This window comes from Ctenopharyngodon idella, chromosome 2, assembly GCF_019924925.1.
Source record: "Ctenopharyngodon idella isolate HZGC_01 chromosome 2, HZGC01, whole genome shotgun sequence".
NCBI classification, from domain to species: domain Eukaryota; kingdom Metazoa; phylum Chordata; class Actinopteri; order Cypriniformes; family Xenocyprididae; genus Ctenopharyngodon; species Ctenopharyngodon idella.
The window spans coordinates 1,344,649-1,416,737 of record NC_067221.1 but is presented as its reverse complement, the minus strand read 5'-3'; the positions used below and the strand labels follow the sequence as shown (position 1 = coordinate 1,416,737).

The 72,089-nt window shown below is 38.3% G+C and overlaps 4 protein-coding genes across 7 annotated transcripts; 2 read left to right on the top strand and 2 right to left on the bottom strand.

The window, feature by feature from the left end:
• Nucleotides 1–12,186: 12,186 nt before the first annotated feature.
• Nucleotides 12,187–29,187, bottom strand: keap1a (kelch-like ECH-associated protein 1a). The gene is made up of 7 exons (XM_051916232.1): nt 28,870–29,187; nt 23,193–23,779; nt 21,109–21,465; nt 18,839–19,515; nt 15,878–16,083; nt 12,797–12,973; nt 12,187–12,689 (listed from the first exon to the last, which is right to left on the bottom strand). Exons 2-7 carry the CDS (start codon nt 23,400–23,402, stop codon nt 12,514–12,516), a joined length of 1,803 nt encoding a protein of 600 aa, XP_051772192.1. The 5' UTR covers nt 23,403–23,779; nt 28,870–29,187; the 3' UTR covers nt 12,187–12,513.
• On the top strand, nt 27,274–55,877 carry crlf1a (cytokine receptor-like factor 1a). 4 transcript variants are annotated; one of them, XM_051916297.1, is made up of 10 exons: nt 28,200–28,525; nt 36,699–36,797; nt 38,921–39,423; nt 43,323–43,601; nt 45,945–46,074; nt 46,461–46,630; nt 49,085–49,242; nt 50,463–50,631; nt 51,763–51,944; nt 53,659–55,877. In XM_051916297.1, the coding sequence occupies exons 3-10, from the start codon at nt 39,366–39,368 to the stop codon at nt 53,680–53,682; spliced, it is 1,170 nt and encodes a 389-aa protein (XP_051772257.1). In that variant the 5' UTR covers nt 28,200–28,525; nt 36,699–36,797; nt 38,921–39,365; the 3' UTR covers nt 53,683–55,877. The 4 variants fall into 4 exon arrangements, with proteins under 4 accessions (XP_051772277.1, XP_051772268.1, XP_051772257.1 ...); XM_051916308.1 differs by lacking the exon at nt 36,699–36,797 and having other exon boundaries at nt 28,196–28,525; nt 51,763–51,948; XM_051916286.1 differs by lacking the exon at nt 36,699–36,797.
• Nucleotides 55,878–61,798: 5,921 nt separating this feature from the next.
• Nucleotides 61,799–65,522, top strand: LOC127524731 (outer dense fiber protein 3-like). Its single transcript, XM_051916536.1, has 2 exons — nt 61,799–61,964; nt 64,231–65,522. Exons 1-2 carry the CDS (start codon nt 61,901–61,903, stop codon nt 64,716–64,718), a joined length of 552 nt encoding a protein of 183 aa, XP_051772496.1. The 5' UTR covers nt 61,799–61,900; the 3' UTR covers nt 64,719–65,522.
• A 1,222-nt stretch (nt 65,523–66,744) lies between these two features.
• Nucleotides 66,745–68,962, bottom strand: LOC127524706 (interleukin-27 subunit beta). The gene is made up of 6 exons (XM_051916488.1): nt 68,765–68,962; nt 68,457–68,660; nt 68,225–68,342; nt 67,925–68,103; nt 67,319–67,476; nt 66,745–67,223 (listed from the first exon to the last, which is right to left on the bottom strand). The coding sequence occupies exons 1-6, from the start codon at nt 68,853–68,855 to the stop codon at nt 67,074–67,076; spliced, it is 900 nt and encodes a 299-aa protein (XP_051772448.1). The 5' UTR covers nt 68,856–68,962; the 3' UTR covers nt 66,745–67,073.
• Between the last annotated feature and the right edge of the window lie 3,127 nt (nt 68,963–72,089).

Sequence of the window (72,089 nt, the reverse complement as noted above, 5' to 3'; positions counted from 1 at the left end):
CCACTATATTTTTAAAACAATCATATCTTAGTAAAAACGTAATACGGACAGACTATATATCATTTGAAAGCTTACAATCTCTAGTTCAAAACAAATTACAGAGGAGCAGTAATTTATCAATTTGCAACAAGAACATTTTCATACTCATAAGGCGTGTTCAGACCTTTATTTTGAAATAGCGATAAACATGAAAAATCATGAAAGACTGGTAGAAACCTCAGTTTGTTTTCATGCCAAGAGCTCAAAAGATAACATCCATTCTATTCTTTGAGCAAAAAGGGTCTGAAAATGTTTTAAATATAAAGAAAAAATGATAGATTCGCCATTTGTGATGCGGCAGCGAGCTATAACACACATACATGTTGTTTTTATGTGTTTATTAGAGGTTGAAATCAAATAAAATTCTGCCAAACTGACCATACTACTTCTGAATAGGATGTCTACTTTATGAATTGTGTGAAAGTTATGGAAATATATGGTTCAGATCACTCAAACCATATATGGAAATTAAGGCGCCCTTATATAGTCAGTAATGGAGTCTGGTTGTCATCTAGTGGAAGCGTTTGGTACTGCACCCAAACAAAATCTTACTGAAAGCTCATTTTTTGAGATATCAACCTCAAATTTGGAGCACAACTTGTTTAGATTTTTGGCTTTGATTTCCTTGCAGTTTTAGAGTAAAATATGTTCTATATCTTAAACCCATTCGCTGAGTAAAATACGTTCTATAACTTCTATATCTTTTTTTCTCTTTAGCATTCATAATTTATTTAACTTCTACAATAATCTGTCTTCTTTAAAACAAGACCAACCTTAGGTCTATATTCCAATGCATTCTTGAACTACAGCCATTTAAGTTTGGATAGTGCATTTTCATGTCTATGCGAAAGACATGAAAATAAAAATATGTTACATATCATGAGCTTTAAAAGAGGGAAAAATTTAAAAAAAATTACAGCTACTCTTAAAAATAAAGCTTCCAAAATGGGGTTTTCACAGTGATGCCATAGAGGAACCATTTTCGGCTCCCCAAAGAACCTTTCAGTAATTAGTTCTTGTAAGAACCATGTTTTTTCTTAATTTGAAGTACATTTTAATAAAGCACCTTTTTCCACTATAAAGAATCTTCTGAGGAATGGAAAGGTTCTTCATGGAAACATCAATGCCAATAAAGAACATGGTAAAAGCAAATGGGTTTTCTTTCATTATGCTCCACAAAAACATCTGAAAATCTCAAGCAGACCTTAAAGCTTCCTGACAATAATCTGCACTACAGCAGTCAGTTTTGGGACTTCTTTTGTGCTGCAGCTGTGGATCTCGTCCGCTCTAGCCGAGTGCCAAAACTTAACACAGAACTATGCAAACAAACTCAACATGTGTGCATCCCAAAGGCTCTCGTTTTACCGTGCAGGGGTGGCATTTCATTCACAGATTTCTCTGGAAAACAGTCACATATTTAGAGTGTTTCTAGCGTGTGTTCAGACACATTCTCGACGGAATGTAGAGGGGAGAAGGAAGCACTCTCAGCGGAGTAACCAATCCCTCTCTTCTTTCAGAGCGCTAACCACAGCGGCAAGTAAGGGTGTTCTGTTTTGAGACATGCGGACACATGCGGTGTCAGCCCCAAAGCCGGGCGTGAATAATGAGATTTAACTCAATTAGAAATGTCATGAGGTGCCGAGAGAGCAGAGGAGAGATACAGAGGGATAGAGAGAGACGGTAATCCACACATGTCCTACTCTTTCGACACTAGATTATAGCCTCAGCCACTGTTTATCCTTTCTGTAAACATTCTGCCCTGGTACAGACACCCATCATCTCAATGGCATCCATCGGGGAAGATTTGATAAACAACAGGTCTTATTAAAGTCGACGTGAAATGGAAGTTGAGATAGTCTTTTCTTCCCTATTGTGACATATTTCTGAGTGAAACTGCTTTGCAAACAAGAACAAATGTAGGGCGGAACTTGATTTTGTCCGTCGGATGGTTGTGGTTTGCTATTCATAGTTTTCAATCATGTGACACTTAAAAACACTTAAAGTCCCCTAAAGGGTTAGTTCACCCAAAAATGAAAATTCTGTCATTTATTACTCACCCTCATGTCGTTACACACCCGTTAGATGAAATCCGAGAGATTTTTTTTATCCTCCATTGAAAGCAATGAAATTACCACATTCAATGAAAAGCAGTAAAAACATGGTTAAAACAGTCGACATGACTGCAGTGGTTCAACCTTAATGTTACGAAGCCACGAGAATACTTTTTGTGCGCAAAAACAAAACAAAAAATATATAGAGTTCATCTAATGTTATAATTGTAAATGATTTTAAACATATTTTTTAAATAAAAATGACTGTTCATTTCTTTATATACAAACGTTTTGCTTTAACAAGAGCAGCCAATCAAAAGCATGAAAGAAAGTTAGTAAGTAAAGCAGTTTTAAAACAATACATGTGTTTGTCTCTAAGCAAGGAGCCTGGACACATAATGTGGACATCCAAAACCAATTCTATCTCTTCTTAGTAGCCTCCTCGTCCGAGCAGCTCACCATTACCGTATCTCACTGGCCGTTACACAGAGAAACCAAAGACTGCGGATGAATCCACTGGGATGATTTGGTGAGAAGCAATAATTATATTAGATTAGGACCCTGCAGCAGACGGCTCATCTTCGACCACCTCGGCACCACAGGTTAGACAACAGAGGAGAAAAAAAGATTAAGTGCAAAGAGGAGGTAGAGGTGCAAAGTCATCAAATCAAATCTCAGCCTTTTAGCCGTTTGGCTGGCCGGGATCCGCTGCTGACAGGGTTTTTCTGCGCGGCCAGAGGTCTTGGATTCTGTCTACACGCTGACTCCACATATGATCTCTATTAGGGCCTCGCGGGACCCCGCGCCCCTCACCGTCTAACAGAGGTTCGCACTGACTGAGAGCGATGTAAGTGTTAACAGGGAGCATTCTGACGCTATCTGACATATCTGGGAAATGACCAACACTCCTTAAAAAATGCTGGGTTTTTTCAACTTAAATTTGGGTCAAATATGGACAAAACTAATCATTGGGTTACATTTTTAAATTAAATTAATTTTAACCCAGTGGTTGGGTTTGTCCATATTTGACCTAAATTTGGGTTGAAACAACCCAGCATTTTTTAGAGTGAAGGTGGGTATAAATTAGTCAAGGTCATTTCTGATGTGCTTGTTGATATGCAATAAGTATTGTTGATAATCCACTTTCAGCAGCATCTGCAGAATAGTGTGGTGTAGGGATGATGTACACTAAAAAATGTTGGGTTAAAAACAACCCAAGTTGGGTTGAAAATGTTTTAACCCAGCGATTGGGTTGTTTTAACCCAGCGAATGGGTTGTTTTAACCCAGAGATTGTGTTGTTTTAACCCAGCGAATGGGTTGTTTTAACCCAGAGATTGGGTTGTTTTAACCCAGCGAATGGGATGTTTTAACCCAGCGAATGGGATGTTTTAACCCAGCGAATGGGATGTTTTAACCCAGCGATTGTGTTGTTTTAACCCAGCGAATGGGTTGTTTTAACCCAGAGATTGGGTTGTTTTAACCCAGCGAATGGGATGTTTTAACCCAGAGATTGGGTTGTTTTAACTCAGCGAATGGGATGTTTTAACCCAGAGACTGGGTTGTTTTAACCCAGTGAGTGGGATGTTTTAACCCAGCGAATGGGATGTTTTAACCCAGCGAATGGGTTGTTTTAACCCAGTGAATGGGTTGTTTTAACCCAGAGATTGGGTTGTTTTAACCCAGCGAATGGGATGTTTTAACCCAGCGATTGTGTTGTTTTAACCCAGCGAATGGGTTGTTTTAACCCAGCGAATGGGATGTTTTAACCCAGCGATTGTGTTGTCTTAACCCAGCGAATGGGATGTTTTAACCCAGCGGTTGGGTTAAATGTTTGACCCAACCTGCTGGGTAGTTTAATTTAACTTAACTATTGTTTAAAAATTACTATATGTCTATGAACCCAAAATATGTTGGAAATTAAAAATCAGACACATAATTACTAGAGGCAACAATAATAATCAAAAGGTGAACATTTATTAATGAGCAATTTAATAAATGTTAATTGTTTAAATATTATTCATTGCACTTATTAATAAATGTTCATTTCCAACATATTTTGGGTTCATTTTAAGTGAGCAATACAGTAATATTTAAACAATAATTGAGTTAAATAAAACTACCCAGCAGGTTGGGTAACATTTAACCCAACCACTGGGTTAAAACAATCCAATTGCTGGGTTTGTCCATTTTAAACCCTACTAGTTGTTTTTAACCCAACATTTTTAGAGTGTAGGGTCTGTGAAAAACAAAAGCTTATGATTCTTTTACATTTAGTTCATCATGATAATCTTTATAAATGAACACAACTTTTATGAGTTATGAATCGTCAACACAATCAGCACAAGTCTAGGCTTTCACTACACCACGGTCACATGACTTCAACATCACCATCATTAAGCTTCCGAGAACTCTGTTTGTCATTGTTTAAAAACATTTTCATTGAAAGTTCATTATAATAGTTTGCAGCAGGGCCATAACAACCATAGACATCGAGAGGGACAATTCCCCCCGAATAATTAGTCATGACCAAATTGTCCCCCACAATATTTGTAAAAGAGGGTATTACTGATATATTTTATATCATAGAACGGCGAAAATATCTTGTGAGCTTGTGTGCACCACAGGCCTTATTTCAACCAATTAACCCATTGACGATGGTACCAGAAGTGCTAAAATGCTAACTCGTTTCCGTGGCCTCCAACCTCAATTAAACACACCTGAACCACCTAATCAAGCTCTTACAAGGCAGATTAGAAACTTCCAGACAGGTGTGTTGAGGCAAGATGGAGCTAAACTGATGTCACACAGCAAACCTAGGTTAAATTAAAACGCATCTTCCTTCTCTGTTCTGTTATTTCCAACTGAATTGAACAGCAAAGAGAGAGAGATGTCAACAGGACAGCAGCAGTGATTATCCAGGTTAAATCTTTATCTAAACTAACTCCAATTGACCAATGTCCTCATGTCTCTAGAGATTGCATTATAGTTTTTATCCACTTACGCAGAGTGGGCATCTGCAGCTGTTCTCATGCAGCGAGCGAGAGAGAATTAGGCAGGAGTCCTAATTTATTTATCATTTGTTTCAATGTGACTCATAATGTTGCTGTATTATGCATACCTATATCATCAAATAAATGCCTTTGTATTTCATATGCATCTTCATCTCTCATCCTTGTCGATTCATATGCACTATTCATTCATTCTCATACATGCCAAACTCTCAGTATCAGCATGCAACAGTGCCTTACAATTCTCACCGCCAAGTACTAACTGCACAGATACTCTAATATGCATAAAAATATGCCATCATCTTGACTGAAATATGCATATCTTGTGGTTGGTACTCGCTGCAAGTCCCAGCGGCAAACGAACTGTAATCTTGCAAGCGGAAGTCATTCCCGGTTGAATAATTGATGAGAAATGATTGGCATAAGAGGTGGCATGTGCCCATGGTCATTTCAGCTGAGACGGTCTGCGTCATAAACGACAAAACGGCTTTGGCCAAAACAGTCCCCTTTTATAAGTTTTATATTTTCCAAATAAATTACAAACTATGGCTTGATAAAATATTTTTTTTGTTAATGTTAATTTACAAATATTGACTAAACAGGTTAAAATGGTCAATATTGTTCATTTGTAAAATTATAAAATATAATTAAACATCGCTTTACATATATATGCAAAATAACCCTTGTTATAATTATTATTATTACTACTAGTATTATCCTCTTCTTTGTATGTTGTATTTACTTTCGCTCCGTAAGTTTAAATCTTGGTTATCTAATTTGAAATGTACTAATTTCTTATTCCCGCGGCGGGAGGGTGAGACGCTGACTCGAACAGCTGCTTCATGACCCAAAAAACTGTCAGTCTTTCCCTGGAATAAATTGTGGAATGTTCCATTTTTTCAGGCAGGGACGCTTAAGGTTCTGTATGCCACTAATAAGAATGTAAAGTTCTGAATTTCTTTATGATCGAACACTAAACTTAATCAAAAGACATATTTAGTGATCAAACCAAGTATTTATCAATACATTTTGAATATTTGAATGTTTCAATAGGAATGATGTCTAGATTTCCCCCCGGCTCCGGAAGCCCTCTTTCAGGCAGACCCATAGTAGAATCAATTCACACAGTGGGGAGCTTGAAACCGTCCACTCGTGCTTCTCTCAGCTTAGTTTTGGAAAAATAAGACTTGAACGCAGTTTGGATTTTAAAGTTGTACGATGTGGTATGGGAGAGAAGGTTGCGACGTTCTTGCAGCAATCCAGTCATTCGCTTTTTCACACGACATCCACATTAAAACCGTTAAGAGATGATATCGTGCGTGATGAAACGAGTATTTACCTCCTGACGCTGTTCCTGAATCACGTACCGCACGTTGGACGCAAGATATCCATCTTCATATGCGCTTATGCAGCTGGTATAAGTTATTGATGTTATGTGACATCGGCCATCCTCAGTCTTGCATTCAAATGAGTAAAATATACATATAACATTTTCTTGTCTGGGATAATAGCTAATTGATATGCTAAAGAAAAAGGGTCTTATACATAAAACCTCATCCAAGAACACCCTAAAAACCCCATAGATTTTATCCTATCTCAGGACACACTTACATATCGTATAAAATCGAGTGTTGCATTTTAATACTAAAATACTGATGTGATTTATTCCGTGACTTTCAGCGAGCAACTTTTTAAAGTAATGTCTTCATTTTCCTAACTATGTGAAAAATGTGTGTGTTTATGATTTGTGATTGTTAAAATAATTACAGTATTTTGTCGACGTGCCCTCCGATATAGACTAGTAGTTGCTATGGTTACCTTCTCAAAGCGATTTCTGTTCGATAGCGTTTACATTTAGCGGGGCGTGTAAACGCAGGGCCGTAACCACCATATTTCCATCCAAAGTTGCGAATTTAAAGGGAAAGCTCACCCAAAAATGAAAATTATCCCCTGAATTACTCGCCCTCAAGCCATCCTAGGTCTATATGACTATCTTCTTTCAGACGAACACAATCAGAGATATATTTAAAAATATCCTTTCTCCTCCGAGGTTTATGATGGTTGTGAATGGGGGGCCGCGTTATGAACAAAAAAATAACGCGTCCATAAATTCAAATAACTAGCTTCCGGCGGACGACCATACTTCTGAATGACCAAAACAGCATTTCAGATGCTTTGCAACAAGATTTTTCCACTGGTCAGTACAGTTATGCCATCCCCTCGCGCAAAGTCACATGATTTTTTTGATGCGCATTGAGGAATTTATTCGGTAAATGTGTTTCCATCGTAGTTTATGCACATGTTTTCTTATCGGATAGAAAATGTATCAAACGAGCGCATATGTTTTTTTATGCGCATTTTTAGAATTTATGCGCATCTTGCCGTTTCCATCCAGCAATTTTTGATGCAATATCCCAAAATGTGCATAAAAATAGGTGGATGGAAACATAGCTATTGAGGGGGACAAATCCTCCCCAATAATTAGAAATGGCCAAACCCCACCCCAATATTTGATATTATTGATTCTGCTCTGCATTACGCACTGCTCTGTTTGTTGTTAGGATGACAAAACAAGTTTTAAAAGTTACGTTTTTAGGCTAACAGAGCTCATCTCTGTCAGAATGAGTGAGCTGGCCAATCAAATCAAAGAAGGCGGGGCTTACTGTTCACAGAAGACCAACGCGAATTTCAACGCAACGCTTTAATTTTAACAGTGATAGAGTGTGTGGCTATAGTAAACTAAACATTTAATATTTGTCGACTGTTTTATGATTGAAATATTCAGCGACCGACAGTAATTTCAAGCAATGCAAACTACTCAACATTTTTATGAAATTTCGCCGTTTTGAATTGGAAACATGCTATTATTTGATTTATATGATATGATTAATGTAATTCATATCTGAATGTGATGAGACAAGAAATGTTTTGCGTTTTTGACATATCAGACATACAAATAAGTGAATATATATATATATTAATTTTTTTATTTGCAAATAGCTTAAATTGCTCACTTAATAATTACAATAGACCTGGAACTTTTACCGTTCTTTTTTCTTTTTTTTGTTATTTCCTTAAATTCCTAAATGTAATTATTTAATTCCTTTTAAATAAAAAATACCCAATAACAGTGGTCATGGTCCCCCCGCCATGTTCAACACATGGTTACGGCCTTGGTAAACGTTTGTTATTACTGAGACTTCCCTCATTAAAAAATACTATAGTATTTACTATAGTAAACTATAGTAAATGGTAAAAAATTACCGAATTACAGTATTGTAAATATCCCACAGAGTTAGTTATGATTGGCATCTGTCAAGGTCATTTGGATTTGTAGTCCATGACTGAAGATTATCTGATATATCAAGCCATCAACTAAAAATACACATTGATAAGGCTTTAAAAAAGTTCAGAACTTAAATGTAATATGTAATATTATTATGACGATCTAAAAATGATGTATCGGGCTCCGGCCATATGAGATTTTGAACAGGGCTGATGCGTGTTTTCTCTGGTGGTTTTTCCACATCAGGACACTGAGAAACCAGCAGCAGCAGCAAACCAGTCACTGAAAGCAAAGGATCCTAGCGCCTCCTATGTGTGGAAGTGAAGATCAACACATTACTGGACACTATACCTTTAGCAGAGGTAACCTGATGCATTTTATACTTTATTTTGTTGCATCTTTCACATTGACTGCAGGCACCTTTCTCTGCTTTGACCAGTCAGTATAATCACATGTCGAGTGATGCGGTCTCAAGTACCTTACACACTGAAGGCAGCTGTGTGTCACTCCAGATCATTCAGGCAGTGAGGTTTGTGTGTGTGTGTGTGCTGGAGAGTGCGTCATACTTTACCATGTGAGTCATCAGATATATTGTTAGGCTTGAGGAAGAGACAGCTCCGGCTCATCATCCAATCAGAGTCCAGGATGAGCCAAAACAAGGCCTTGGGTCCTTACTCACACTCTGATGTGTCTCTCAGCATGTGTTTGTGTGTGACAGATCCACTGCCCGCTGATCACACATCTCACGGTGAGGATCTCGCCCAAGGACTGGAATCTGTTTGCCCGGTGTGCCAGTGTTGACATGGCACCTCATGATTTGATACGGATAAAGCCAGGAACCTGCGGAAAAGAAGTGGAGCCCCTGTGTTTGTGGATTAAACAGTTATCACTAGGCAAACAAACCATTGAGTCTCACCGTGGAAATGTAACGAGCCACTCTGTGTAAACTCTAACATGAAGACAGTGAGTATTAAAGGTAGGGTAGGCACTTTTTGTAATTCTGGTTGAAACTCTCTTCACATCCTGATAGCAATCAATAATAGAAGTGGTCTAAATATTTAAAAAAAAATACATATATCATCTGCGGAAGTCTAACCGTGCGTTCACACCGCTGCCGGCGAAAGCGTCAAAGTGACAGGAAGTCATTCATTTTCAATGTGAGCCGGCGGCGAGCTCCGGCGAGAGCGGCGCGTCTTGGACGGTGAGAGCGTCGAGGAGAGTTGAAGTCAGGTCAACTTTATGGTAATGAGCTATGACGCAGTTCAGCGGCAACCAATCGGAATGTAGAGGTCCTCGCTTGAGAGGATTCCGATTGGTTGCCACAACTTGTCGTTAACTTTGACCCTCCTGCCGGCGGCGGTTTGAACGCACAGTACAGCGTTGTTGGCAGGGCAGCCAAGGCGAATTTTGACACTTGCCGGTGGCGGTATGAACGCACGGTTAGGACTAAAAAATGTTTGTCCAATCTGTCAACATATGTGTTTCCATACATCCGCGCACCCCGTGCAGACATCACACATCACCAGCGCGTTCCGTAAGGCTATGACAGTCACCGAGCGCCACAAATAAACAGCAGCCGCCTTTTACAGTTCCTCCTGAACCAAAACAACAAGCTTATGCTGCGTTCACACCATGTCATAACCGTAATTACAAGATGGAAACCTGTGACGTTCTACCTGGAGCTGTTCACATCCTCAGACTCGGATTTATGCGTTTCTATGTCAACGCTATCAAATGCAAAATGAATCTGCAGCAGTCAGATGCTACAAGTGAGTTGTTTACGTTCATTATTATTGTAATATTATGTGCTTTGAGACATGAGGTAATTTAACGCCGTCTCTCGTGCTGCTTCGCTGGATCTCTGGCTGTGTGCGACCTGCGCGGTCATGTGTTTTGAAAGAGGCGTGGCTTTGGAGAGCGCTCTGAAGGGAGGGTGGGATCTCATGACTTCAAACTAGCTTGCTCCGAAATTGCTTACAAAAGCTTGCTCTAACACAGCAACAGACCTATATCTTGACCGATTCGTAACAATGTTCACAGCTTCTTGTTTTCTTTGAATGGGGAAATTCTGAAATCTCATAAACTGCTTGGCAAGCTCACAATTAAAAAACCTATTTCAAACCAGCAACAAAATCTGACATGAACTGTCACATAAATGTTGTTTCTTATGCTCAAATAGCATAAAAAAAGCTTATTTTTCAGGCTAGACGAGCCAGTGCGCATGTGCAGTCCTAAGCGCGAGTCTCAACTAACAGGAGTGAACCGTCTTTCTTTATCTATAATCTTTGACTGAAACATATGGAAGCTTGTTTCCGCCATGAAATAAAAAATAAAAAAGGTAATTGCAACTTATTATCTCACAATTTTGACTTTTTTTCTCAGAATTGCGAGTTAGAAAGTCAGAATTGCGTAATATAAAGACAGAATTGAGTTACAAAGTCATAATTGTGTGATATAAACTCCAATTGTGAGGGAAAAAATACTTTTTTCTCAGAATTACAAATTTATATCTCACAATTCTGACTTTATAAGATGCGATTGTGAGTTTATATCTCGCAATTCTGAGAAAAAAGTCAGAATTGCAAGTTATAAAGTCAGAATTGTGAGATGTATTGACTCGCAATTGACTTTTTTCTTGCAATTGCGAGTTTTTAATCATGCAATTCTGACTCTATAACTCTCATTTCTGGCATTATAACTCACAAATGAAGCAAAGAAAAAAAAGAGGCCAGTTTCTATAAAGAAGCCTATGACACATGATGGATGATTGTGACATCACAAAAGTAATTGTCTTTATTAGTGAAAAAAAAAAAAAAAAATAGCACACAAACTGCCTTGCAGAAAATAACTATCCAAAATGTGAAATTTTAGTCAACTTAAATGTGTTTTTTGAATTATTAGAATTATTAACAGTTTGTAATTTTAATAAATTAACTTTGAAAAAGTTGATATAGGATGCTTGCACAATAATGCCAAAGCTCAGTGCCTTTATTGCACACTAAATCCACACTATTTCTATTAGGCTACTGCTTCAGATCCCATCATTCATCATCTTCATGTTTAAATCACCAGATTAACAGGAAAACGTTCCAATGTAAGTTAAATTAATTAGATATTACATATAATTTGGTAGTAAAATGTAAAGCGTTGCACATTTTATTGGTGCAAAGATGAGTATGTGTATTATGTAAATGTTTGCAACTGCTTTTTACCACTTAATTAGAAGCACCAATTAAATTGTTGTGGTGTCGTCTGTTATATAGTTTATTTTAAAGTCTTAGAAAGTCAAAATGTGTAAATAAAGCTCTTGCACCGTGTTATAAGTGTGTCCCATTGGGTGATCAGAAGTTCTTACACACACTTGTGGTCTTCACACCCACTTGAACACCAGGCCAAATACAGGAAATACATCATGTAAGCTGACGAGTGGTCATGCACCAGTATTGAGACAGGCTCTCAGTGTGTCTGGAAGTAGAAGTCCTCCACCTAGTGGTAAAAAGCAAACACGGCAGGCAACACATCTTATGAAGCCTGTTGCCTAAAAAGATGCATTATAGAAACTGCAAATAGAAACCATTTCTAAAATAGAATCATCACGTGGCGGCTAATTAGGATAAAAGCTCTGATTAACATGGAAAAGTTTCCTTTTATCGTGTCTGGTTAGGACACGGTGCATTATAAGACATAAATTATTTTAAGAACTGTAAGAATAGCCTTTTAATGCATTATATATATCCTGGCTTCAAAGAAAGTGTTACTGCTCCAGACAAACAGCTGTGAGAAAATCAAACCAAACATCGATCAGATTTCAGTGTTTTATCAGGTATTTACAGACATGAGAAGCATTATAGAACAAGCTCACAAAATTACGTGTTCAGCAGTTCGACAAAAAGATTGTGCGTGTCTCGGATATTCATTCAGTCCTGATACGGTGACCGGAGGTATATTAGTCCAGTGGTTAGCTCTCTAAATCACACACACACTTTGTAGTGGATTTATCAAATTAAACTTAATTAACCTAAATTACATAGAAATGTCCTTATTGGCATCACATGCAAGAAGAAGTTTGTAGGAATGTGCGGTCTTCAACATGGCACATGTTTAAAGTTCACAGGTCAAACTTCCACATTACATCTCTTCCTCCTCCTCATCCTCCTCTGGCAGGATTCCAGGACACGGTTCCATGGTCACAGCGACACCCATTCCACTGCGTCCGACAGGCATATCCGTTAAATACGTCCATACATTACTGCCCGGACAGTAGTACTCCACGCTGGACAAGAAACCGCCCTGATTGAATCCACCTGAAATGGAATAATATTACAGATTATTTACATTTATGCATTAAATCCAAAGCAACTTCCACTGCATTTGATCAATTCATGCATTCCCGTCCACCAGTCCAGCTCACCTAACACATAAATCTTGCATTGGTAGACTGTGACTCCGTGTGCGCTGCGGCACTGGTTCATAGAGGCCATGGGTTCCCACACGTCTCGAGCCACGTTATATCTCTCCATCGTTTTGAGTTGGGTTTGACCATCGTAGCCGCCAACTGCGTAGAGGTAATTATCCATACACACCACCCCTACAGACAGAGCAATAAGAGTTTACTATTTGAAGTATGGAGCAATGAAAGTGAATGGTGACTGTCAAAGCAACACTTTTATGATGCTTTTATGAGGCTTGACAGTTCCTGGGCCCCATCTACATTCATTCTTTCTGTCGATTGCACAGGTAATTCTTCAACTCTTCAGATATGAATTATTGATGATTATATAACACAGTTTTATCAGTTACAGTACATGCTGTATTGTTGCGCAAGACTGCAGTATCAAGCAGCTCTGGGAAGTGTGAATTCCTAGAAGTCCAGTCACCTTCATGGACTTTTAAAAAACAGTTTTATCTTGTGTATTTATTAACTTATGAACCAAAACATAGTGTATTAATTATTTACTTAGAAAGTTGTGTGTTATTTAGTAGAGGTCGATCAATCAGGTCAATTGACTGGCACAGATAACCGAATGCTGGAGTGGCTGAGAAGGGTGCGCTGTCATTATACAGTACGAGAGCGACCTCTAGAGGCAAAATAAAAACCATCACTGACACCTCGTGGAGTTTGTTTTGACACGTGAGACTGAGTGCTCCACAGAGACGGATGCTTCAGACGTGGCTTTAAAACTGACAATGAAACGGTATGTATACAGTACACTACCATACATGTTTCAATATCATTATAAAGTCATTAATTGGTTGGCTGGACGCTGCATTAGTGGAGATCAGCCGTTTGTTTGCCGTCGAGGCTGAGAGGACGCTAACATTTGCAGTACCTCAAGTGGGTGACAAAAACGCGTCACGATTATCATCATGGATTTGCATTAGTTTAAATCCAGCTGGTCACTTTAATGCATTTGTTATGCAGCAAAGTTTAAGGCCAGTGATGTGAGAAAGCAAATTGTTATGGTTTATGCAGCTGACAAAAACATATAAACAAAATCAAAAAATGCATTCGATTTCAGTTCTTTTTTATCGTCACTGTAATAGATATTTTATTTTGATTTGATAATCATCGAGTGTTCTAAAATAGAAGCTAATAAAGCATGAGAGTATACATATAATAAACACAGATCAGGCATAACATTATGATCACTGACAGGTGAAGTGAATAACACTGATCATCTCTTCATCACGGCTCCTGTTAGTGGGTGGATATATTAGGCAGCAAGTGAACATTTTGTCCTCAAAGTTGATGTGTTAGAAGCAGGAAAAATGGGCAAGCGTAAGGATTTGAGCGAGTTTGGCAAGGGCCAAATTGTGATGGCTAGACGACTGGGTCAGAGCATCTCCAAAACTGCAGCTCTTGTGGGGTGTTCCCGGTCTGCAGTGGTCAGTATCTATCAAAAGTGCTCCAAGGAAGGAACAGTGGTGAACCGGCGACAGGGTCATGGGCGGCCGAGGCTCATTGATGGCTGGCCCGTGTGGTCCGATCCAACAGACGAGCTACTGTAGCTCAAATCGCTCAAGAAGTTAATGCTGGTTCTGATAGAAAGGTGTCAGAATACACAGTGCATCAGTTTGTTTTGTATGGAGCTACATAGCTGCAGACCAGTCAGGGTGCCCATGCTGACCCCTGTCCACCGCCGAAAGAGCCAACAGTGGACACGTGAGCATCAGAACTGGACCACGGAGCAATGGAAGAAGGTGGCCTGGTCGGATAAATCACGTTTTCTTTTCACATCATGTGGATACCCGGTGCGTGCGTCTGTTACCTGGGGAACACATGGCACCAGGATGCACTATGGGAAGAAGGCAAGCCGGCGGAGGCAGTGTGATGCTTTGGGCAATGTTCTTTGACACGTACCACCTACCTAAGCATTGTTGCAGACCATGTACAGCCTTTCATGGAAACGGTATTCCCTGGTGGCTGTGGCCTCTTTCAGCAGGATAATGCTCCTGCCACAAAGCAAAAATGGTTCAGGAATGGTTTGAGGAGCACAACAACGAGTTTGAGGTGTTGACTTGGCCTCCAAATTCCCCAGATCTCAATCCAATCGAGCATCTGTGGGATGTGCTGAACAAACAAGTCCGATCCATGGAGGCTCCTCCTCACAACTTACAGGACTGAAAGGATCTGCTGCTAACATCTTGGTGCAGATACCACAGCACACCTTCAGGGGTCTAGAGGAGTCCATGCCTCGACGGGTCAGGGCTGTTTTGGCACCAACACAATGTTAGGAAGGTTGTCATAATGTTATGCCTGATCGTTGTACATGCGTGTCTAATTTCAATGATATGGCCTTTGTGTAGATGTTTAAAGATGGCCATCTTTAAGCATGAGTGGATTTATATGAAATGGTGACACTTTATAATAAGAGTCTATCTGTAACATTAAGGTTAATAAAAGGATTGTTAATTTTTAATGTGTATCTCTAAACATTAATGCACTATGAACTAATATGAATGATTAAAGTATAATTAATATATTCATTTTTTTTTTTTAAAAAGTAAAGGTACATTTTCATGGTTCAGTACGGTTTTTAATTTTTGTAATAAAGTTCAGCACTATTTTGTGTATGCTTGTTTTCATTCAATATCCATTTTAAAAACTATCTGTTGATTAATCAGTTATCGGGCAGCGTGGGCCAACCTAGCCAATCGGTGAAATCCATGACTAATCGGTCGACCTCTATTATTTAGTTTATGTTTGATCCAGGTTTATTATTACAACTTACAAAAAGCGATTCATCTTAAGGAGGAAATAACATGACAAGAGCAAAGTTTCAAACACTGAATAGTACAGTATTATGTCTTCTTATGTGGTTTTGATTAGATTTGATGTAGTCGTTTGTTCTCTTCTGTTCATATTGTTGCCTTTAGTCACTTTTATATAATGGCAGGATTCATGCGCTACATCACATGACTGTGGTTAACATGTCAAGTAAAAGAAAGCAGTTCCAATTCATTAATTTGATAAATGGTGCAAAATATTTACCGAGGCCGCTCCGAACTGTGTTCATAGGTGCCACGTGCTGCCAGGTGTTGGTGTCAGGTTGAAAGCGCTCCACCGTGTTCCACCGGTTGTCCCCGTCGAATCCCCCCACCACATACAGACTCCCCCCACACATGACCACGCCGGCCCCCAGTCGTGCCACTGACATCGGGGCCACAAACGTCCAGCGGTTTGTCTCTGGGTCATACCTGTGAAAACAAACAAGCCAGAAATCTTTACAAAACCAGTGGATAATGTATGAATATGTTTTCCTTAGACATAATTGAAGAAGTCAATGTAAATATCTCAGGCTCATCACAATGATATCCAGATCCAAATACCAATCATAACTGCAAGCAATTCCCATTAGCTGTTATATCACCTTCAGCAAGAAGAGGTTGTATTTAACCTCCAAATCTCCATTTAAAAGCTTGTGAAGACAGCTACTGTTACAGACCCAGGAGTTTCTGTCTCCCAGCACATACCGAGTCTTGAATTTCACACATCTTTGAAACTGTAGATGATCTATCGACATTCATTGTTTGAATTTGTGTCTAGCTGTAATTCCTGAATAGAATACACGCACATTCTCTCCCTGCATTCCTGGACAGATTAACTTTCCGCTCAGATTTAAATGATCCTCAATAGGACTCACATGCCTCTGTTATGAATCTGTACTTGAGCTCTTCGAAAATTCTGTAACAAATCCACAGCAAAAGACGAAGTTAATGAGGTTTATGCCACTCACATATTCTGTTTGACTTTGTGGCATCATGTGTCTTGTTTATCTACTGTATACACACTACCATCTAAAAGATTTTTTTAAAGAAATGAATACTTCTATTCAGCAAGGATGCATCAAATTGATCAGAAAGAGAGAAAAAAAAATGTAATCAGTTTCAAATGGGTGCTTTAGGATTCATCAATGAATCCTGAAAAAGAAAATGTATCAGTTTCCACAAGAATATGAAGCAGCACAACTGTTTTCAACATTGATAATAATAATAATAATAATAAAAATAAATGTTTCTACACAGAAAATCATCATATTAGAATGATTTCTATAGGATCATGTGACACTGAAGACTGGAGTAACAATTATAGTAATATTTCACATTACTGTTTTACTGTGCTTTTGATTAAATAAATGCCGCCTTGGTGAGCATAAACAACTTTTTAAATTATTTTTAACATTTTAAAATGTTACTTTTGAACCCATATATATATATAGATTATGCGGTGTTGTAAGTTCAGCGTGCAGTTTTGCATTCTGTACAAAACTTGCGAATAAACTATAATCTCCACATTGTTTTGTAACTGGAAAAAATTATTTTCTTAAAATTTTTGTCTTGTTTCTAGTCAAAATATCTAAAAATTCTTAAATCAAGAAGCATTTACTAGACAAGTAAAAATGTCTTGTTTTGTTGAGTTTTTTGCTTAAGGGGGACCTATAATGCCCCTTCTCACAAGATGTAATATCAGTCTCTGGTGTCTCCAGAATGTGTCTGTGAAGTTTTAGCTCAAAATCCCCCACAGATCATTTATTATAGCTTGACAAATTTGCCCCTATTTGGGTGTGAGCAAAAACACGCCGTTTTTGTGTGTGTCCCTTTAAACGCAAATGAGCTGCTGCTCCCGCCCCCTTTCCAGAAGAGGGCGGAGCTTTAACAGCTCACGCTTCGGTTGCCAAAATGAGGATTGTCAGTAACGGTGTTCAGCCTTACATTGTTCAAACCGGAGTCGACACTGATGGAGAGACTCAGGAAGAAGTCCAACATGGCCACACCCCCTTTGTTGTGTGTTCTCGGGGGCGGGGTTTATGTAAATGTTAGGGTTTGTGATATAACCAACCCAGGAAGAAGCTTGTTGTAGTTCCTACCAGCCGTTTGTTGTAGTCCTTAAAAAGTGATTTCTGTAAAAGAAAATCTCTCTTTGCATTGAACTTTGAGCGTTGTAACTTTGCAAGTGTTGTTTATGATCAAACAGCAACATTACACACTAACTAAAGTTAAAAAAGTAATTATAATCAAGGACCCTTTTAAAACAAGCAAAATAATCTTGTTTTCTGTTTGAATTAAAATTATTTTGCTTACCCCATTGGCAGATTACTTTGCTTGTTTCAACTTAATTTTAACTTATTTTTTCACAAAACAATACAATAATTTTTAACTTGTCTAGTAAATGCTTAATGATTTAAGAGTTTTTAGATATCTGGACTAGAAACAAGACAAAAATACTAAGTAAGAAAAGCATTTTTTGTAGCAAAGTTGTTCTTATTTAGACCGCTCACTCCCTTACAAACAAGACTAATTAAATATAATTAATTCTAATTCATGCATTTATCATTATAATGTAGTTAGTTTGAAGTACACACTTCCTGCATATGTTTTGACGGTCTCAATAACCAAGGTAATAAATATAGCAACCACCTCAGTTCTTCTCAGTCCTTCCTTTCAGATTGAGATGCTGCTCAGGTTTAGGGTTTATAAGTTCATGCAAGGTCTAATCATCTGATCTGTCACCATTGGCTAATAAATATAATATATCATTACACGTATTGTGGAGATGCGTTTCTCCTGAAAGACCTGACCTGACTCTGTGCCGTGGAATGTACGTTATGAAACAGATTTGCCTGAAGCTTGTTAGTCAAGAGTGACTGCTCTGAAAAGAACAGAGCAAACCGATGGAAGTCAGAACACTTTCTGCATGACAAGCGTAGCGTGTGTATCGTGACCTGTCTGCTAATATTTCAGCTGTGTGAATGTTCTTCTGTCGGACAGGTGCGCAACGCAGTCTTTGGTGTAATACGAGCTCCGTCAACCAATCTGTCACTCTGCACTGTGCTAATGTTTTGATTCTGCCAGTGTACGTATAATAGGAAGGAAATATAACATAAAGGGGAAAAACCCCAGAGCGTAAAACACAAAACCTTTTTGAATGGTTTTCTTCCTGTCCCAGCCTTACCTCTCGACACTGTTGTGATGTGTAGAGGCATGCGAACCCCCTACGGCGTAAATGCTTCCGTCAATGACCCCGACACCCACCCGGTTTCTGGGCGTGTTGAGCGGAGCCAGCTGGGTCCACTGGTTAGTCATGGGGTTGTAGCAGGACAAAGATCCAGACTCCGTGTTGTTCTGCAGAGAGAGATTGCGTCCCCCTACCGTATAAAGGAGCCCGAACAACACGCAAGCCCCCAGCCCGCTACACGGAGATCCCATGTCAGCCAGCTTCAGCCAGATGTTCTTCCTCGGGTCGAAGGCTTCCAGAGAGTCCAGAGAGTGTTGCTTGTACCCTCCCGCTATGTAGATGAGCTGCGTCCCGCGATGAGGTGGGGGAGGCAGGGGTTTTCGAAGAGCCATGTCCTGGAAGATCTTGGACAGGAAGTCCTTGCAGGAGTTGGCCTTGCTGAGGATGGGGCAGGACTGCAATTGCCTTTGGAGGAACGTCGGCGGCAGCGCGTAGATGTGGACCGCATTGAGGAGGGCGTGGAAGTACTGCGCGCGGCTCTCCGCGTCCCAGCGTACCCAGTCGATGCAGGCCTTGTAGACCTCGCTTTCGCAGAGCACCTTTAGACTGTCCTGACTGATCAGCTCCAGCAGCTGGCAATGGGACAAGCTGAAGAACTCCTCCTCTTTGGTCACCTGTGACACGGGCATGGAGGATAGTTAGATCGGAAAAGTATACTGACTCTTTGAATTTGCTTATTTGTAAATAGGCATTTGCATAAATATTCATAATATGTCAATTACATGTGAGGAATAATACATTAAAATATAGCTGCAAGCAGCAGTTATCGGGGTTCAAGGTTTTAAGGCCTTAAGCACGTGTAATAATTTTTTTTTGTTTTATTTAGCAAGCCTGTAACTGTTTCGATCATAGATGGAAAAGACCATTTACAGACAATACAGGCAATTTACCATAGGAAACATATGGGTTTTAAAGCTTTTTAACAGTTATCGAGGTTGAGCCAAAAACCTAGTACTAGTTCACCAAAGTTGGTTTTTGAAATAATCTCCAATATTTAACAAATGATTCGATTGACAGCGGCGGTCCTAGAGGCAAAGTTTCTCAGAATGAGGAGTTCTACCACGTGGTATGAATGTTGTGGGCGTGTGTGAAAAATCGTGTGATATACAATCCTTTACGCACATGAAAAATGGGAAGGCACCCCCTGGTGGCCGATTTCTTTTTAATTTCTCACAGGCCTCTAGGGCTGTGAGTCAAACAGGCCCAGTGAGTTTCGTTCTGATTGGCCTCCGTTAACCCTGTCTGATAGCAGCTCAAACTTCATTGGCCGATGGCAGACATGTTTTTTAAGATATGTCAATGTCCTCATAGACAGTCGTGGCCACTTGGACGAAGACACTGCATGCCATTTTTCAAGTTGATGGGACTAACGGTGAAGTAGTTATAGCAGTTTTCCTGTTTTTTTTCCTGTTATAGCACCACCAAGTGGCCAGTCGCCACGTCCTTTTTCACGTGACCACAGAATGAGCTCTTACATAGGTGTACCAAGTTTGCTGAAAATATCTCATTCCGTTCATGAGTTATAGCCATTTTAGTAAAAGTGGCTCCGCCCACTTCGAAAGTTTTTGGCGGCCTTTTAGGGATTAGGAATCTGAATTTCTGAACTTTTTTTTGATCATTGACTATTGATAATCAGACTCCAGAGAATCTGGCCGCACTGGTTTGATTCTGATTGGGTCAAAAACCTAGGACTAGTTCGCAAAAGTAGGTTTTTCAAAAAAATCCAAAATTGAGCACAATTGAGCCGTTGTGTTTGGAGCTGCATAGGAATATGGAATATATATATAAATTGGGTCATGGCTTAATGACCATGGGAAAATGTGAGTTTTCTGGTACTTTTGTTATGGTAATTACATTTATGCATTACATTTAATTTTTGAGCTTTATTTTTTGAGTATAAATCACCATCCACTTTCAGCTCACACATTGTGTCATCTCTTTTTTAACTGAAGAAGGGTGAGTAAATTGGGTGTTTGGGTTAACTATTGCTTTAATGCATGATTCATCTGACACCTGGATAATTTATACGAATCAATATCCATCTGTAAGACAGACCCGAGTTCCATCGACAGATCAATTAGCTGCACAGCACCGTTCTCCACAGCCTTCATTCATTCACAGACTGTTAGAGGTCAATGGCTCAGTACAGTTACTTAAGAGAGTGCAGCGGGTGGCAACTATCGACCGCCGCTGACAGAGTCACGCACCTCATTGAAGTGAGTGTTGATGTACTCTCTCGTGCGCAGGTGCAGCTCGGTGCAGCCGATCTCCTCTGCGAATCTCGAGATGCCTATGACATTAGATGGCTCCAGGCTCTTTGTGAGGAAATCGCAGCATGCCTTGGCCACTTCTTCCATCTGATAGCGCATCGCTGTCAAGAGGACGTGAAGAACGCACTTCTCGCCCACTGTGATGCGGGAGGTGTAGGCGAAGTCGATGAGGCGGCTGATGACCGCCGGACACACGTCCCGCAGCGTGACCTCTGAGGCATGGCATTCCTTGAAGTTGCTGGTGAACATGGCTTTGAAGTAAGGACTGCAGGCAGCCAGCACCAGTTTATGCACCTGGAGAATGTAGAAAAAGCTGTCAGACACACCTGAAACTAAATCATGAGAGCTGTACAGTATCTGCCATGTACTTGTAATTACAATTAAATGCCTTAACATGTACTGACATAATTCTTCGCTTGTAATGAGAACGATTTATCTTTGTACTCTGTAATTTGCAGTGCCAGGGCATTTTTGTAATTGCATCAGCTCAAAATTTTAATATTGAATGGAAAAAGTCCTGATTTTGACATATAGCCCCAAATAAAATCACAAAATACCCAAAACTACTGTATGCTAACATTGTTCTCCATCATGCAATTGTTAATTGTGAGAACTTCAACTCCATTAAAGCAAATAAATAAGCAAAAACTCTGGTGAGAACAGACTGTGCTGGAACAGGAGATCTCAGGACACGGGTGCGTCTCGATCAGCTCGTGAATCAGTACATCGTGTACATGAATTTGGCACTGGTAAGGACAGTAATGGCTCACTGCACATTGAGACACTGATGACTATTCCCAGCGACATGACAACGACCTCATTGTACTGGTATTTATGACCAATGGCAGAGCTGATATCTTTATAACATTGTTTTAATGTTATTTAAAGTGCATTGTGATAAACATGCAACATTTCAGCTGTGAATAAATGATAAATGTTAGCTAGATTATGTTCATTACCTGTCTAGCGATTAAGCCGACAAATAATTAAATAATGGTTTGTATTTTAAAAAACATCTGTCGTGTGTGTCATTATGGCAGTGAGTTGGCACATTTCAGAACTTCTGTTAAGGGAACATCGATGCTCCCTGGTTTTCACGCTGGACTTTTTAGGGAGCGAACGTTTGAGTGCACTGCAACTGAGACAGCCCTTAAAGGATTAGTTCACTTCAGGATTAAAATTCCACGCATTACGTAATCATGTTGGAAAGGTCACGCGTGACGTAAGCGGAAGTACTGATCCAGTGTCTACAAAGCGAACAAGCAAAGAATAAGTCAAACACCCTTTACAAAAAAACATAAAACGATTTTAAAGTTGGAGGAGAAAATGAGATGGAGTTTTTTGCTCTACCACGGTACTTCTGCCTACTTCACGCGTGACCTTTCCAACATGATTACATAATGCGTGGTGCATCACAGAGCAGTGCAAGATGAGCATTTGTGGTTAAAAAGTATATAATTTTTATATTTTTAAGAAAATAGCCGATGGTTTCTCTAGATAAGACTCTTATTCCTCGTCTGGGATCATGTAGAGCTCTTTGAAGCTGCACTGAAACTGACATTTGGACCTTCAACCCGTTGAACCCCAGTGAAGTCCACTATATGGAGAAAAATCCTGGAATGTTTTCCTCAAAAACCTTCATTTCTTTTCCACTGAAGAAGAAAGACATGAACATCTTGGATGACATGGGGGTGAGAAAATTATCAGGAAATTTGAATTCTGAAGTGAACTAATCCCCTCTGGGCCTGGTCAGAACTGACCAAAAATTTTACGTTTTGAATTTTTAAAATGTTTTGCTTCATCAGAATGGGATGATACTTGGTGACTTTTAATGCATTATCTATGTGAACACACACAAAAAAAAACTTCGGTCACTTTTGACCGCAGAGCTACCAAGTGTGCCCCAAAAATGAAGGGGATGGCCGACTCCCTGACCAGTGCCCTGACTATTGAACTGGAACGCTGATTGAGATGCCCTCTAAGACAGCTTTTTCACTTGGTACACCTTTGAGGACTCTCACCTTAAAATCCACTATCTTATCCTTGTACATCACATGTAGAACCAGATCACAGAGCAGCTCGTGATGCCGGAACTCATCCATGACCTGCATGGCTCTAGAGGGATGACTCTCAACCGTGTAATCCAAGTAACCATGACCCCTCATGGAGGGCACCACGATGGCGGAGAAATCCTCATCTTTAATGGGCCTCTTCTTTCTTGGACATATCATTCTCTGAGACCTAGAATGTCACTGATATACGTAGGAAATGGATGGCGACTGCAGTGAGAGAATGTCTAAATCCATCCGCGTGTCATGAAGAAATACAGGCACAACTGATGATCGCTTAGGGATAGAGAGCCATGTTTCTTCTGCCGGGTTAGAAGTCCGCCATACCAAGATCCTGTATCAAGCCAAGTTGGCATTGTTGAAATCTTCACAGTATATAACAAATAGATATTATAGCATTAAATCAGACAAATGCTGCTTTTTATCTTGTACAGAGGAGGTAAAAAGTCATTTTTTTTTATTTTGAAAAATTATTTTAAGCAATATTCTTTTCTTCCAAATGGTTATTGTCCTCTGAGATGGATTGTGTCCTTTCCACCCTGCAAAGAAAACAGATAAAACACTGAGAAATGTTTAGTTTATGCTTTCATTGTTTATCAAATGCATAATTGAATATAGCCAAAGATGATTGAGGAAGATATCTTAGATATACAACTAAACAAACACTACAATATAAAAGGAATACAATGGAAGCGTTATGCAAATCCTTCTAAAGAAACTGTCTTTAATTACAGACTATGTTGCACTGACTCGGCTGAATCAAGTTTCACTTCCCTATTCCTTGACGGATGTCAAGTACACTACCAAAGAAAAGTAAACAGCAAAGCCACACCCTCGTTCACAGACAAAACATGTGATTTCCTGCATAATACGGACAATACTTCCAAAACCATGCTTGAAATAGTTGTGTGTCAAAAGACCTTTGTGCGCACTAACATGGTTTTCGAGTGAAGGCCAAAGTCTCTGTTGTTGTTGTTCATCAGAGATTAATTTTTTTCATGGCTTATGCAACGTCCCACACTTGCAGGTCATCCCTGTTGCTGTTATTGCACAACCCAGAGTCTCTTATTTGTCTTAAAGCACAGTTTATCACAAGACTTCTCTTCAGCCGTGGTTTCTATCCCTCATAAAGGCTCATTGTGTCATGCTCCCACATGCCATATTGCAAAGCTGGACTTTAACATGCTGTGCTGTGCACTCTGGTGGGATTAACCATTAACTCGCTGCTATTATAGAACAGAAAGTGAAAAGCACTGGAACTTTTCTGGTAGGTGCTGCCAAGTGAACTCTTGTCCTGGTTAACTACCACGATGCTGATGCAATTAAAGGAATAGTCATTATTTGCCTACCCTTGTGTCATTCGAAACCTGTATGCCGTGTCTGTGGAATATTTATGAAGAACCTTTACGCAGCACTTTCCATACAATGGCTAGGTTTACATGTGCACCAACTGTCAGAGTGAGGAATTACTCAAATTAGTATAAGTTTGCATGACATGGGCAGTCCTACTTTTATTAGTCTCTAAGAAATGTGGTTTTATCTGCCACTTTGTACCTCAAGCTACAACACGAAATATTAAATTAAAATTCATTTCACCTGTCTGATGCTTCTTTTTAGTGTTGTCAAAAGTGTCAAATGTGACGCTTTGAGCGCTGTTGAGCAGATTCGTAAATACCTGTGATTGGCCACCGAGTTTCCGCACTCAACAGATATGTCTCTGATTGGCCATTGAGTTCACACACTCAACGGATATGTCTCTGATTGGCCATTGAGTTCACGCACTCAACAGATATCTCTGTGATTGGCCATTGAGTTCACACACTCAACAGATATCTCTGTGATTGGCCATTGAGTTCACACACTCAACAGATATGTCTCTGATTAGCTACAATGATCAACGGTTCAAAAACATGTTGTAAATAGACATCTTTGACGCTCTTCACCGAGCGCCTAGATACACATGGACTTATTCCAACTTATTCACAGTACTACTCTAATTGTATTATAAGAATATGCTTTTCCATTGTTTTTCAGTGTAAACTAGATGGATGTCTGTGTAAAAAAAAAAAAAAAAAATGGAATGAGGGCAAGTAAATTCAGTTCAGCGTTGATTCAGTTTGATTCAATAAAGTTCATCAATTACGGAGGTAAGTGTAAATATAATGACAGAATTTTCTATTTGGAGTGAACTATCCCTTTAAAGTTATGAAACCCTAAAACACATTTTTCTTTAGATGTTAAGAGATATGTACCGGTTGCACATCAATGAAAACAACAACACTCATGTTTATTATTAAGGTAAAAGTGGTTATTTTTTCTATGCTATTTCATTCTTCTGGTTAAAAAACAAAACAAAAAACAAACTTGAACTAATGTCACGAAAGATGATAATACAATAAACTAATAAACTCTGTCAGCTTAAGGTAGCTTCAAGTATTAAATGTGGTTAAATGTCAAAATAACTCCAATATAATACACTTACTGTATTGTATTGTATTGAGTCATGTGGGGTGGGGGTAAATTAAGCGCAATCTGCTGTGACATCACAATCATGATGCATTGTGGTCTATAGATCTGCCTGAAGTGTACACGTTGAGTAGACTCGCAAACTTGAACGCACATCAAAATGGCGGCGGGGATTCCCCCGAGGGTAAGTCTGAGTGGAAACGCCCCCTACTGCTGATTGGCTACAAGTGTGTTGTGGTGCTCGGTCCGATCCACTTTCAACAGCATTTCTCGGAAATCACTTACTGCACCTTTAATACATCATAACACATGTAGTGTGCATGAGAGCTGTTTCTGCAGAGTTTAACAACATAATGTGCTCAAAGTGCTCATCAGGGAGAAAGAGAGAGAGAGAGAGAGAGAGAGAGAGAGCGAAGTTCCACTGTGTCACAGTTATATATCTGAGGTTATTGAGAGTACAAACACCTCACTGATAAGTGCACCATGACACATCTCCTTTGCCCTGATAAAGAGCCAGTCAGTCTATGAGCAGACTGGAACGTGTTCATGACCATGTGGAGAACTGTGGATCATAAAGTCATGGCAGGGTGGTGATCACTGACCTGGAATCAGGCTGACGGGAAAGCCTTTGTTCAGATGAAGTTTCTAAGTACACTGAACTTTTTGCATAATGATCTATTTAACTTGAAAAGAGTCAGACGTGCTTACACACACACACACTGTAGGAATGCACTGCAGTGTGATTCACCGAGATGACTAATAATGATAGTTTAATTAGCTCAGGGCTCAACAATAAGGATGGCCTGATGGCCCTGGGCCAGTGTGAGAGAGTTTCGGGATAGTCTTATGAGGCCCTGTCAGAGGTTTATTTCGCACTAATGACCAGTTAACTGTACTTTATCCCTTACACAACTTCTAGCTATTATTGGTAAATAAATAACAATAAATTAATTTGCATTTGCAAAATTTGCACCCATTTGGGTGTACTAACGCTAAAATAAAAAAAACATAAATTCATAAATAAAATCTGTGATGTGTCTATTTCTTGTGGGCTTATTAAAGGGATAGTTCACCTAAAAATGAAAATTATCCCATGATTCACTCACCTTCAAGCCATCCTAGATGTACATGACTATCTTCTTTCAGACGAACACAATCGGAGATATATTAAAAAATATCCCGGCTCTTCCAAGCTTTATAATGGTTGTGAACGGGGGGCCACGTTTTGAAGCCAAAAATAATGCAACCATCCATATTCAAAATAATCCATACGATTACAGGGGGGTTAATAAAGGTGTTCTGAAGCGAAGCGATGCGGTTTTGTAAGAAAAATATGCTTATTTAAAAATTTTTAAATTCAAATAACTAGCTTCCGGCAGACTACCGTATGCAGAATGCGCAAGTTGACTTGCGGCAATTGAGTAATCCTCTGATGCGATTTTTTTAATTTTTTTATGGATGGATGCATTATTTTTGGCTTCAAAACACGGACCCCCATTCACAACCATTATAAACCTTGGAGGACTAAGAATATTTTTTAAAATATATCTCAGATTGTGTTCGTCTGAAAGAAGATAGTCATATACACTAGGGCTGTGCAATATGGACAAAATAATCATATTGCGATTTTTTTAATGAATATTGCAATTGCGATTTTATTTGCGATTGTTTTTGCTTTTTCAATTATGCTACATTCTAAATGCATTCAGTGCACAAGAAGTGCATAAAACATTTCACAATTAAATAACATAGTATTAATAGCTTGATAAACAGAGATGGCATCTTTTGTTGAGTGTTTGTATAAGTCTTCGGAAGCCGTCTTTACTGACGATGTACGCAGGCACCATGTCTTTGCATATATGTTAGGTGATCGCGTCGGTAATTTCTTTGGGCCGTTTTGATCCTCTCTCATAAGGCGTGATGCTTGCAAATGCTTGAACAACGGATACTTGTTCAGTCTGTTCAGGCTGGCTTTGAGGTGTGCTTTTGTTAGTTTCGATGGACTTTGTCGACATGCATTGATCATACAGTTTTTTATGGTGCTGTTTTAAGTGCTGGAACAGGTTCGTTGTATTGCCCTGTTTCGTTGCAATAATCTCACAGGTCTTGCAAATTACCTTGCTCTCTGACACAACCTCTCTCCTGAATCCAAAATACTCCAAAATATTCTGAATTAAAATATAAATAAATGAATAAATAAAAATTGCAGTCTTATGCGATTTAGAAATTGCATGTGCTCAAATCGCGATTGCGATTAATTGCACAGTCCTTATATACACCTAGGATGAAGTTAAATCATGGGATCAATTTTCATTTTTGGGTGAACTATCCCTTTAAGAATTACCATATTAAAAAAAAAAAACCTAAGGAAATTTTATCGACGCGTTTATGCCAGATCCTGTTCACGTGGTTTCAGCTCCAGGTACACTGCTTCAACACTGTTGTTGTTGTTGTTTTTTGTTGTTTGTTTGTTTGTTTTGACACAAGCATCGGAGTTTCGGTGACCAAAGTAACACTACTACAGAGTTGTATGATTTTACATAAAGAAAGCAGTGTTTTATAAGCATTTTTCGCTTGCTTCTGGAACGGGTTTCTCGTGCAAGGCGCATGAAATAGAAAACCCGGAGTGGACTCCAAGCCCAGTGATTACAGAACGCTTTGGGCGTGGGAGGGGTCGCTCATATGGGTTGCTCCAGTCCGGCTTTTAGCATGTTCGTTGCTTGGTGAGACTCGAAGCTTGACGCTTCGGCTTGTTTCGGAACTAATTTCTTAGGCTGAGAAGAAATGTACGAAATAACTCGCCAAACTTTGCGTGAAACGTAAGTTACTCGATATTTTACACTAGCAATCATGCTGTAGCAGTAAATATCAGTAACGCTGATGTTTACCTGCAGTCTCGTGCCAATAACAGCCGCCTCAGTACAATATTAAGAACTCAACTACTCTGTCAGCACTTTTCTTTGGTGAAAAATAAACATGAAGCAGTCATTCAAGATTTTAACAACTGTGACACCATTTCGCACCCTTGATAAAATCACGCTGATTCGCAAAGGGAAGCAAAAATTACTTTTAGTTAGTTAGTTAGCACCGTGTCAAGCGCGCGCGGGTCTCCATCGACACCAGTGTAACGCAATCCTCTTTCTACACCCACTAAAACACTCACCTTGTATCAGGAACCGGCGACAGTTCTCCACTTACTTCCACTTGCCTACTGTCAGCACAGATGCTTTATTTAAGGAATGATGCTGATAAAATTAATAAATGAAGAGGGAAATGCCCTCCGCGCGCATTCACGAACAGAACGTTCCCGTAGTTGGCGCGTAAAAACGTCAAAGCAAAGCGCACACACACACAAAATCGAAAGTTTCCTGTGTCTCGAAGCTCCGCCGCCTTCCAGCTGTCAACTGGCAGTGTGAGGAGAAACGCGCGTGCACTCTGTCTGTCACTCACGCGCGCAGCAGTCTTCCAAACACACCGCGAAGCATGAGTGGTTAAGGAGGCTCGTGCACGCACTCTCTCTAGCGCGCTCCCGCTGGCAGCGCTCCAAACACAGAGTGCCATTGACATCAGCATGACTGTGCAACTCCTCTGTTCAGCTGAACCGAAAGCAAAGAATATCGAGGACTGTCACTTGATCTCATTTGTCATTTAAATGCATCCATCTCTGTCTGCTTCACGGTCTGGAAAGTTCTTTGCCAAAAATTCTCAAGGTTGTTATGTAAAAAGCAAACAGACACCCACTGGGAAACCCTTTTCCTAATCCTAGATGAAGTTTGTGTTTGCAGTGTATTTGTTTGGGCTTGTTGGGATTTTAATTCTTCCTGAGGCTTTAGTGAGTCAGAATATACAGTGACTGAGTGGAATTCCACAATAATGAACAAGCTAATCCACATTTTAAGCAGGGAACTTCAGCCTCACATGTCGCCCCCTCAAAAGTAGTGATTAACAATGTTGACAGGGAAATACCACAATTAAAACTGGTAAATGTTTAACAGAAATGATTGTTAATTAAATGGTTGTTTATAGATGCACAGCAACTTTATTATCTTAGCCATGGATACTAATGGGAGATTGTATGTAGAATGTGATATTTTTTACATCCCTAAGAGTCCAGTCTCTGTTGTTTGTATATATAATACATATATAGGCCTATATCAGATTTTATGGATCTCTGACAGATAGCATATTGTTTTACAGTAAGTAATTCCTGCAAGGTTTCCTGAAGATCATATTCCTTGTTGGGTTACACCCAGGCCTTTGACCTCAGCAGAATTTGTGAGGTTTGTTTTACTGATTCTTGCCTTGTCATGGCCTTAAGGAAGTCATCGACGCATGAACGTTGTTTTCCATGCAAATTCCACCAAGAGCAGGAGGTGCAAGAGCAAATACTGTTCCAACAAAGCACAGCGAAGTTTACTGTTAGAAAGATCAGGTTCATATGCGAAGCGTTTTATTATGGCAGCATTAGCACTGAATTCTTCTTCATCAGTTCCATGAAAGTATTTTAAACATTAAGCATTTATTTACTATGATAATTATAATAAATAATAAACTCATCTTTAACGTGCCACCTTTTAATGCTTGTCATGCAAGCTTTGGAAACAAAAATGCTGGGTTAAAAACAACCCAAGTTGGGTTGAAAATGGACAAACCCAGTGAATGGGTTATTTTAAGCAAATGGGTTGTTTTAACTCAGCAATTGGGTTGTTTCAACCAATGATTGGGTTGTTTTAATCCAGTGAATGGGTTGTTTTAACCCAATGAATGGGTTGTTTTAACTCAGCGATTGGGTTGTTTTAATCCAGCGATTGGGTTGTTTTAACTCATTGATTGAGTTGTTTTAATCCAGCGAATGGGTTGTTTCAACCCAACGATTGGGTTGTTTTAACTCAGCGATTAGGCTGTTTTAATCCAGCGAATGGGTTGTTTTAACCCAATGATTGGGATGTTTTAATCCAGCGAATGGGTTGTTTTAACTCAGCGATTGGGTTGTTTTAACCCAGCGATTGGGTTGTTTTAATCCAGCGAATGGTTTGTTTTAACCCAGCGATTGGGTTGTTTTAATCCAGCGAATGGGTTGTTTTAACCCAGTGATTGGGTTGTTTTAACTCAGCGATTAGGCTGTTTTAATCCAACGAATGGGTTGTTTTAACTCAGCGATTAGGCTGTTTTAATCCAGCGAATGGGTTGTTTTAACTCAGCGATTGGGTTGTTTTAACCCAGCGATTGGGTTGTTTTAATCCAGCGAATGATTTGTTTTAACCCAGCGATTGGGTTGTTTTAATCCAGCGAATGGGTTGTTTTAACCCAATGATTGGGTTGTTTTAACTCAGCGGTTGGGTTGTTTTAATCCAGCGGTTGGGTTGTTTTAATCCAGCGATTGGGTTGTTTTAATCCAGCGAATGGGTTGTTTTAACTCAGCGATTGGGTTGTTTTAATCCAGCGATTGGGTTGTTTTAATCCAGCGAATGGTTTGTTTCAACCCAACGATTGGGTCGTTTTAACTCAGCGATTTGGTTGTTTTAACCCAGTGATTGGGTTGTTTTAACTCAGCGATTAGGCTGTTTTAATCCAGCGAATGGGATGTTTTAACCCAACGATTGGGATGTTTTAAACCAGCGAATGGTTTGTTTTAACCCAGCGATTGGGTTGTTTTAATCCAGCGAATGGTTTGTTTCAACCCAACGATTGGGTTGTTTTAACTCAGCGGTTGGGTTGTTTTAATCCAGCGATTGGGTTGTTTTAACTCAGCGATTGGGTTGTTTTAATCCAGCGATTGGGTTGTTTTAATCCAGCGAATGGGTTGTTTTAACTCAGCGATTGGGTTGTTTTAATCCAGCGATTGGGTTGTTTTAACTCCAGCGAACCTTGTTTACTGCAGCGATGGGTTTTAATCCCAGCGAATGGTTACCTCATACGATTGGGTTGTTTTAATCCAGTGAATGGGTTGTTTCAATCTAACGATTGGGTCGTTTTAACTCAGCGATTTGGTTGTTTTAACCCAGCGATTGGGTTGTTTTAACTCAGCGATTAGGCTGTTTTAATCCAGCGAATGGGATGTTTTAACCCAACGATTGGGATGTTTTAATCCAGCAAATGGGATGTTTTAACCCAGCTAATGGGTTGTTTTAACCCAACGATTGGGTTGTTTTAACTCAGTGATTTGGTTGTTTTAACCCAGTGATTGGGTTAAATGTTTGTTTTATTTAACTCAACTATTGTTTAAAAATTACTGTATTTCTTGCTTAAAATGAACCCAGAGTATGTTGGAAATTAACAGTTATTAATATGTTTAATGTATAATAATGAATAAATACACATTTATTAAATTGCTTATTAATAAATGTTCACCTTTTTATTATTATTGTTGCCTCTAGTAATTATGTGTCTGATTTTTAATTTCCAGCCTATTTTGGGTTCATTTTAAGCCAGACATACAGTAATTTTTAAACAATAGTTGGATTAAAATAAAACTGCCCAGCATGTTGGGCAAACATTTAACCCAATTGCTGGGTTTAAACCAACCCTTTCGCTTGATTTGTCCATTTTCAACCCAACTTGGGTTGTTTTTAACCCAGCAATTTTTAGAGTGAAATATCAACATTTGGCATTAAGGACAGTTGCAGTTATTTTGTGTTCTTTCTTATTGCTCAACAAGTTAAAGGACTTTGTCCAGTATAAAATGCAAACCACTTTCACACACTGCGTGCGAGATCTCAGGTGTGCTCTTTCACTGCCAAGAGAATAAAGGAAATGCCAAACAGCACAATGACACAGCAGTTCAGAAGAACATGAGATTGACTGATCACCCTGCATGCACAGCATATTTCCACACAGCCTCATGCTATTATGTAACCCTCTGCACTTGTTTCTGACATTTATCAAATATTATTATATTATCATTATATTTATCATATAAAACCCATTCCACCAGTTTCATAGACAAGGTTTAAAGTGCATGTTTGAGCTGTTTTAACTGAAAGCATATCTTAAAATATGTCAGTGCCATTGTTTTGTCTCAAGATGCACACCAGTAATGTTTTTTTTCTAAGGCACATTTATAAAAAGCTACTTAAATACCTGAATTAAACTAAGGCCTAATCCTGGCTTAATCTAAACCCAGTCTGTGAAACCAGGCCATTGTGTTTGATTGCTTCAGATTCATTGGTAATGTGTATTAAAGCAATTTGTAGATTGATTGGTCAGCACAAAAAAACCCCAGAAAACTGAAAAGTAATGGATTTATATTTACATTTATATATTTTTGCAATTACAAATGGGCTAAATAACCATTTTTTACATGTTTTATGTGCTACTTAAGATGATTTGCATAGCCTGACAACTTTATTGCATTATTCATTTTGTATAATTCTCACTTTTATATTTCTCAATCCTGGATACAATTGTCAAAGTGAGTTAAATACACTGTGTTTGTGCTCCCTCTAATGGCTGCCTCTGAATGACACGCAGCTCAATTGCCTTGAGCTCTGCTTTATTTATGCAGAGTGACTTGTATGTTGTTTAACTTCCAAATAACTCACCGTAATCTTTAAGAAAATACAAAACAAAAGCATTGAGCAAAATATATTTGAACAGTATTTTTTGGCAGAACAATTCGAGCATGTAAATGATCACAGAATGTGTTGACTTTAAAGCTCTATTTTCTTAATCATATGATCAGCCCTTAGGGCTTGAGTCATGTATTTGAAATGAACAACAATACATTCCCCAAATTTTTTTCCTTTCACTAAGAGTATAACAGCATAAATGTATGGCAGAAATGCAGGAAATACTACAGGATTTGCATAACACGTTTGAGTAAGAGGATATGTGTGGAGTAAGTACGGTGGAATGAATAAAGAATTGGCAAAAGAAGAGAATGAACGATGAAATATACTATACATTCTCCACTCATTTCTTTTTTGATTGTCGATGCATTTCACCCAGCACATTGAATCCAGATGGAACGAGGAGAAAGAGCAAGTTAACAACTCCGTGTCCCGTGGGATTTTCGGCTACACATTTGCTCGATCTTGCCATCACCGAGCGTATGGTTGATATACATCTGTCATGCATTATTCGAGGGGCTGCCAAAGGTGCTTCTCCGGCTTTAGAAACTATGTCAGGGGTATCTGTCAGAAATGATGATCTGATTTGTGTTTCTTTGACTGTTCATTCCATGTTAATTCACATTTATCTGTCCTAAAAATAAGTAATAATACATTATAACATACATTACAATATAAACAAAGCTTAGCCGAGTCTGGAAAGGCTTTGACCCTACTTCAAACAAACATTTTCTCCCAATCAGCCAGGATTGTACCGCTGGGGTCAGTGACTGTCTCTGTGTATTAAGAGGAAATTGCTTGATTTACAGTGATTTCAGCACATGTTTCGCAGAGCTGGAGCCTCTCCCAGCTTTCCAGATATTTTTAAGAGGGTTTCTGCGATCGGACTTAAAGCACTGAGGTGTGTTGGACTAAAGTTTACCCCCCCTTGGGTAATCATCATTATATTGCCGCATGTCCAATTTGGGTTCCTTGGAGTGCTTCGAAACAAAGCGGCCAATGCTTTCACACTCGGCTCGAAGAGTCCAAGCCTCTGTCCCGAAGAGAATTCCCCCTGAAATCTTTATGGTGGGATAATTTGTTCCACATGCCAGAGCTCACCCACTAAATCACAGGGTCCTGCTAATCAATGCTTCCCTGTCTCATTATGGTGTGTTGTGCTGTCTCGGAGCAGGCTTCTGGAGGATAAATGTCCTCTTGGATACAGACAATTCCTTGAAGTCTAAGTCATGTTCTGGATAGGCATCACCTAGCTGGGTGTGTGTCCGATCGGAATTGGCCGAGAGATTTATGTTGTAACTCATTTGCTTGGAGGAAGTTCTTGTTTGCTTTTCTGTTTCTAACTATCTCTGTTGTTCTGTCTCCAAAGCAGAACTCTTTTAACACATCAGTCAGATACGCTAGTATTGGAGGAACTCTGCATAGCTAATGTTTTGGATTATTTTCCCATCTTTTAGGATTTAGTGAAAAGTATAATCACTCTCGCCCTTCAAGTTGATCCAAAAGTCGTTTAATGGACTGGATTATATTCCTAAAGACTCAAAGATCTGAGGCAGATGATCGTAAGACCATTTCCTCTAAAATCTGGAGCCTGTTTCTGGGTAAAATCACCACGTGCATGTCGAGTATTTCCCAGCTACAGCTACTTCGTTATACCTTGTTAATCTGTTTCATTTATCTCGAGCCTGCTGAGGTTGTTGTGATTACATTATCATGCTTTATTGTAAATGCAAATTTCCTGCACTCTGTGCTTGGGTGCTTGGTTAAATGCTTGGTTAAAGCTGGATTGTTTTAACCAGCGAATTGGGTTGTTTTAACCCAGCGATTAGGTTGTTTTAACCCAACAATTAACCTAGCAATTGGGTTGTTTTAACCCAGCAATTGGGTTGTTTTAACCCACCAACTGGATTGTTTTAACTCAGCAATTGGGTTGTTTTAACTCAGCAATTGGGTTGTTTTAACTCAGCAATTGGGTTGTTTTAACTCAGCAATTGGGTTGTTTTTAACTCAGCAAATGGGTTGTTTTAACAGCAATGGGTAGTTTTAACTCCTGCAATTGGGTTGTTTTAACCCAGCAAATGGGTTGTTTAACCAGCAAATGGGTTGTTTTAACTCAGCAATTGGGTTGTTTTAACTCAGCAATTGGGTTGTTTTAACCCAGCAAATGGGATTGTTTTAACTCAGCAATGGGTTGTTTTAACTCAGCAATTGGGTTGTTTTAACTCAGCAATTGGGTTGTTTTAAACCAGCAAATGGGTTGTTTTAACCCAGCAAATGGGTTGTTTAACCCAGCAATTGGGTTGTTTTACTCAGCAATTGGGTTGTTTTAACCCAGCAAATGGGTTGTTTTAACCCAGCAAATGGGTTGTTTTAACTCAGCAATTGGGTGTTTTAACTCAGCAATTGGGTTGTTTTAACCAGCAAATGGGTTGTTTAACTCAGCAATTGGGTTGTTTTAACCCAGCAAATGGGTTGTTTTAACTCAGCAATTGGGTTGTTTTAACTCAGCAAATGGGTTGTTTTACTCCAGCAAATGGGTTGTTTTAACTCAGCAATTGGGTTATTTTAATGGGTTGTAGCAATTTGATTGTTTAAACTTAGCAAATGGGTTGTTTTAACCCAGCAAATGGGTTGTTTTAACTCTGCAATTGGATTGTTTTAACCCAGCGAATGGGTTGTAGCAATTTGGTTGTTTTAACCCAGCGATTGGATTGTTTTAACTCAGCAATTGGGTTATTTTAATGGGTTGTAGCAATTTGATTGTTTAAACTTAGCAATTGGGTTGTTTTAACCCAGCGAATGAGTTGTTTTAACCCAGCCGTTGGGTTAAATGTTTGCCCAACCTGCTGGGTAGTTTTATGAAACTCAACTATTGTTTAAAAATTACTGTATTGCTTGCATAAAATGAACCCAAAGTATGTTGGAAATTAACATTTATTAATATGTTTAATGAATAATAATTAAACAATAAACATGTATTAAATTGCTGTTGCATGTATTAAATTATTGTTGCCTCTAGTAATTATGTGTCTGATTTTTAATTTCCAGCCTATTTTGGGTTCATTTTAAGCCAGACATATAGTCATTTTTAATCAATAGTTGGGTTAAATAAAACTGCCCCTCAGGTTGGGCAAACATTTAACCCAACCGCTGGGTTTGTCCATTTTCAACCCAACTTGGGTTGTTTTTAACCCAGCATTTTTTAGAGTGTGAGGTGACATAACAATCTTAAGCATGCACCGACTCTTTTGCGTTACTCATAGACGTGATGCATGAGTAAACTGTTTGGAAGTGTAGCTTATATTTAGGAGCATATCTATCACATAACTTTTTAGAAGGCACATGCATGGAGTTATAGGATAAGAGCAGAATGAATGAATGTGGTGGGAGCTCTCCTGATGAATGGCCTTTGTCCCCTTCACAGACGTCGGATGACATCCCTCTTGTTAAAGCATTGTATGGTGATAACTGGAAAGGAAGTCCATTCACTCATTTACGAGACAGAACCAGCGTGGGACTAACGGTAAACCCGGCGTTTTTTCTACAACAGAATAAAGCACTGCTTTGTGGCTTGCTGACCCACGGGCGAACTTACTGTCATGGTTATTGTTTCAAAATATACATTGTCACCGAATGAGTGACTCAATGACTAGGACCAGATCTCCAGCCTCTCATAACCACCATTAGTCAAACATTAGTCATGACAACTTTGAGGCGCTGGTATTGAATTGACATGAATTTTCCATTGATTTAAACTCTGTACAGACAAAGAGAGAGGGAGAAATTGAGTTTTATCACATTTTTTATGTTTTTGGAAACTAGTGATTCAATTTATTACACATTTTCATAGCAGAGCGATTGCCTAGATGTGAATGAAATATTCCTTTTTTTCTTTCAACTTATTGTCATTATAATTCTTTCTCTATTTAAATGTTTAATTATAATTACATTACATTGATACCTTTTGTTTATTTGCATTTTTTCCATATGAAAACCATTCGGCAGAACTGTATAAAATGTATTCAAAAACTGTTTTTCTTTTTATAATCCATAGAATATTTGAGCATATGGAATTTATAAAAGAGTATTATGTCGTTTTTTGGGTCATACACTAAAAAATGCTGGGTTAAAAATAACCCAAGTTGAGTTTAAAATGGTGAACATTTATTAATAAGCAATTTAATAAATGTTTATTATTTAATTAATATTTATTAAACATATTAATAATTGTTAATTTCCAACCTATTTTGGGTTAATTTTAAGCCAGCCATATAGTAATTTTTAAACAATAGTTGTTAAATAAAACTAGCCAGCACGTTAGGCAAACTTTTAACCCAACCGCTGGGTTAAAACAACTCATTTGCAGGGTTAAAACAACCCAGTTGCTGAGTTAAAACAACCCATTTGCTGAGTTAAAGCAACCCAGTTGCTGGGTTAAAACAACCCATTTGCTGGGTTAAAACAACCCAGTTGCTGAGTTAAAACAACCCATTCGCTGGGTTAAAACAACCCATTTCGCAGGGTTAAAACAACCCATTCGCAGGGTTAAAACAACCCATTCGCTGGGTTAAAACAACCCAGTTGCTGAGTTAAAACAACCCATTCGCTGGGTTAAAACAACCCATTCGCAGGGTTAAAACAACCCATTCGCTGGGTTAAAACAACCCAGTTGCTGAGTTAAAGCAACCCATTCGCTGGGTTAAAACAACCCAGTTGCTGGGTTAAAACAACCCATTCGCTGGGTTAAAACAACCCATTCGCAGGGTTAAAACAACCCATTCGCTGGGTTAAAACAACCCAGTTGCTGAGTTAAAACAGCCCATTTGCTGGGTTAAAACAACCCATTTGCTGGGTTAAAACAACCCAGTTGCTGAGTTAAAACAACCCATTTGCAGGGTTAAAACAACCCATTTGCAGGGTTAAAACAACCCATTTGCTGAGTTAAAACAACCCATTTGCAGGGTTAAAACAACCCATTTGCTGGGTTAAAACAACCCAGTTGCTGAGTTAAAACAACCCATTTGCTGAATAAAACAACCCATTCGCAGGGTTAAAACAACCCATTCGCTGGGTTAAAACAACCCAGTTGCTGAGTTAAAACAACCCATTCGCTGGGTTAAAACAACCCATTCGCTGGGTTAAAACAACCCATTCGCAGGGTTAAAACAACCCATTCGCTGGGTTAAAACAACCCAGTTGCTGAGTTAAAGCAACCCATTCGCTGGGTTAAAACAACCCAGTTGCTGAGTTAAAGCAACCCATTCGCTGGGTTAAAACAACCCATTCGCTGGGTTAAAACAACCCATTCGCAGGGTTAAAACAACCCATTCGCTGGGTTAAAACAACCCAGTTGCTGAGTTAAAACAACCCATTTGCAGGGTTAAAACAACCCATTTGCTGGGTTAAAACAACCCAGTTGCTGAGTTAAAACAACCCATTTGCTGGGTTGTTTTTATCCCAGCATTTTTTGGAAAATTAAATATAATATTCAAATTACAGATGTGAGACAGACATGCATGGTTTGAGACAAGGGGTGAAGATGGCAAGTTCTTCCAGACTCAGTCAATTAACACGGAATGTAATTATTCAGCTTTAAGTGACTATTCATAAAAAGGCAGAAGTTGAAAGACTTGTTCTGACCCACAGGTAGGCTGAAGCTTCGGGATTCACGCGGAGAGGGAAACAAGAACTGCTCTAGATATACAAGACCTGCTCGAGACAAGAGGAGGGCACAGACAGGAGGAAGGGTGGAATAAAACGAAAGAGGCAAAAATGACTTGGAACTGTGTGGGAAGACATGGGAGGAGCTTGCAAAGTACTTAGATGTGTCCTAGCAGTGCCTCAGCACGATGCTAAAAGTAAAAGAAGAGGACGAATGCACCGTCGCATTAACAGAGCATTTGGCGGATATTCTTTAAAGTTCTGTCTTGTGGAACATCCGCGTGACCGACGCGAGCAGCGCCGCGCCTGACGCTGGATCATCGGCTGCACTGGAGCTGGAGTCGCGGTGGCATGCGTGGATCAAATATTCCCGCACACACCAATAACACTCTCGTGTCCTGAAAGAAAGAAAGCGAACATTTCTCGTAAGATGATCTGGTTGTTGTTTTTGCTCCTCTGTGCTGCCGGCGTGTTGTCGTCTTCCACCCGTGAGTACATTAATATGTGTGTGTGTGTGTGTGTGTGTGTGTGAGTGTGTGTATGTGTTCTTACGTGCCTTCTTCATAGAATGGGATTAGTCTCGGAACTTGGCGTGTTCAGTATTGGATTTACATTAGTAAATATAATAGTTTGAATAGAATGGTAACTTTGAAGTTACTTAAAGTGATCATTAAAAAAAATAGTTACCCAGCATCTGCAAAGCATGATATAGATCAATAACAAATTAAGATGTACCAGGTACGTTTTATTGTATTAATACATTCAAAACAAAACAAAACAAAACAATAGTTCTCATTTTACATGGTTTTCTTGTCACATCACAACAATATTGGCTTTTTTAATATTTGTTATTGCCAAACTTGTGGGCATTTTTTCACTACTTTAAGATGTGAAGCCCCACACTCTAAAAAATGTTGGGTTAAAAACAACCCAAGTTGGGTTGAAAATGGACAAATCAAGTGATTGGGTTGTTTTGACCCAACCTGCTGGGTAGTTTTATTTAACCCAACTATTGTTTAAAAATGACTATATGTCTGACTTAAAATGAACCCAAAATATGTTGGAAATTAAAAATCAGACACATAATTACTAGAGGCAACAATAATAATCAAAAGGCGAACATTTATTAATAAGCAATTTAATAAATGTGTATTGTGTAATTATTAAACTTATTAATAAATGTATATTTCCAACATACTTTGGATTCATTTTAAGCAAGAAATACAGTAATTTTTAAACAATAGTTGAGTTAAGGCAAGGCAAGGCAATTTTATTTGTATAGCACACTTCATAAACAATGGTAATTCAAAGTGCTTTACATAAAAAAAGAACCAAATACATAATAATAAAAATGGAACGCATAAGAAATAAAAAAATAACATTAAAAACAGAGAATGCCACTGTCTGGATGGAAGAGTTAGGAAGTTTCAGGGAGTTTTTTGTTGTCCGTCAGAGCGGATCTAAACGGATCTATCCATCAGTAAATAAAACTGCCCAGCAGGTTGGTCAAACATTTAACCCAACCGCTGGGTTTGTCCATTTTCAACCCAACTTTTGTTTTTAACCCAGCACTTTTACAGTGTACAGAAATGTCAAAATTACCTTAGTAATTTTTTATCTCTGAAATTGGAAACATGTTTACTGAAGAAGAGGTGCATTGAGGTCATTTTTGTATGAAAATATTTTTAATTAATGTAATATTTGTTGGAGAACAGCATTAAATCTTTTATTTACATTGTTTTAAACTGCTTGGTTTAACAGATTGGCCAATTGTGCAAATATTGCACTGTATTATAAAAGTATGCTAATGGTTAAAATCTCAAAAGGTCAGAGCATGATTAACCCACAATAATACCCTGACATCATGTTTCTTAAGCTTGTTTTTATAATGAATATGTGGCCGCAGGACAAGGTTCACCTCAAATCAACACTGAGATGATGAGCTCTGTTCGGTGAAATATAGGTGCTTGTGAAAGTTTAATTTGCTTTTAATGAACTGCAGAGAACAATGTATCAGGATCAAAGGGCATAATTGCGTTGTAAATAACAAAGGGCTAAATTATTAATAGCTATTGTGAAATACATTAACAATGCGAGCGTTTAGCACATTCCCCTTACGTGATATTTGCAGGTGTTGTTGGAGGGGAAGATTAAGACTAATTACATCTAATGAAGTATTGCCTCATTCACACCCTCAGTGCCAGGCAGGGAATCGAGAAGTGAAGTGCATTACACTTCCCTCTCCTCTAGTTAACATTAAACGCACAAACGTCAGGCTGACTTTTTCTGGGCCTCAGTGAAATATAAACACAGTTAAAAGGAAGAAAGTGTGTAGACAGAAGTAACCTTTTAAAAGATCATTGCGGTTTGACAACACGGTCGGGCAGGAATGTCCAAAGGGTGGTCCCGCTGTTCCCCGTCTCAGCCGTAAGATGTGCATCCAAGAGTTTCCCTCGCTTACCTCATGAGACCTTGTGATCCGAGACCAAACTCATTTACTATTCAGACACCTGTGATAAATACTTGTAATTGCTGCTGTCATTAAATGGTTTGAAATGTTTTCGAGGTTGAATTTTGTAATCTACTGAAATGAAGCAGCACCATGTGAAGACTAGTCGAGAGTTCATTAGTGTTAAACGATGATTTGTGTCTTTCTCCTTTGATGCGGAGAGAAGATTTCACTCTTTTTCCTCTGAATATGTAATCTCTCTTTTAAGGTTAGTCTATCTATCCATCTTGATGTAATTACATGTAATCAGTTCCCTCGTCACCTCCATTACCCAATTGTGCTGAATTAAGACTTGAGGGATTCCACACTGTCACATTACACGGGCGATAATGAACTCCAACAGGGTTTATGAAATTATAATTGTGTGTGAGTTCCTGTTTGGGATCTTTCAGCGCAGTGATAGACGCCAGACTTCTGAAACACTATTCTGGAATACTTGATGGTTATTGGTCAGTCGCAGCTTTCTACACTCTGGGTTAAAAACAACCCAAGTTGGGTTGAAAATGGACAAACCCAGCGGTTGGGTTAAATGTTCGTCCTGGGTAGTTTTATTTAACCCAACTATTGTTTAAAAATGACTATATGTCTGGCTTAAAATGAACCTAAAATAAGTTGGAAATTAAAAATCAGACACATAATTACTAGAGGCAACAATAACAATCAAAAGGTGAATAATAAGCAATTATTATTCATTACACTTTAATAAATGTTCATTTATTAAACATGTTGGAAATTAACATTTAGTAATATATTTTGAGTTCATTTTAAGCAAGAAATACAGTCATTTTTAAACAATAGTTGAGTTAAATAAAACTACCCAGCAGGTTGGACAAACATTTAACCCAACAACCCATTCGCTGGGTTTGTCCATTTTCAGCCCAACTTGGGTTGTTTTTAACGCAGCATTTTTTAGATTGTATGGTCAAATAATGTTTTAATGACCTATAAACTGTATATTAAACATTGAATCTTGCAAGTAGTAATTTTTACACTGTGCTAGTTTCATATCTTTTTTTGCTAGCACTTCATTTTACAGTCCTGTTCCGCATGTACATACTATTATTATAGCAATTACAATAACTGGGTTAGGTAACTTTATTTTAATGTGATGTACTTACATGTTTCTACAAGTACTTACTATAGTATTAACAGTAAATTATGCATAATTACAAGTAACTAACCCTACACCAAACCCTACACTCACAGCGATTGGGTTTTTAACCCAGCAAATGGGTTAAATGTTTGACCCAACCTGCTGGGTAGTTTTATTTAACTCAACTATTGTTTAAAAATGACTGTATTTCTCACTTAAAATGAACCCAAAGTATGTTGGAAAGGAACATTTATTAATAAGTTTAATGAATAATAATTAAACAATAAACATTTATTAAATTGCTTATTGATAAATGTTCACCTTTTGATTATTATTGTTGCCTCTAGTAATTATGTGTCTGATTTTTAATTTCCAGCCTATTTTGGGTTCATTTTAAGCCAGACATACAGTCATTTTTAATCAATAGTTGGGTTAAATAAAACTGTCCAACACATTGGGTCAAACATTTAACCCAACCGCTGGATTAAAACATCCCATTTGCTGGGTTTGTCCATTTTCAACCCAACTTGAGTTGATTTTAACCCAGCATTTTTTAGAGTGGGATAATGTACAGTCATGTTCCCTTTCATAGTAAACGGCTATTATCTTCTTTTCTGATCATCTAGCGTATCCCACATTGCTCTGATTTAGTCTGTCACCATCAGCCTGTTTGATGTGTTAGTCACGAGGTCGGTCTGTCTCCTCCTGTAACATCATATAACATGAGCTCAAACCAGACAGCCCATAATAACCAGCTCTAACCTGCTCTATCTCGTCCTCCTCAGAGGTGGCCACCATCTTCCCTCAAGACCCCGCTCTTCCCATCGGCTCCAGCCTGACAGCCACATGCTCCGTCAACCCAGACCACGGCGTTCACGCGGGCTCGCTCTATTGGACGCTAAACGGGAAGCGTCTTCCCAGCAGCACCTACAGCGTCTTGAGCCCCAGCGTTCTGAGCGTCACCCTCCCGCGGCTCTCCGGCTCCCGCCAGCGCTCCGGAGACAACCTCGTGTGCCATAACAGCGGGGGTCATGTGCTGGCCGGCTCCTGCATCTATGTTGGCAGTGAGTCTCGTCTACCATATTGTTCGTATTTGCTGCTGAGTGTGTTTAATTGCCGATTGTGAACGCCGTCCAACTTAAATGCAATGAAATGTGTTTTGTGGGTAAGATCAGGGAATACGGATCAGACCTGGAAGTATTAGACGGTCTTTATGATCTGACCCCTGCCACTGGGCCACAGTTGTTGCAGTATTTAATGTTTTCTGCCCGTCCACCAATGAACTGGAGAGTTGTTTAAGCCCCTTAAGATAGCTATCTGTTCCACTGTTATGCTTTTAGCACCTGTGTGGTCCATTATCGGCGCTTTCCTCGACTGACGCGTATGACAGAACAAATGTACCGCATTTGTCAAGTTACATGGAATGGTGGCAGTATGGAAAATTACAAACACACACACACACACACACACACACACACAGAAAGGCGGAAATTGAGAGAGCGAGACAAAGTCGAGGAAGCGAGTGTCTGGTCATTTGGAAAAAAGATTGAAGGCAAGAAATGTAGAGACGTGGTAAGGATAAGTGTGTGTGTGTGTGTGTGTGTGTGTGTGTTGACTCAAGCTCTCTGTGTCTCTGAGGTCTCCTCTCGAAGGTTCGGCTCATATAATCACAGTCTTACACTTAGACGCAGTGTCTTTTGTTCTCAGCTGAATGGAATCTTGGCCCCGTTCCTGAACTTAAATGAGGATGACAGCTGAAGACACTCATCCATTATTGAAAATATTTAAAGTCAACACAAAGTCAAAATTGACCCTGTTTACTTCTGTAATGCACGTTTCTCGTCTTATTGTGAATGATTCATCTGTGAGCGTTAATCCAAAAGAGGTAGAAAAACGTTTCTTTTCTTTTAAAATGACTTATTTTTTTAAGAGACGTTTCAGGCTGAGTTTATTTGATTAAAAAAAAAAAAAAACTAATATTGTAAAACAAAATGTATTACAATTTAAAATAGCTGTTTTTATTTGAATATATTTTTGAATGTAATTTATGCAAAACGGAATTTTCAGCATCTTCAGAGTCACGTGATCCTTCAGAAATCATCCTGATATGTGAAACATGTATTGCTTTCACAGCTGAAACCGGCTGTGCTGCTTCATGTATTTGTAAAAATTGCGATACTTTTTTTGTCAGGATTCTTATGATGAATATTGTTCATGTTTAAAATACATGTTTATATATCTAAAATGTCTGTATATATTATTTTAGACATAGATATATATGACATACAGTCCCGGTCAAAAGTTTGGACACATTACTATTTTTAATGTTTTTCAAAGAAGTCTCTTCTGCTCATCAAGCCTGCATTTATTTGATTAAAAATACAGAAAAATCAGTAATATTGTGAAATATTATTACAATTACAAATAATGGTTTTCTATTTTAATATACTTTAAAATAGAATTTATTCCTGTGATGAAAGCTGAATTTTCAGCATCATTACTCCAGTCTTCAGTGTCACATGATCCTTCAGAAATCATTCTAATATGGACCAGTACTGTATATTAAAATATACCATATATATATATATATATATATATATATATCTGTCTAAAATAATAATAAATATTGATATATAGAATAGAAAATAAAAAACTAAATGTAATATATATATATACATTTCATTCATTAATACAGTTTATTCACTATAGTTTAAAAAATGATAATAAAATATGACAAGATCTCAGAGTTAAACTGTGTCGGAAAAAAATTAATCTTAATTATGTCAGATAACACTTAAGCAAAACATGGTCAGGTCAAAGTGTGTGAATAATTTTTGGTTCCAAATTTTGATCAGTTTTACAAGTAGTCCACTGTATGAAGAATTTGTGGGTATAATATGTCACGGTTTACTTTATTTTGCTATCCTCACTTACATAAATGAACTATAGTGTCCTGCACCCACTAGTAAAAATATACCAAAAATATCAAAAACGTCTGAATAATTTTTGGTTTGACTGTATATACACTATGGTCAAAAGTTTTTTCAAAGCAAGCAAACAAAAAAAAACTCTTACTGACCCCAAACTTTTGAACGGTAGTGATAATGTTACAAAAGCTTTCTATTTCCATTTGTATTTTATCTGTTTCACTCAGAAATAATATTACAGAAGTAAAATGGGTTGCAAACACTGTTCATGTCGACTTTAAACCACCAAACTGACTATTTTCTGAAATTCTGAACATCAAGCTTTTGAGTGATTTTCCATTCTAGAGAATCTGTGTGTTGTAAGTAGTGGAAATCATCAAGTTTTATAGCTTTAATGAGGTGTTATGAGAGGCATGAGTCACTTTCCACTAACTCACTTTGACAGCTCAGTGAAAACTCATCGTCCTCGTCTGTTTTCAGTGCCTCCTGAGAAGCCCGTGAATCTCACCTGCTGGTCCAGGAACACTAAAGACCTCACCTGTCGATGGGCCCCTGGGGGCCAGGGAGAGACCTTCATCAAGACCAAATACACACTCAAATATAAGCTCAGGTCAGTGCCACAGGTCATTCACACTTGTGTTAATGCCTCTTCCCAAATTCACGCCTTATCTTGTTTGTATAGTTCATGTTCCCACATGCCTGTTCACTGGAGGACAGTGGAAGGATGTTCAAGGATGTCTTAAACCAAACTGTCTGTGCTAATCCCTCCTGATGGGCACATGCCATATATGTATATATATATTGTAATTAACATTGGCTTTCATGCCCAGTGAGCAGATAGAATGCAGATTCCAGACACAACAATTTTCATATCCTCATTCCAAGCCATAATTAAGGAATCATTCCCACATTTTACACTGGCTCTTTCCTTTAAAAGCCTTCATATACGAATGCGTTGTGTCCAAACAGTTACATTTCTTGTGTGCGCACCTGTAGGTGGTACGGACGAGAAAAGGAGTGTGAGGACTACAACGCGGGAGAGCCATACACATGCTACATCCCCCGCGACCTCGCCCTCTTCACGCCCTACGAGATATGGGTGGAGGCCTCTAACCAACTCGGAACCGCAACATCTGACGTCATCTACTTGGATATCTTAGACGTGGGTGAGTGTGCGTGACCTTTGACCCCATATCAGACACAAGCCCCAGGTGTTCTCCTCATGGGCAATACGAGAGGACCGCGTGCAACGTGAGAGCGCCACTCCTTGTAAAACCGGGCGGAGGCATGACGAATTGTAGCGGTCCATCGCAGCGTTATTCAGGATCTGCCCACCTACTCGCAGCCCCCTTCTTTACAGACAGCGAGTGGAATTTTTACGAAGTTTTTCGCTAATCCCAGTACCCTGACCGGCCTGGGGCTACTGTTTAGCAATGTGACTTGTCTGTTTTGTTGAATCCTTTGAGTGCAGGCCAAGTTTGCACATAATCTCTTCAAACAGACATTTTAAACTACAAACATGTTAATAAAAATGGAATTAGTGTGGTTAGGACTTGAGTCGAGGGGCATTGCGTCTTGGCAAGACATTAGAAAGTATTTGAAATTAAATTGAAATAGCCTTAACACTGAACTAAAGCCCCCACCCCCACGTGTTCTTAAGAAGGAGATGAGAAATGTTATAAACTTTTACATCCTGTGTGTGTAAATCAGTGTAACTGCACCTGAAGGGGGAGGCAGGGCCATTCTGAATGGAAAGTGCAGTAAAGGAAGGTGGGTGCTCCTCGAAACATGCCATAGTTATGACACAGCCACCGCGCCTAGTGCCTCCACCGCCTTAGCAACAGAGACAATGCTCATCTGACTAATTAAACAACAGCTCTGAGATCCAAGAACACTACAATTACTTGGAATGTGAAGCATTTTCTGTGCTATATGATTTTACAGCAGCTTCACCAAAATACAAAGCGGAAAAATACAGAGCGACTAGTTAACTAGAATAGAATAGAATAGAATAATGGAAAACTGAGTATATTTCATCTCATTTGAATCACAAGAACAAAAGTCTCAGCCTGCAGACCGAAGATCGTTCTTTAACCAGTAGATGCATATTGCATACAAAAACATCACCAGTTCCAATATGATTGGCTTGGAGGTTTTTTGTTTGTTTGTTTGTTTGTTTTTAAGAAGGTACCAATGCAATGAGCTCCTTTTTAGGACAAAGTAATCACAAGGATTTTTTTTGAGGCGGACTAGAGTTCTGTAAGAGTAGGATATCTACTATACTATATATTGAAATAATTAGTAGTTGTGGACGGACAGAAATTGTGATCACAAAATCTATACACATTCTGTGTTTCTGTGTTTTCTTTACAAATTAGACTGCAGTGACACTAAATGAATCCATTTTTCTTTGCCAGTCTATTAGTGTGTTATTTATTTCATGCAGAGTTCATAAACAGGATGCAGAATTGAAATTTGAAGTAGAATTAAACTGAATTGCAATACAAAAGATGGACGGATGGATTGATGGATGGATGGGTGGATGGAATGAGGATGGATGGGTGGATAGTGGATGGATGGGTAAATGGATGGACAGATGGATGGATGGGAGGATGGATGGAATGAGGATGGATGGGTGGATGGATGGATGGATGGATGGATGGATGGATGGATGGATGGACGGATGGTTGGATGGATAGATAGTGGATGGAAGGATGGATGTAATGAGGATGGATGGGTGGATAGTGGATGGATGGGTAAATGGATGGACAGATGGATGGATGGATGTATGGATGGAAAAAATGGATGGATGAATAGTGGATGGATGGAAGGATGGATGGATGGATGGATAGATAGAGGATGGATGGATGATGGATGGATGGATGGATAGATAGATAGAGGATGGATGGATGGATGGAATGAATGAATGAATGGATGGATAGAGGATGTATGGATGGACAGATAGATGGATGGATAAAGAATGGATGATGGATGGATAGATAGAGAATGGATGGATGGGTGGATGGAGGATGGATGGATGGATGGATGGATGGCTGGATGGTTAGAGGATGGGTGGGTGGATAGTGGATGGATAGGTAAATGGATGGATGGATAAAGGGTGGATGGATGGATAGAGGATGGATGGGTGAATGGTGGATGGATAGGTAAATGGATGGATGGATAAAGGATGGATGGATGGATAGAGGATGGATGGGTGAATAGTGGATGAATAGGTAAATGGATGGATGGATAAAGGATGGATGGATGGATGGATGGATGGGTGGATAGTGGATGGATGGATGGATAGAGGATGATGGATGGATGGATGGATAGAGGATGAATGGATAGAGGATGGATGGATGGATGGGTGGATAGTGGATGGATGGATGGATAGAGGATGGATGGATGGATAGAGGATGGATGGATGGATGGATGGATGGATAGAGGATGGATGGATGGGTGGATAGTGGATGGATGGGTAAATGGATGGTAGGTAGATGGATGGATGGGTAAACCCTTCTTCCTGTCATTCCAATTCAAATTCCAGTTCAAGAATTCAAGAATAAGGTATTTTTGTCACAGTGCCTCAGTCTTATTCTGTTGTTTGTTTTTCTCTCCAGTGACGACAGATCCACCGACGGACGTGACAGTGAGTCGAGTGGGTGACCTGGAGGACCAGCTGACCGTGCGCTGGGGGACGCCGCCTGCACTGAAAGACTTTCTCTTTCAGGCCAAATATCAGATCAGATACAGACTGGAGGAGAGCAGCGACTGGAAGGTACAGACGCTCTCCATCAGGGTCCATCAAACAATACCCATCATCCTCACTACTAGCACCGTCTTCCCACTGCCACACCCACTTGTTTTTGTAGTGCAAATTGTGCATGTGAGCTAAAGTCAGTGTCTGAATTCTAAAGCATTTGCAGAGCGGCACAATGATTAATTAGAGCCGCTCGAAAGATAACAGTCATGTTCCAGTAGAATTTGGGCTGTTTGTATTACTTGTCTGAAACGTCATTTCCAGCTGTAGCAGAACAGCACATGGTTTCCAGTCCTCCGGCCACGGAAGAGTCCGGTTAAACTTTAGGGTTTCAAATAAACTTAAGCTTTCGCTGTCCCCATTCCGCTCATATGGATCCAATCAGTTGGCAGGTTTCCTGAGGCTGGGCAGAGTTGAGTTACATAATCCCCCCCTTTACCCATCAGAACAAAATCAAAACATGACAGTGACCATAAAAAGCACATCACAGCAGACGATCCGTTGTTTTCAAAGTGCGTTAGAAAGCCGCATTATCACCCGGGCCGTTCTCAACTGCTTACATAGTCTGTACGACGGGAAATAATTACCCAGCATGCCTGTTACACGCCAACCTGATGATGTTAACATTCTGCCACTCATCACGTTCCAATAGTAATGACGCTCCTCGGATTACGGAGCCGTGCATATTAACCGTGTTTGTAGCTTTTGAAATGTGAGTCTGGAAATGGAGCGACTGATTCAGGGGAATCGGGATTGTAAATAATTACAGGGGCCCAGGCCATTCCTACATTCCTGGATCAGAATCCTGACTCTACCTCTGCTTTAGGAAGCAGGAGGAATCGAGCCTGGCATGGCCCTGTTGATGCTGTCTCTACCCGTGCAATTACTCAATCTGTAATAAGTAACAGATAACAGATTTCCTCTCGGGGTAGTGTTGATGCTCATGTGTGTATGTAGAGCCAGAAGGCAGGACAATTATTGATGTGTGTGTCCCTGTCTTTGTGTCTGATATATGTTGGTATATCCCGCAGGAGCACAAAAGGGGGGAAATTTCTTTGTTCTTCTTCTTTATAGATGAGCTTGTGTGAACTTGCTTAAGGATTTTGAAAGTGAATGGCTTTTTTTCTTCTCATAGAGAACATTAAATATGCCCGTTAGGGTAACGGTGTGTGTGTGTGTGTGTGTTGCCGTTGTAGGTGTTTGATGTAACAGACTGTTTTGGGTGTCTTTCTCTGCAGGTGGTGGATGATGTTGGGAACCAGACTTCCTGCAGGCTGGCGGGGTTGCGGCCGGGCACAGTGTATTTTGTGCAGGTGCGCTGTAATCCGGTAGGGATTCTGGGATCTAGGAAAGCAGGGATTTGGAGTGGCTGGAGTCACCCTACTGCAGCCTCAACACCACACAGTGGTAAGAGAAATATCATTTACGCTATCCTTGCAAACTTTTTTGGAAGTTTACCATGGTAGTTCTTAAAAGAACCAGGTAAATACCATGGTAAATATCAAAGTACAGCAGTGTCGCTTTGCTTTTTGGCAAAAAAACAAAAAAACATTTTAAGGGGACCTATAATGCCCCTTTTACAAGATGTAATATAAGTCTCTGGTGTCCCCAGAATGTGTCTGTGAAGTTTCAGCTCAAAATACCCCACAGATCATTTATTATAGCTTGTCAAATTTGCCCCTATTTGGGTGTGAGCAAAAACACGCCGTTTTTGTGTGTGTCCCTTTAAATGCAAATGAGCTGCTGCTCCCGCCCCCTTTCCAGAAGAGGGCGGAGCTTTAACAGCTCAACAACAACAAAGCTGGAGAATCTCACGCAGCCAAAATGAGGATTGTCAGTAACAATTATTTTATTTGAATATCCATTCGTGCAGATCATGAAATTATAATTGTTTTAATCTTGGACTGGCCTAGCAGTCTTGCAGTGCTACATGTGGGAAATATGAGTTTGATTCCAGCTCGCCTTATTTACAGAATATTTCCTGTCTTATTTAACTGTTTTTGTTATCAAAAATAGCAGAAATTCCAAAAACCAAAACAGAAAAGAAATAAATCTAGCCAGGGTCTCTAGTTAAATGGTAGCAGCGAGAGTTGGATTGAGATGTTGCCTTCGCTGTCCTTCATCATATTTTCACATTTTGGATGTGTCGTGCCGTCCATCCGATAATCAGATACATATTTCAGAGACGATGCTCGGTCCAGCAGACACCAACTAGCACATGCAACGCATTACTTTAGTCATACATCTCCCCATTTTGTGGCTTGCCAGAAAGCAACGGGGGAGTGTTGGATGTATTTTTTCAGAGGATTTTTTCTGAAGATTAACAGATTAACTCCTCTGCACATTAACTCTTCTGGAGCGGCCCACATCTGGAGCTCAGAAACCTGCTGTTTATTTAAAATGGAAAAGGATTTATTTTTATCCCAACTTGTGTTTGGTTGGCTGTGTAAACTGTGGCCTGTATCTGTGATAAGCTTGATGCGTGCACGATTGTCTCTCTGGACGGATGCGTGTTGATTTCTGTCTTTCGCCCTGCAGAGCGACTGCTGACGGGGTCATGTGACTCGAAGGCAGGGCAGCAAAACTCCACGCTGCGGCGGGACTTGAAGCAGTTCTTCGGCTGGGTGCGCAAACACGCCTACGGCTGCAGCGGTATGAGCATCAAACTTTATGATCAGTGGCGGGTCTGGCTACAGAAATCCCACAAAACACGCAACCAGGTAGGTAAGGAGATTTTCCTTCGCATTCTACTTGTTTTTTAACCCAAACCCCATTAATCACGGTTTAAGAGTCTGGTTTTCTTCAGCTTTCGTTTCTTTGACCGTGTTATGCCAGGAATATTTGCTCTCATAACACTGTGAGACTGGATCCATTGCCTTGAGTTATTGGAGTTACCCGAGTTAATTGAATTAAAGTGCTTCTTGTGTTATTGTACTGAGTTTCCTGTGTTTTGCTCGGTAACCACAGAAGTAAATAACACCAGGCAACTCATATGATTTCAGGTAACTTTTCATAAACCATTGAAGTAAACCGGACTGTTTAAATAAACTTCAGTAATGACGTTTCATTCAACATATGCATTTTGTTCAGAGCTCACATCTGTCAGATTCCACAGTAATCTTGTTTTGGAAATGACAGGGATTGTCATTCACTCCAGAATATTCCCAGCAGAGACTATTTGCATGTGTTGTGGTCTGTGTTATACAAAAAAACTAGGACTGTCAATGTTAACCCGTTAAAGGGTTAGTTCACCCAAAAATGAAAATATCTTCTTTCAGATAAACACAATCGGAGTTATATTAAAAAATATCCTGGCTCTTCCCAGCTTTATAATGGTAGTGAATTGGGGTTGAGATTTTTAAAGCCCAAAAAAGTGCATCCATCCATCATAAAAGTAATCCATACGACTCCATACGAAACGTTTCTCAGCTGAATAAAGCAAACCAGCGTCTCGCTAGTAAAGTTTTGATGGATGCGGATTGTAATCAAGGTAAAGATGATTGCAGTGATGTACAGGAGTTGTACAGTAAACTCACGTGAGTCTGTTATTATCGATGCGCAAACAAACTGTGTATGTGTGCTGTCAACACACTGATCGCACACTGTATTGATGCACAGACACATTTCAGTACATTCACCTTGTTTCCACACACATTCAGGATAATGTTTTTATCTGTCATGTGTATGTTGCTGTGTTTAATAATTCTGAATGGATCCGTGTACTTTAGTATATGCAGTCAGATCAAGGCGGTTGATTTAGGGGGTTTTGGCATCTCCATGTGGCCTTGTTCGGTATTGCAACTTGTCTAAACTGTAAACAAGATCTTTGCTGTTGCACTCTACACATACTGTACACCATGAATTCTGAAAGTTTCTGTAATATTTGGTGCTTTGATGTCCATACATTTATGAATTATATGGACTCCTTATATCATTTAGTTATTTGGTGTACTTTTTGAGTCTTCAAGTGTCCTTTTTGGGAAAGACAGCTAAATTTACCTTGAAAAAAAACTTGCAGAAAATAGTTTTGTGTGAATCAAACTTCTTTGATGGTTTACTTTGCTGGGTATAGCAAATGTTGACAAAAAGTGTTAAACAAGACAAACGATGTATGCTTAATTTGATTGAAAAATTTAATCTAACGACAACCCTAAAAAAAACATGAGACAAATTATTGCCAACATCACAGAAGATTGTCTGGAAAGATCTGACTACATCATATCAGATGATCTGCCGCCACGTCGTTACCAATAAGAGAAAAGCCTGTGTAGAATATCTACATCTCTAAACCGCAAATATGACTTTTTTAACTATCATTTTTTGCCATCGCAATCCGTGCAGGAACCCTGATCTCAGATTGTTTTTGAATGGCTATTTGAAGCCTTTTGTGTTCTGGGGCGTTTATCTGATTACTGTAATATTGTCTGCTTTCAGGTTCTTCAAGGAGATAAATCATAGCACGTCGCTCCTGGCAGGCAGAACATTTAACAACAACAGCACACTGTGGAAGAATTCACATTTTCCAGACCGCTGCTTGGCTCAGTGCAAGAAAGTCAAAGTACAGCTGGACTCAAAACGGGATGTTCAAACGACAAAAGGTGACGGGCATTTTGTCCCTGGGACACAGATTGAATTGTGCAGTTCTCTATAGTGCCTTATTATACAGGAAAACAAACTGAATCATGTCACGTGGACTATATTCGTGGAGACAAGTTCTTGATTGTGTCGGGGAGCGATTAATTACAGGTCATAATTTGCACATTTACTTAGATGATGGCTATGCACGAGCCAGACGTGACACATGGTCTGTACGTGGACCTGTGATGTTTTCAGATCTTGCTAACTTCAGCCAACCTGTATGTTAAAAAGGTTCCTCATGGACAAATGGAAAATGCCTGGATGTTTTTCAGCCAACGGTTTGTGTAACTTCAAGACTGGAAATGAATAGTCAGACCATCCATTTTCACCAAAGGTACCTATCATGAATGTTGGAGTGTGACAGTTGTGACTATACTAAAGAATCTGACAGGTATACCTCACAGAACAACTTGCCACTTTTAGTCTCCTATTTCTAACTAGTCGTTGTTGCAATGCAATGCTGAACATATCAATACATAGAAACAGACCTATGAAACTGACACTCACTATATTCAGGATCTACACCACGACAAAGTTAACATGTTGGAAACATAGAGTGGACTCATAAAACGGCCATTTAATGAATGGAGAGGAAAGTTTTGGCCAACCGATGTTGCGGTTACAGAACTGTAACTGTGTTTGTAGCATTGAACTGTTTGAAAATAATTTTATGTATTGAGACATTTTACTGCTTTTATTTTTGTACTGAATTGTATCCGCATATTTAAATTTAAAGTTATGTTTTGTCTCTTTAAGTTAATTGTAGGTAGATTATATTATTATTGACTGAATTGTTAAACCCTAATATTGTTCATAAAATCCTTCTTTGAGATAAAACTTATGAACTTTTGAACTTTTTGACAGAAAAATAAGTCAGTATTTTTGTCTTATAAACATATCTAGGAATCATACAAAGCAAGATAATTCCACTTGTTGTCAAAAGTACTGACTTCAATACCAAGTCGGTACTGAAATTTAAAAAATGTGACACTTTGAGTACTGTTGAGCGGATTTGTAAACACCTCTGATTGGCCATTGTGTTGATGCCCTCAACAGATATGTCTGTGATTACGTGTGTGTAAGCGCTGGGTGAAGAGCATCAAAGATGTCTATTTATAACATGTTTTTGAAGCGTTGATCATTGTAGCCAATCACAGACATATCTGTTGAGCGCTTGAACTCAATGGCCAATCAGAGACATATCTGTTGAGTGCGTGAACTCAATGTCCAATCACAGGCATATCTGTTGAGTGCGTGAACTCAATGGCCAATCAGAGACATATCTGTTGAGTGCGTGAACTCAATGGCCAATCACAGACATATCTGTTGAGCGTGTGAACTCAATGGCCAATCAGAGACATATCTGTTGAGTGCGTGAATTCAGTGTCCAATCACAGGCATATCTGTTGAGCGTGTGAACTCAATGGCCAATCAGAGACATATTTCGTGCCGAAGTCTGTACTTTTGACAACACTTCTTCAGAATTTTTTTTTTTTTTAAGATAGTAAGACTTGTTTTCAGAGTCCACATATGTTTGTATTTCTTGTTTTAAGCTTTAAGATCAACACATTTTGTTAGATGTATGCTTAAACAAGTAAAAGACAATTAGGGTAAAAAGAAATCATTTTACATCTTTACTTTTTACATCTTTTAGGTATATACTCTGAAAACAAGACTATAAGTTAATCTTTTTCCCTCAAGGTTATGTTTATGGATGTTTAGATATTTTTACTTAGAAATCAAGACAACAATACTGGTTTTGAAACTTTTTAAGAAGTACAAAAATTCCAAACAGATTCAGAAATGCCAGTAATCACAACTGCACAAAGCAGAAGTGTTTTGCCAGAGCGTGATTCTCTACAGGGAAGAAGATGAATGTGTGTAGAGCAGTTGTCTGGTTAAATTAGCGCTCTTACACTGGCCTCTTCCACGGTCAGTATTTCACTTTTCCCTAAGTGACACCCACAAAGAACAAAAAATAAAACGCTTTAGGCCATTGGGTTTAGAGTCCTTAACATTTTAGCCGTGTGATTTCTTGACATTCAAATAAATACGGTTCATAAAATAAAATACGGTCTATGCTCTTCTAACTGTAACCATAATCCCGAGTATTATTTCACATATAAGTGTTTGTAAAGTGAGTCCTCAAGCACTTTCATGGTACAGAGATCAATAATATGCTCGGTATCGAGTTGCAGAATGACATTCCCTGCTTTTTATTTAAAGCTTGTGAGGTATCAGACTCTTGGAGTGTATGTTGATGATGAGCAGCTATATGCAAACCAGGTGACGGATCTGTTTAGATGCTTAATTTTCTAAACTCAAAGGTAACTTGACCTACGGCTCTTTAGTGCTCTCCGGCTGCATGCCAGAGGTCAGCTGTAGTGTTACCCACTTCTACATGAGTCTGAAGATACAGCAGGTTAATGTTTAATGTCCGCTCACTGGTCAGGGATGATGTCTCTGCTTTCACCAGACACACTTTCTTACATTTTACACAGTATTTCATCAGTTTAGAGCTGTTTTAAAGCAATGCATCATTAGTTTGAAGCAGCTTCACACTGTTAAATCAGAGTAACGTGATACGGGACGTCCTACTGTAAAACTATGCCACAGAAACGAGAGCAGGTTCCAGACGTTTCATTTGTTTTGAATACTGGTTGAAAGGTGTCCATGGGAACAGTGAGTTTGATGGATTCTGTCGATGTAATGTATCCATTTAATGCTTTCTTTATCAGGGTTCACCCACTAACCTTTTGAACTGTCATTCATTTTCAATAAACAATGGGTCACACTTTATTAGGTGGTCCACATTCTACTAACTATAAGTAACTTTGCAACTACATGTCAACTGGCAGTCATTAGAGTATTAGTAGACTGTCTGCTTAATATCTACTAACACTTTATTTTGATTCTCCCTAACAGACATTCTACTGACTATAAGAAACTTTACAACTACATGTCAACTTATTCTATTAACCCGAACCGTAACCTAACAGTCTACTAATACTCTAATGAGAGTTAGTTTACATGTAGGTGCAAAGTTACTTAGTAGAATGTCTAAAGTGGACCCTGAAATAATATGGAAGCTTGTTTCTGCCACTAAATAAAAAAATAAAAAAGGTAATTCTGACTTTTTATCTCGCAGTTCTGACTTTATATCTCGCAATTCTGACTTTATATCTCGCAATTCTGACTTTATATCTCGCAATTCTGACTTTATATCACTCAATTCTGACTTTATATCTCACAATTCTGACTTTATATCTCGCAATTCTGACTTTATATCTCGCAATTCTGACTTTATATCTCACAATTCTGACTTTATATCTCGCAATTCTGACTTTATATCTCACAATTCTGACTTTATATCTCGCAATTCTGACTTTATATCTCGCAATTCTGACTTTACATCTCGTAATTCTGACTTTATATCACTCAATTCTGACTTTATATCTCACAATTCTGACTTTATATCACTCAATTCTGACTTTATAACTCGCAATTCTGACTTTATATCTCGCAATTCTGACTTTATATCTCACAATTCTGACTTTATATCTCGCAATTCTGACTTTATATCTCACAATTCTGACTTTATAACTCGCAATTCTGACTTTATATCTCACAATTCTGACTTTATATCTCACAATTCTGACTTTATATCACTCAATTCTGACTTTATATCTCACAATTCTGACTTTATATCTCGCAATTCTGACTTTATATCTCGCAATTCTGACTTTATATCACTCAATTCTGACTTTATATCTCACAATTCTGACTTTATATCTCGCAATTCTGACTTTATATCTCGCAATTCTGACTTTACATCTCGTAATTCTGACTTTATATCACTCAATTCTGACTTTATATCTCACAATTCTGACTTTATATCACTCAATTCTGACTTTATAACTCGCAATTCTGACTTTATATCTCACAATTCTGACTTTATATCTCACAATTTTGACTTTATATCTCACAATTCTGACTTTATAACTCACAATTCTGTCTTTATATCTCACAATTCTGACTTTATAACTCGCAATTCTGACTTTATATCACTCAATTCTGACTTTATAACTCGCAATTCTGACTTTATATCACTCAATTCTGACTTTATAACTCGCAATTCTGACTTTATATCACTCAATTCTGACTTTATATCTCACAATTCTGACTTTATATCTCACAATTCTGACTTTATATCTCATAATTCTGACTTTATAACACACAATTCTGACTTTATAACTCGCAATTCTGACTTTATATCTCGCAATTCTGACTTTATATCACTCAATTCTGACTTTATATCTCACAATTCTGACTTTATATCTCATAATTCTGACTTTATAACACACAATTCTGACTTTATATCTCGCAATTCTGACTTTATATCACATAATTCTGACTTTATAACTCGCAATTCTGACTTTATATCACACAATTCTGAGAAAAAAAGTTGCAATTACCTCTTTTATTTTTTATTTCATGGCGGAAAACAAGCTTCCATAAAATAAAGTTTAAAAAAAATGTCATTTTAAAATTTGATTAGCCTGGAGATCACACTTTTGAAAGTCCCTGATATTTCCTTTAAATTATGAATGTGGTGAAAATATTTCGGTAACACTTTACAATAAGGTTTTATTAGTTAACAACATTAGTTTAACATGAACTAACAACAATTTATTAATCTTAGCTAATGTTAATCTCAACATTTACTAATACATTTACATTTACATTGATTCATTTGGCAGACACTTTTATCCAAAGCGACTTACAAGTGAGGAATACAAGTTCAAAATCAATCAAAAGTTGCATCTGTTAATAATGCACTTTGAACTTACATTTTTATTATCTAACATTAGTAAATGTTGTATTTCTAATTGTTAGTTAATGCTTTAACTAATGTTAACTAATCAGACCTTAATGTAAATGTAAAACCAATATTTTTATATCACAGGTTGATGGAATGAAGTACATTTGAGGTGGCTTTTAAAGAATAAAGTGGTTCTATTAGTAATTTCACACAGTTGTTGTTCATTAGCTGTCCATTAGCTGTCGATTACACAGAAGTTGCCAAGGTGTAAGTGCAGGTGTTCTTTTGTACTCGGTGATGGATGTTTGGAAATCTGTTATGCGTAAAGATATTGAGATGGAAGTTCTTGTAGCCTGGACAAGGATAAGGTTTCTTGTGCTTGTACGATTCATTTATAATTCAGGCTGCAGTTGTATCTCTCCAGTGTGTCTAAACTGAAACTTCAACCTTTACTGGACCTCCTTGAACACTCTTGCTGCCGATTTTGCCGTCGGCTCTTTAAGCTAGCCAGAAAATATAATCGGCATGGGGGAAGTGGTGAGACGGCGGCCCATCATCGCCGGCAGGGAACGAGGTGAGTTTGTGACTGCTCATTTCAGGAGATTCATTTGTGCAAATGATTGTGTCGAAAGAATTATTCAGCAAAGCGAGGAGATCTGACGATTTATTTTAGCGCAGGGCTTTGTAAGTAGTTCAGACATGCACCGCATGCTCCTATTTGGCTCCTGAGAGTGGATTGGCAGTTTGATGAAAGAAACTGTCAGTTCGGTCTTTTATTGCAACACCTGCTTGTATCATTCTGAGAATAGACTTCTTTTGTCTGTTCCAAAGCTTTGCAAAGGTGTGAGATTTAACTGTGCAACAAAATTCAAACGATTTCAAATGAAAGTTTACAGCCAGGGTTCTCCTGGACTTTAGAAATGTGCGCAGCATGTGTGACCTTTTATGTCTCGCATGAATCACATTCCGTAGTTTTATTTTAGATTTAATAAAAAAGGAAATGACTCTGAGGAATGTAAATAGCAGATGTATAACTTATATTGTCTGACAAAATTAATCAGCCATATATTTGTAATCAGTTATTACTGTACAATCACTTATAAACAATGTTATTCTAGTATTATTTATATACTATTATATATATTTTATATTAATATTTTGAATTAGTTTTCATTTTTATATTTTCGGTTTTCATTTTTAGTCATTTTATTAGGTAATATTATTATTTAGGCTTAATTTACTTTTATTTCAGTTTTTGTTTTTATTTATTTCCAGTTAGTAATTTTGTTGTGCTTCAACTTAAACTTATTTCAGTTTTGATTTTTTTTTTTTTATTCAAGTTTTTCCATCTTTATTTCATTTAATAAAAATAATAGTTCTAGTCTAGTGATAATAACCCTGCTTATACAACAATTTCATTTATTATTTACCTTTATTTTACCCGTAAGTCCCATTGGTAATACAACAAGTTTTCTTTTCTTTTTTTACTCCACATAATGATAACCAATACAGTATTTACAAATTGTTTTCCATGAATTACCCAACACAGTTCCAGTAATAAATGCTAAAAGGGGTAGCACTTTATTTTAAGGTGACATAGTTACACGTTACTCGTCAATAGATTAAAAAATTAATTAAATGAATCACATTTTTTTCTGTGATTAATCGCGATTAATCACATCTAACATTAAAGTTTTTAATATATTTTTATATTGAAATAATTTCACATTTAATCTCCAGATTAGTTAAAACCAACATAAAGACAGTATATTTTAAATATTTGATCTAACAGGTAGGAAATATACAGAAACTGAATAAAAGAGCCTCCGCACATGTATTCCATTTCCTCACCACTTTTTACGTTCATTTAAGACTTTATTTAACTCATTTAAGACTGTGCTTACAAGTATACTCCACATAACAAGCATTTTGGCATACTTTTGTGTGTTTTGTCCATTAAAGCATAAAATAGAACATGCTGTTTTCGTGCATGTGTCTTTAAATGCAAATGAGCTGCTGCTCCCCGCCCTGCTTTCCAGAAAAGGGCGGAGCCTGTATAGCTCCTGCCTCAGATACTCTGCCAAAAACTAAAACGTCTGTTTGGTATCTCTATCGCGGTCACGCTCATGTGACATTGCAGTTCTTCTTCATCATGAAAGTTTATTATCTGCATATGTTTTAAAGCCGTATCAGTCTAAACTTCTGATAAATGGTTTTCTGAAGCACATTTATGTTCGAACACCATGTAAAAGTTAATTTTGTGTAGTAGTTCCCTTTTGAGCTGTGTTAATTTTAACAGCCCTAGTTACATGTACTCACTAAAGTAATAACAGTAAATTATGCATAATTACAAGTAACTAACCCTAAGCGTAACTCTATAGTAAGTACATGCAGTTAATTATTATTACTCAGTACTTATTTGAGTAACTATGTCACCTTGAAATAAAGCGTAACCCTAAAAGGCTCTCCACAGCTTGTTTTTGTGTGTTCCTGCAGGACCCGGTCCCGGGCGTTACGCTCTTCCGCCCACTATCGGTTACATAAACCACGACTACACCAAACCCAGCAGCCCGGCCTATTCCTTCCACAGCCGCATGAGCAGCAACAGTGAGTGACACGACATGAAATCAGACACTTCTCACGCTGACAGATGACATGATCCACTCAACTAATGCTAGGTTTAATCACTCGAGAATGCTTTTAACATGCTTGTTCGTGCAGAAAATACATATATATCAACATGACACTTGTATGGACTGATAATTTTATAGATTAATTAGTGTCTCCAGCGCCGTACTGAAATAGTAGGTGGATTTACACTCAGGCACACACTTACACGCCTAATTAGTGACATGTAACACTTGTTTGGAAGGGACTGGAGCGGGTTGAGAACACCCAGTTTGATCAAAGTATTAATACACATCTGGACTTTATATCACAAACAACAGCATGCAATAAAATGATAAATGTGATTTCTCTGGCGTATTAAGCTAATAAAATCCATATGCTTGATTTTGATCCATTTTAATTAATGTTAAAAAGCATTTCGAACAGTAGAGCGCTGCGAGGAACGCTTGAGCCTAATTAAATTCATGTTGCTTTGCGTGTCTACCAAATATAAATTAGTAAATTCTGCTTGTTTTCCCATAATGCTGTTTTTCAATAGTGGTGTCAGTGGATTCCAGTCCAGGACCGCAGTATCATGTAGATGCCAAAATGACACGCTTTGGCAAAGATGGTACGCCATCGTACTCCATGCTGGGTAGAAAGAAGAAGACAGGTGGGTTTCATCTGATCTGATCTGATCTTTTTTATTAAACAAATCTGTTTATTGTTTTATCAAGAATATTTTCATGACTCATAAAGTCCAGGTCCAGGTTATATTAATCTAAAAAGAACATTATGAAGTCAACATGTCAACTAGTTTTACTTCTGTAACGTTACATATTTCTGAATGAAACAGGATAAACAGTAAAAATCACATTCATTTTCTCCAGAAGGGAATTTCAAAGATAACCTAACTGCTATGAGGTTGTTATGGATGGTACATATGCTTTTGTTGAAGCCACCAGCGCGCTTTAATTCAGCTTACTTTTTAAATAATCATGTTTAACAGCAGATTCTCTGGTGAAACAAGCAAATCACGCCAAATAATTCTTTATCAGCCTCTCACTCCCATGAAGGACTGTGAATGATGTAATAAACCACTTACTGTAAATATTGTATTGTGATATATATTGTTTCTATATATATATATATTGGGTTAAATATGGACATACCCAGTGATTGGGTTGTTTTGACCCAGCATTTGGGTTAAATATTTGACCAACCTGTGTTATTCAACCCAACTATTGTTTAAAAATGACTATATGACTGTCATAAAATGAACCCAAAATAGGTTGGAAATTAAAAATCAGACACATAATTACTAGAGGCAACAATAATAATCAAAAGGTGAACATTTATTAATAAGCAATTTAATAAACATTTATTGAATTATTATTATTTATTAAACTTATTAATAAATGTTAATTTCCAACATATATTTGGTTAATTTTAAGCAAGAAATACAGTCATTTTTAAACAATAGTTGGGTTAAATAAAACTACCCAGCACACTGGGCAAACATTTAAAACAACCGCTGGGTTTGTCCATTTTAAACCCAACTTGGGTTGTTTTTAACCCAGCATTTTTAGAGTGTACATAATCAATATCTTTAAATCAATAGTTTATATATTTATCTGTTGATTTAAATTAGTTCATGTCATTCACAATGTTTCATGGGATTGTAGTTCTTTCACTCGTAAAGCCACAGACTTTGTCTTTTAGTCCGAATTTTAAATTTTTGCTTCAAATCAAAGTTTGTAACGTTGATTCTCCCTGTAGCTGGTTGGTTTGGTTCATGGCTTATAACTCTTTAACAAAGACTTTTTAAAAATCCTTATGGGAAAAATGAATGGGAAAAGTACTTCCAGAAGCCAGGCTGCTGATAAAGTGGGCGGGTTCTGTTACACTCTGTGAGATTAAATAAGGCGGGGCTTGATTTGATTCGTCTGTGATTGGTTGTATTGTGAAAATGGGCATTGCCAGAATGCAGGGGTTGAAAAAGAGGAATTGTTAATGTTAGCTGAAAAATTTTTCCTTTTGGAATAAAGGCCGGGACACACCAAGCCAACGGGACGTTCTTGAGCGTCGGTCGGTAGTTTTTCCGGTGGCTCTAGACGGACGCCGTCAAGTTTTTCTCCTAAAGAGCCAGTTTACAGCAGAACTTACTAAAATTAGGGTTACGTGCAATTTATATAAAACTTTACAATTATAATTATTATTATTATTTGTTTTTGAACATTGGCCAGCTTAGTTTTTTCAGTGTGTTATGCACCGCTGGCTCCAGTTAGATGCCGTCAAGTTTTTTGGCAGATTGAGCATGTTGAGAGAAAGGACTCTGATTGGCCGTTCATCTTAGCGAATGAGAGAATAAAAAGTGAAAGCGAGCAAAAAAGTCGAGACGGTACAGACAGAAGGCTGTTATAATTTTACATCATCTTACCTGAGCATTCAATTCATGAATATTTTCATAAAAACATGAGCCAACTGGAATGAAGAAGAGTGTTTGTTTACGGTTTGTATATCAGTTTGCAGTCCAAGTTTCAGTTTCCCAATTTGATTGATGAAAATAGACTATTCCCTAGTGAAACAATTTGAAATACATTTATTTTGAGCTAAGTTTACTACAAATACATTTATATATTTATGTGCTAAATAAAAATACCCTGCAGTTGTACGTTTGGTATACTAAACTGGTATACTTAAAGTGTGCTAAATTAAACAAATTTTGTACTTAATGCACTTTAATTGTGTGGAAGTAGTGCAGAGGTCCAACTAAAGATATACTGTATATAAAGTGGTGTGTTCAAGCACAGTTTTTTGTGTCCCAGGCTTAAACATGCACTGATGAATCTTGGTAATGTGTATTTAGAAAGTACTGCAAATAGCATAATTTTTCTGTCATCATATTAAGCAGTTGTTGATTCTCTGTTCCTGACCAGCTGGTTCATTCCAGACTCCTGGACCGGGAGCCTACAGTCCTGAGAAAGCTCCACCTTTGAACTTTCACCACAGACCTCCGTCTTACACCATGGCCTTCCGCACGCGCTACCGCAGTGTGGATCCCGTACCCGCGCCCAACAGCTACACCTTACCCAACCTCTTCGGCTCTCACGTCCCAAACAAATCCTCCAGCGCCAGCTTCAGCATGTCAGCGCGCAGGACGGCCGGCGGTCCGTCGGAGGATCTGTCCATGACCCCAGGGCCCGGCCGCTACAACAGCACCGATCCCAGTGTTTACTTGAACAGACAGCCTTCTTTTTCCATGCAAAGCCGTCACAATATTCCCATCGATGCCATGCGGAAGCCTGGCCCAGGCACGCACAGCCCGGAGAAGGTGACGGCACACCTGCCTCGCGCTCCGTCGTTCTCCCTGGGTGTCCGTCATTCTGAGTTTGTAACGCCGCTGATTGTTGACGTATTAGACTGAATTCATGCGATGCTAAAAACAGGATTTGGCTGTTTAGATGTTAAGGGAAAAAATGAAGTGGAGTATCAGGAACAGTCACAATCTGCGATAAAACGGTATCGGTATTAATCAACGGTATCGATAGCGATGTTCGATATAGACCTTCTGTAGCTCTGCCCCTTTTCAGCGCTGTGCTTTTTGTGTGAAGATGAGATACGATTTATGAATTTTAAAATCTGACATTTGATAAGACATCTGCTTCAAACATTACAACGCTATTTAACAAGCTGCGTTGCTGTGAGGTTCGCCGTCGCCGTGTGACATCAGAACACACAAACACACAGGAACATGAGGCGATGAGGGGATTATGAATATTAAAGGACATGGTTTAATCTAACAGCCAATCACACAGCAGAAATAAACTCGACAACAGCCAGTCATGTTCTGTGTGTCGGTGTGAATGAGTGCCGTAGTTTCGTCTGCTACACAAACTCAAACAAGTGTGACGCTCACTGTGTTTTCTGCTTCTGTTTCTCAATATATGAAGACATGAACTTCATCTCCAGAGCCGCTTCTGAGAATGACTTCACGAGATTTTTACCGTTTCATCTGAGAAAAACTACCGTCAAATACACGCTGAAAAGATCTTCATGACAAACCATCAAAATTAAAGTTTGGTTTAACTTGAATAAATAATGACAGAAATATATTACAATTGTATACTAAAATGTAGTTCTTAAAGTTATGGTACTAATATTATTATTTTTAAAAAATATTTACAGTTCTGTTGTGCAGTATCTTATCTGATCAAAAATAAAAATGCAATGTTTTGTTGTAAATTAATTGTTATATTTTCATCTGATTACATTTTAAAAGATTAATAAACTGTTAAAGTTTTATTAATTTATTTAATTAGACACCATTTTTGATGATAAATTTGTATTAATTTATGGAATTTAGAAAAATAAATGAATGGGAAATAGAATTTAGGGAAAATAAATGGATTTCATGGGGCCCTAAATTAAAAGGTAGCTACTCTGTGAGTTTAACTGTGAACAAGCAAGTAATGTTTCATTCATTCTAACACATGGAAGCTTGTTTCCACCATGAACTAAAAAATAAAAAAGGTAATTGCGACTTTTTTTTTCACAATTGCAAGTTAAAAAAAGCCAGAATTGCATGATAAAAACATGCAATTGCAAGAAAAAAGTTTGAATTGCTTTATAACTCGCAATTCTGACTTTATAACTTGCAATTACAAATTTAAATCTCGCAGTTTGAGAAATAAAGTCAGAATTGTGAGATAAAAAGTTGTAATTATCTTTTTTATTTTTTTATTTAGTGGTGGAAACAAGCTTCCATACTATCAAATATGTGGAAAACATTTCCTTCCCAATTAATGCTAAATGAATATTGTAATAAATATCAATACCAACTGATATGGGAAAAAACATATTGTGATAATATTTTCTACAAAGAGATTTATTTTATTAGCCACAAAAAAAGTGTCTCATCCTTCTCTCTCTCATTCAAAACCTTCCTTCTCTCTAACATGAGAAGTTTTGAACTGGTCAAACCAGTTGTTTTTCCTCATGCAATTTCAGTTCATGTGGATTATTTAATTCCTTTAATTATTTTCTGAATGGGCTCATAATAATTGTTATTGTTAATGAAAACTAAAACAATTAAAAATATATTTTTAAATTTAAATAAATAACAATCTAATAAAATATAAATATTAGATGAAAAACCATAACCTTAACAAACTTAAATGAAAATACAAAATGTTGCCTTTGCAACTAACTGAAATAAGTTTAAGTCAAAGTGCTAAAATGACTAAAGCTAAAAATGTATTAAAGCTAAATATAAATATTAAAAAATAAAAATAAAAACTTAGACCAACAAAAATCTAAACGTAAACTAACCTTAAAATAAAAATATCAACCTAATTGAAAATATTACTAAATACTATAATAGTGTATAAATAATACAACAAAACACCATTTATAATAGAAGATTCGATTGGTAAAACACCAATATACTTAAATTCTTTTAAAACATTATTTTATTAAAAACAATCAAGTGATTTTCAAATGAAACTTTTTCTAAGTCAGAACTGTCATTAATTTGTGTTTTTCTTTTGCTGCTTGATAAAGTGTGATTTTATTGTTTCACAAACCAGAAATAAAGTTCAGATAAGAGCTCTTGAAATGCTTTCAAGCTTTGTGATTATTTGCAGGTGGAGCTACCATATTTTTCAGATTAATGACATTCTGCACATGTTGGTTATCATTGCCGTTATAAACAGTTACCCTTCTGGTACCAGTAATAAACATCTAAACACAGCTCCTCTGGTTGATGTAGTGATTCGTCGTGTCAGTTGATGGGTATAGTGGCTCGTATCGGTGCACTCCAGTCACTGCTCCGCCCGTCATCCAGGAAGTCCTTCGCAGATATTTGGATGTAATAAGTCCTTCCAGCCACCAGTCCACTCAGAATCATTTTGTTAGACTCGTACGGGCCAAGCTAGAAAACAGAGAATAAAAAAATAAAATGTATAAATACTGTTTAATTGTTCTGTTGGTGCTTCACAGCTGTGATTGTAGACACAGGACACTCACAGTTCTGGCCATCTCAGGTTTGCCCCAGTGGAATTTGACTGTGTATTTCAGGAGAAAGTTGACGGGGTCCGGCCAGGTGGGTGGAGGAGCCCACTGCACTGACAGCTTCCTGCCTGGCATTACCATTACGCTCACATTCACCGGAGGATCGGGTTTCACTACAACACAACCACAGACAAGAATTAAAACACTCATTCATGGCCTAGGCATCCAGATGTGAACATTGATAAGCAGCAAAAGCATTTTCTGTAGTGACGTAGACTAAGGTACAGTGACTTGCAAAAGTGTTCAAACCCCTTCATTTATCCACATTTTGTTGTTTCTGCCTTACGTTAAACTACTTTAAATGACTTTTTTCCACATCAATCTATACTCCATACGTCATAATGACAAAGCAAGAAACAGATCTGTGACAACTTTGCAAATTTATTACAAAATGTGAAAAAAAATTACATTTGAATACTTTCACAAGCTGCTGTAAATATTTATGTGCATGAATATTTTTTTCAGATTTTTTACTCCATATTGATTGATTACCCTATATAATATTTAAAAATAAAAATACAGACCAGTGGAATAAATGGAATTGTACAATGAAAATCTCACCTATCTGCTCAAAAATAAATGGCCATACGTATGTTGTGCTTCCCAGAGCATTAACAGCTGTGATGTTGAGAAGAGACGGTTCTCTGGCGAAGATCTCCAGTTCCTCCAGCGTACACTGCCTGTCTCCTGCTGCCCATTTCTGACACTGACGGGCACTTGAGAGTGGCTCTGAGAAGCTCCTGCATTTAAATTCAGAAGCAAATATTCTGAACTATTATACTAGATTTTAAAATCATAAAATATATATATATATACAATTCAAACTTTGTATTGTACCGATGCATTTTAATATACAGATACCTGTATGTAGTAATATAATGTGTTGGAAGTATGGGATCTGGAGTCAGTGTCCAGGAACATATTGCTCTTTTAGGGTAACTTGGAGACCAACAATGCACATTCGGAGGAGAAGGCGGATCTAAATAGAGCAAACAGAATGAAATTTCAATGTAATTTCAGTTTAAGCTCTCTGGGATACTGAGACATTTTTAGCAGACTTCCTTTAAATAAAGGGAAATAAGCATCAACCTACATCCCACATTTAGAGATACTGTTTGTATGAGGTTTCCATTTGGTAGGTGGCAGGTGTAGAAGCCTCGGTCCTTCAGACTCGTGTTCTGTATGGAGAGAACAGGGCTTGAGACGAGCACTGAGCTGTTGAATCTCCACTCCACCCCTTTTCCCTCTCCGTCAGCGCACGGGATCTTCACAGATGAACCCACGGCTACAAACACTTCTATTGAGGGAGGTGAGGAGGAAAAGAGACAGGCTTGGACAGATCCAACACGCTTGTGTCTGCAGGAGAGAGAACAAGTGTGTTTCTGAACAAATAAAGCTTACCTCGAACCTCTGGCAGTACGGTTGTTGTGTCTTCTTGGCTAAAAACTCCACTTGTTATGGCCAGCACTCCAAAAATATATATCAAGCACATTTTTTGGTGTTTTATACTCACAAAATGTAAAGACTGTGCTTTTATAAAAGAAGAAACTATGTATGTGTGTAGACACGCTCAGTTCAAGTGTTCAATGTGGAATTTTGTTAATCATTAGTTGATAAATATGTTTGCGAAAGAAGGCAGGCTACTGTTGGGCTGCAGTGTGAAAATATATCCATGTAATCTCAAAGTTGATGTATTTGTTCATTTGGATCATTAAGAACAACAAACACTTTTTTAGTGTTTAACAATTTTGTGCAAAATACAGTAATATTTTTATTCATGTTGGTTTCAAATGTTTTTGATAAACATTTATACCATTTCCAACAAAAGTTTTGATTTAATGACTTTAATAATGTTGAGTATCCACACTCTAAAAAAATTTAGGTTAAAAACAACCCAAGTTGGGTTGAAAATTAACAAAACCATGCAGCGATTGGGTTGTTTTAACACAGCGATTGGGATATTTTAACCCAGCGAATGGGTTGTTTTAACCCAGCGATTGGGATATTTTAACCCAGCGAATGGATTGTTTTAACCCACCGAATGGGACGTTTTAACCCAGCAATTGGGTTGTTTTAACCCAACGATTGGGTTCTTTTAACCCAGCGATTGGGTTGTTTTAACCCAGCGAATGGGTTGTTTTAACCCAGCGATTGGGTTGTTTTAACCCAGCGAATGGGATGTTTTAATCCAGAGATTGGGTTGTTTTAACCCAGCGATTGGGTTGTTTTAACCCTGCAAATGGGTTGTTTTAACCCAGCGAATGGGATGTTTTAATCCAGAGATTGGGTTGTTTTAACCCAACGATTGGGTTCTTTTAACCCAGCAAATGGGATGTTTTAACCCAGCGATTAGGTTGTTTTAACCCAGCGATTGGGTTGTTTTAACCCTGCAAATGGGTTGTTTTAACCCAGCGAATGGGATGTTTTAATCCAGAGATTGGGTTGTTTTAACCCAGCGATTGGGTTGTTTTAACCCAACGATTGGGTTCTTTTAACCCAGCAAATGGGATGTTTTAACCCAGCGATTGGGTTGTTTTAACCCTGCAAATGGGTTGTTTTAACCCAGCGAATGGGATGTTTTAATCCAGAGATTGGGTTGTTTTAACCCAGCGATTGGGTTGTTTTAACCCAGCGAATGGGTTGTTTTAACCCAGCGATTGGGTTGTTTTAACCCAGCGAATGGGATGTTTTAATCCAGAGATTGGGTTGTTTTAACCCAGCGATTGGGTTGTTTTAACCCAGCGAATGGGTTGTTTTAACCCAGCGAATGGGTTGTTTTAATCCAGCGAATGGGTTGTTTTAACCCAGCGAATGGGATGTTTTAACCCAGCGATTGGGTTGTTTTAACCCAGCGAATGGGTTGTTTTAACCCAGCGAATGGGTTGTTTTAATCCAGCGAATGGGTTGTTTTAACCCAGCGAATGGGATGTTTTAACCCAGCGATTAGGTTGTTTTAACCCAGCGATTGGGTTGTTTTAACCCTGCAAATGGGTTGTTTTAACCCAGCGAATGGGATGTTTTAATCCAGAGATTGGGTTGTTTTAACCCAGCGAATGGGTTGTTTTAACCCAGCGATTGGGTTGTTTTAACCCTGCAAATGGGTTGTTTTAACCCAGCGAATGGGATGTTTTAATCCAGCGATTGGGTTGTTTTAACCCAGCGAATGGGTTGTTTTAACCCAGCGAATGGGTTGTTTTAATCCAGCGAATGGGTTGTTTTAACCCAGCGAATGGGATGTTTTAACCCAGCGATTGGGTTGTTTTAACCCAGCGAATGGGTTGTTTTAATCCAGCGAATGGGTTGTTTTAACCCAGCGAATGGGATGTTTTAACCCAGCGATTGGGTTGTTTTAACCCAGCGAATGGGATGTTTTAACTCAGCGAATGGAATGTTTTAACCCAGTGGTTGGGTTAAATGTTTGTCCAACCTGCTGGGTAGTTTTATTTAACTCAACTATTGTTTAAAAATTACTGTATTTCTTGCTTAAAATGAACCCAAAATAGGTTTGAAATTAAAAATCAGACAAATAATCAGCAGAGGCAACAATAATTTGACACATTCTAATCATTGTTTTCATAAATGTTTTCATGAGTATGAATTTTGATTTAAAAAAATGTACATTCTGTATATATTTATAGATCTCTGCATAAAAAATTTGTAGGTTCAAAAACGAATTAGGCATGTTTTCAACAACCCTCCGTATTCTACATGATGAACTGATAAAATTATGTTTACTACTACTGGGCCGGTGCAAATAACCACTGATCATTAAAGGGTTAGGAAATATTAAAATAACAATTTCCTCAAACAGACACTACGAACAATTAATGTGTCAACAGGTTATTAGTTGTATGCTTGCACAACAGAAACAGGACACGCTTGTGGTTAATAAAATAGATACAATCTAAGAAAATATTGTGACATCAACACAGAATCCCAAGCACATGGTCGATGGCATCAACACCCAGCCGTCCGATCACTGAGTTCACACCTCCAGGTGCACCTTTGGATAGCGTATTATATAGTGTCTTAAAGGCTGTATATTTTATCTAGCCCATCAATTATAATTTTAACAGGGGAAAAAACTCACAGTTTACATACGGCAGGATTCAGTGAGCGTTTTCAGCTACCATGTGGACTGTGATATAATGAGGTCAGAATCCTTCTGTAAACAGCACAATGTTCTTGTTTATCGAGTGTGTGGGACTGTTCTCATTCTTCCATGGATTTTCACAATCCTGAGTAAAGACTTAATTCACATAAGCCTCGGAAATGCAACAACTTTAAATAAAAACATGTTTTGCGTTTGAGCTCTTTGGCTGAGACTGAGAGTTAAAGGAGACTAAGATTAGTATCGGTGAGGACTCGAGTACATGACAGATGTGATTAAGGCCATCATTTAATGTTTGAAGGATTTACCACTTTCTGATGTGTTTTAACATTATGTATGCTGCTCGAGATAGTCATGCATTTTGGTAAATCAGTGGGAATTTTTAATGTCTTTTAAAGGCTTTATGCTTCTTGCTGTGTCTTTCTTGTGTCCGAAGCTGAGATGAGGTAAGAAGTATCGACTGCCAGCAAACAAACAATTTCATTTTGATTGTTATTGTTGTAAAGGATGAGATGTTATCTATGAGCCTCGTGACATCACGACAGAGCTTTTAAATGATTAAAAACAGAAGCTTCTGGCTCTTCTGAGGAGGAGCGTTTGCTGCATGAACTCCTG

Coding starts and splice junctions, on each gene's coding strand:
- keap1a (XM_051916232.1), bottom strand. CDS start 23,402: ATGATATGTCCAAGAAAGAAGAGGCCCATTAAAGATGAGGATTTCTCC. Junction 12,974..15,877: donor CACAGTTCGGAGCGGCCTCG/GTAAATATTTTG, acceptor CTCTGTCTGTAG/GGGTGGTGTGTATGGATAAT. Junction 12,690..12,796: donor ATGCAAGATTTATGTGTTAG/GTGAGCTGGACT, acceptor ATTCCATTTCAG/GTGGATTCAATCAGGGCGGT.
- crlf1a (XM_051916286.1), top strand. CDS start 39,366: ATGATCTGGTTGTTGTTTTTGCTCCTCTGTGCTGCCGGCGTGTTGTCG. Junction 46,075..46,460: donor ACACTCAAATATAAGCTCAG/GTCAGTGCCACA, acceptor GCGCACCTGTAG/GTGGTACGGACGAGAAAAGG. Junction 49,243..50,462: donor AGGAGAGCAGCGACTGGAAG/GTACAGACGCTC, acceptor CTTTCTCTGCAG/GTGGTGGATGATGTTGGGAA.
- LOC127524731 (XM_051916536.1), top strand. CDS start 61,901: ATGACACGCTTTGGCAAAGATGGTACGCCATCGTACTCCATGCTGGGT. Junction 61,965..64,230: donor GGGTAGAAAGAAGAAGACAG/GTGGGTTTCATC, acceptor GTTCCTGACCAG/CTGGTTCATTCCAGACTCCT.
- LOC127524706 (XM_051916488.1), bottom strand. CDS start 68,855: ATGTGCTTGATATATATTTTTGGAGTGCTGGCCATAACAAGTGGAGTT. Junction 68,343..68,456: donor AGTATCTCTAAATGTGGGAT/GTAGGTTGATGC, acceptor TGCTCTATTTAG/ATCCGCCTTCTCCTCCGAAT. Junction 68,104..68,224: donor CATTATATTACTACATACAG/GTATCTGTATAT, acceptor ATTTAAATGCAG/GAGCTTCTCAGAGCCACTCT.